The sequence below is a fragment of the Coenobita brevimanus genome, chromosome 15, assembly GCF_032717465.1.
Source record: "Coenobita brevimanus isolate Jiangsu-jjx chromosome 15, ASM3271746v2, whole genome shotgun sequence".
Classification (NCBI taxonomy): Eukaryota; Metazoa; Arthropoda; class Malacostraca; order Decapoda; family Coenobitidae; genus Coenobita; species Coenobita brevimanus.
The window spans coordinates 4916376-4988464 of record NC_136968.1 but is presented as its reverse complement, the minus strand read 5'-3'; the positions used below and the strand labels follow the sequence as shown (position 1 = coordinate 4988464).

The following is a 72089-nucleotide window of genomic DNA, read 5'->3' as shown; positions in this document are numbered from 1 at the left end:
GTGTGTGGGGTGCAGAGAAGACAGAAGGGGGTGCAAGGAACAGCATGGTGGAATGAAGAGGTGAGACAGGCTGTGGCACAAAAGAAAAAACCATACAATGAATGGATGAGAAGTAGGGGCGTGGAAGAAGTTGAGAGATGGAAGAGAGAGTTATATGTAGAAAGGAAAAGAGAAATGAAAAGATTAGTAAGAAAAGAGTGGATGAGGAATTTGGAAGGAATTTGAATGTAAAGTGGAGGGACTGTAAGAAAATGATCTGGAAAGGGATGAAGAGAGTAAAACAGGGTGGCAGTGAAGTTACTAGGGGAGTCAAAGATAAAAATGGTAGATTACTATTGGAGAAGGGAGAAAAAGTGAACAGATGGAGAGAACTATCTATCTATTGCCAGACGCCTCAATCCCTTTCGGGGTGGCCACAAACAAATCGCCTCCACATCGCCCTGTCCCCTGCCATTTCACTGCCCCACTTCCAACTCACACCCACTTCTCTCATATACCTCTCCACCCCATCCCTCCATCTCATCCTCGGCCTCCCCCTCCCTCTTCCCCCCTCCACCTCACTCACATACACTCTCTTCGTCAGTCTTTCACCCTCCATCCTCTCCACATGGCCAAACCACAGCAGTGTATTCCTCCTAACACTTCCTATCACATCCACATCCACACCACAACGCTCCTTTATATCCTTATTCGTCAGCCTGTCTCTCCATGTGACTCCCCCAGGCTCCTCTTAAATAACTCATTTCCACTGCTTTCACTCTTGACTTGTGTCCTTCCAGCAACATCCAAGCTTCACTTCCATACGTTAGAGTTGGTATCACAATACTGTCATGTACGGTAGTAACTTTTTCACTTCCATGCTCACTTCCCTGCTTCGTATTACTGCTTTCAAGGAACAGGCAACCTTTCTTCCCTACTGTACCCTTTCAAGCACTTCACCCTCCAAACCTCCATCCTTACTCATCACACTACCCAAGTACTTAAACGTACTCACATTTTCCAATTCCTCACCATCCAACATCACTGTACATTCACTGACTTCACCTCTCTCAAAGACCATAACTTTACTCTTCCCTGCATTCACCTTTAGATTCCGTTTCTTACACACTCTCCCAAACTCATCCACCAAGCCTTGCAGCTCTCCTTTGTCTTCACTCAACAACACAGTATCATCTGCAAATAACAGTACAGGGAGTTTCCAAACACTACCGTCTCTCACCAGGGCCACTCCAACAACCACTACCCTACCTTGTACCTCTTTTATTACCCCATCCATGTACAGATTGAACAACCATGGAGACATGGCACATCCCTGTTTCAACCCAACCTTCAAAGAAAAATTCACTCAGTTCGCCATCTACACGCACTGCAGCCTTAGCACCATCATACATACTCTTCACAGCATTCAACAACCTCCCATCTACTCCATATATTCTTAATACTTTCCACAATCCCTGTCTGTCCACCCTGTCATATGCTTTCTCCAATCCATGAAAGCCGCATACAACTTCCTTCCCTTCTCTAGAAACTTTTCCACTAAAGATCTAAGAATGAATATCTGATCTACACAACCTCTTCCCTTCCTAAAGCCTCCCTGTTCTTCTCCAACTAATTCCTCTGTTCTATATCTCTGTCAATAAGTATCCTACTATACACTTTTCCTGTATACTAATAATAGGAACTGTTGAACATAGAGAATGGAAGTAATGCGAGTATAAGTGGCTGGGGAATGGCTGGGAGAAGTAGGGAGGTGAGAAGACAAGAAGAAATCAGTAGGATGGAAGTTATGGAAGCAATGAAGAAAGTCAAATTGGGAAAAGCCCCAGGAATTGATGTAGTGTGTGGCGAAATGCTGAAGCATGGGGGAGAGAGAGTACAGTAGTAGAATGGATGTGAAAGTTGTGCAGATTGGCTTGGGAGGAAGATAAAGTCCCGGAGGATTAGAAGTCAGGTATAATTATTCCCTTGTACAAAGGAAAAGGGGAAAAAGAAGTGTGTGGTAATCATAGGGGCATTAGCCTCCTTAGTGTAATAGGAAAAGTATATGGTAGGATACTTATTGACAGAGTTAGGGAAATAACAGAGGAATTAGTTGAAGAACGGGGAGGTTTTTGGAAAGGAAGAGGTTGTGTGGATCAGATATTCATTCTTAGATCTTTAGTGGAAAAATTTCTAGAGAGAGGAAAGAAGTTCTATGCGGCCTTCATGGATTTTGAGAAAGCATAAGACACGGTGGATAGACAAGGATTGTGGAAAGTATTAAGAATATATGGAGTAGATGGGAATGAAAGAACCTGTATTTTTACACAGGAAAAATCATCAGAGAAATTACCAATATGCCGGAAATCGAACCCGGGACTCTCAGGTGAGAGCCAGGCAGCATACCACTACACCACGACCCGGTTAAAAAGTAACTCACGTTGTCACAATTTTGTAACCAACCGCCCCTCTTCAGGCCCACAGTGGGGGCGGAGGGACGTTGGTTACAAGATTGTGACCAAGGTCCAAGGAGAGAAGGTCTCTTCGTGCGCACATTCTGATGACGTCAGGTGGGAGATAAACGGGCGGCCGAAGGTGACTTCCGTTTTCTTTTAGGGTATACTGCTTTTTTCTGAGGTAATATAATGTTATACAGCTTCGTCCCCAGAACTTTCAGCTGATCATATTATGGTTAAAGTGTTTTCATTGCATAATTAACATTTCTACTAGTTAATGGGGATGTAACAGTTAACGAGAGAGAGAGAGAGAGAGAGAGATGGATTGGAGAAAAAAAAATGAAAGCGGTGATTTGGAGTCGGGGGGGAAGAGATGGAGGGAGGGGAAGTGAGAAGGAAAGGAGGAAGGAAGAAATGAAGTAGAAAATGTGGAAGGCAGAGAAGGAGAGCAAGACGGGAGAGAGGGAGAAGCGGTAGGGAGGAACGGGAGAGAAAGAAAAGTGATTGGGCGTGAAGGAAGGGAGATACAGTATTTGCGAATGAAGTAAACGACGTGAGCGAAGACAGGAAGAGAGTAGAAGGTATGGAGAGAGAAAAGAAGAGGAGAAAGAGGTGGAGGAGGGAGCTAGAAAAGTGGAAGAAGAGGAGGGAGGATGAAAAAGGAGAAAGGGAGTTAGGGATGGTGGAAGAGAGGAGAAGTGGAGAATTAGGAGGAGGGGGGAGAGAGAAAAGTGAGGGAGGAGGAGGAGCAGAAATGGAGAGATGGACTGTAGAATGGGGGAAGAAAGGAGAAGGAGAAGGAGGAGCAGGTGGAAGATGGAGGGAGGTAATATCTGTACTAATGAAAGGAGAGAGAGAGAGAGAGAGAGAGAGTATAAAATAATGGTTTTTAAAGGAAGGGAGTGAGGGTATAGCTGAAGGGATAGATAGGTAGATATGAGGAAAGAGTCAGAGAAAATGGAGGAAAAGAAAAACGGGAGGGCAGGATAGAAGGATGGAGAGGAAGGGATGGAGGGGCAGAGAAAGGATAGTAGGTAATTGACTGAGGGATAGAAAGATTGAGGGAACGGGTGAGGGAAATTGGAGGGAGAGGAAAGTAGGAGGAGAAGTGGGAGAGAAGGACAGCTAATGGAGGGAGGGAGGCAAGAAGAAAAGGAGATGGAGGAAAACCTTGAGGGAAAGTTGGTAGAAGAGAAAGAAAAAATGGAGAACGAGGAAGGAAAAGAAGGGATGCGGTTACGGGAGAGTGGAGGGATTCGCTAGAAGGATAGATAGTTGGATGGAGGGAGTGAGGGAGGGAATACTTGGAGGGATGGAGGGAGTGGATGAATGGAAAGAATTAGGGAGCAGTGAAAGGCGGCAGGGAGTGGAGGAATGGAGAGAATGATGGATGAGAGGAGGGAGAGAGGGTATAACGGAGGGAGGGAAAGAATGCATAGAAGGAGTGAAGTTAGGGAGTAAAGGAGTGAAGGAATAGTGGAAGGAGGGAGGGTGTAGTGGAAGTTAAAGAGTGAGGGAGTGATGGGGGAAAGGAATGAGGGAATGGAGGAAATAAAAGAAAGAGGGAGTACTGAAGGAAAAGAAGGAGGGAATAGAGGATGTGAGAGAAAGAAGCAGTAATTGAGGGAAGGGTGGACTACTCCGGAGAGATGAGGAAATGGAGAGAGTGAGGAAGAAAGTGAAGAGAGAGAGAAGGGGAATGAGGGATAAAACAGCAAAATGTAAACTGCAGACACGGGCTTCCTTTGTGTTAACCAGGTCTTGTCGCTTACACAGCTGGACCCATGTCTTTCTAGTGTCTTCATCTTGAGGGAACCTGAAGAATTTGATGTCACTGTCTTTTCTGCTGACTGAATATTATTCTAATACTGCACAGTTAAGTGGCGTCTTTCTGATAACCGTCCTAGTATGAGATAAATATATGGGAACACCGAGCTCTCCACCAATGCGGCCTAGGGAAACTAAGTTACCGAGTGAGTGGAGTGAGTAGCTGTCTCCCACGTGACGTCATGCGCCAACCAGGTGGAATTCTCGCCCGGGCTGGACAGACCTTCTCTCCTTGGACCTTGACTTGCCTCACACTCTCAGTTATTAGAACGTATGAATGACCACCACTGCTGCTTTCGTCTTTTTTTTTTTTTTTTTTTTTTACACGGTTATGTAAACATATGGATGGCTACAACTGCTGGTTTCGCCTTTTATTTTTAGATGGAGTGAGGTGTAAGTGGAGAGAGAAGTGATGATACAGCAGCCATTACAAGTTGAGGTCCAGTGTACGACCACTATGCATCAACATCAGAGATTATGCTATTCTTTCCATAATTCTTTACTTAATATAAGTAGTTTTATTATGATATTCAGTTTTTCAATTGCCTAACTAATTTATTTCTAAGAAACACTAAAACTAAACTATATTACATACGAGTGATTGAAGGGATACTAAAATATATAAACAAAGGGTACCTGACCAGACGAAAATCGGTATCGACGGTTCTAGGCATCGACGGGTATCTTAGGTACCTAACCCCCGTCGATAATGAGGGTGTACTGTATTTAGTTTTACTAGCATTAAAAGAGACAAGGTTGTTTTGTCCCCATTCACTGATTGTAGACAGATCTTGATTTATGGAGATGGCTGTACTGAGTTGAGAGGTAGAGATATTAGACTTTGTAAATGGATGTCTGAGTGTGAATGAACTGTGTAGTGTTGAGTCATCTGCATATGAGTGAATGGGATTGTGAGTGACAGATAAGAGATCATTAATATGAACCAGAAATAGGGTTGGCGCGAGAACTGATCCCTGCGGCATGCCGGCGTTAATTGAGTGGAAATTCGAATATACATCATCTACTTTTACTCTTATTTTCCTGTCAGTAAGATAAGAAGAAATCAAAGGAACAAAAGACGTTAGTCCATAGCAAGGGAGTTTGTACAGCAGGGAACGGTGCCATACTCTGTCGAAAGCTTTAGAGATATCAAGAGCTACTGCATGAGTTTCCCCCAAAAGATCAATTGATTGATGGATGGTATGAGTTAAGAGATTGAGTATGTCAATGGTGGATCTTTCGTGGCAAAAACCGTATTGTTTATCACTAATTAAGTTGCTGGATTCAAGATGTTTAACAATATGCTTATTAATTAAAGGTTCAAATACCTTACCAAGGGAAGATGTGACAGCTATTGGTCTGTAATTGGAGGGGTCAGACGAACTTCCTTTCTTCAGAACTGGGTGGATATTGGCTTCTTTCCATGAATTTGGGAATAAAGAAGTACGTATGCATAGTCTGAATAATTTACCTAGGACAAAGGCAAGTTCAGGGGAACACTTTTTCAAAACAATTGGTGGAATTCCATCTGGGCCTGGAGCTTTGTTGGTAGGTAAATTGTCTAGGATGGATTTTACGTATCTTGTCTGTATTTTAAGTGGGGCAATTTTGGGAGAATCAAGTTCCAGTACTGAGACATTCTGGCTGGTGTCATCTATGGTAGAGTTTCTTGCAAAGGTACTAGCAAAGATATCTGCTTTCCCACGTGGGTCATTTGTAATATTGCCATCTGAAGATTTTAGTGGGGGAATGGAAGATGACTTGTTAAAGATATTATTGAAAGAATTAAGAGTTGACCAGAATATTCTATTGTCATTAGGGTTGTTAAGTAGTTTTGATGCTTGCTTTTGAAGAAAGTTTGATTTAGATAGATTTAATACAGCTTTTGCATGATTTCTAGCAATTTTAAATTGGGAGAGTGATTCAGATGTTTTTGATTTTAAGTAAGAGTTATATGCTAATGACTTTTAGGCCGTTGCTCTGGCACAATTGCCATTAAACCATTTTGGAGAGTTTGATCTTTTAGTGAATTGTTGACTTGGTATGAATAAATCCATACCAGCTAGTATTAAGTCGCAAATGTGGGACTGGGTAGAATTGGGATCACTAGAGAAGAAAGACTGCCATGGAACATCAGCAAGATAATTTCTAAATCCATCCCAGTCTGCCCTGTCAAAGTGCCATCGGGTCACCCTGACAGGTTCGAAATGGGGAGGTGTAGGAGGGTTAACTAATGAGGCTTTGATGAGATTGTGGTCAGAGGATCCAAGTGGTGACAGTACCTCTATCCTGTATTGATCTGGATTATTTGTCAAGAATAAATCCAAGAGATGGGCATTATGGTCAGGATTATCAGGTATTCTGGTTGGTTGCTTTACCAGCTGGGTGAGATTAAACAATTCCGTAAACAGCTCGCATTCTAGACCAGCGTCGTCAGTCCGGGCAGAATGCAATAACCATTCAACATTGTGTATGTTAAAATCACCCAACATGGTAATTTCATTGCCAAGGGCAAGGTCAAGGTTACTTAACTGAGTGGATATGGAATCAAATACACTGGGTTCCGAAGAAGCATTGGGGGAACGATAAACTACACAGATATATTTTGTAATGTTTTGGCAATTTAATTTATATAATGAGTAATCAAAACTGGATGAAGTGAAGTTTAAAATAGTGTCAACTGCATATTGGGATTTGTTATAACAACAGGTGCCGCCCTTGTTTCGAAAGTTTGTAAGGAGATGGTAACCGGGAAAACAAAATGGAGATATATCGGTAGAGGGTGAGATTTGTGGTTCTGTGAGGAAAAGGACCAAAGGGGATATGGACTGAAGGAAAAAATGAACTGAGTTTAAATTTGTGGTAAGGCCGCGGATGTTGGTAAAGAATAATGCCGCACCATCACCTCTTCGCCGACGAGCATTCCCGGAAATAGCAACAGTCGCTGCCGGCACAGTCGCTTGATGGCGACCGGGAGGACCCTGTGCCTCCAGCCCTACCCTGCTGGTGGTGGGAATCCGAGGTACCACCTCATTTAATAGTAAGATTGCAGCGGCCATTACTAAAGATGTGAATAGAAGGTGTGATATGTTATGCGCATGTAGTGTGGTGTAGACAGTTGAAGGTAGAGGTATTATGAGAGCATGCTGGCCTACTCTCTGTGTAAAAGAATGCACTGAAAATGTTCAGAAAAGGGAGATGGTCAGGATCAAGTCCTGAGGGCTGGTGAAACAGGAGCTCCAGCTCTCCCTATCACCAGCTTGCCATCAACCTCGGGAGTACTGCCCTGTTCAACTGGTGCTCTATATATATATATATATATATATATATATATATATATATATATATATACATATACATACATAGTGAATATAAATAAAGTTATAATTTAGATTAATCTAGGGTAATTCACAGAACTGTTTGTGGTAAAGAAAATTTTTGCTGTGGAAGCACTGGACAGCGCCCTCATTGACCACGCAGGTGAAGATGACACAGTCGCATCCTGCACCAGCTGCGCTGCAGACACTGCGGTAGGTACTGGTGCCAATGTTGCATAACTTGGCCCAGCAACCGGTGACATTGGCTCGGCCAACGGGGAAGTGGTACCTGGAGACAGAGAGACCAGGACGGCTGCTGGAGCGAGAGAGGTCCTAGTGGTGGCGATGGCTGGACCCTGGGTCCCACTGCTGGTGGTGGTGTATGTTGCCGTGGTGGTAATGGTTGGGGCAAAGCCTCCCAATGGGAATGGTGGGGGACATCATCCTAGTCCTCCTCGCCACTTGACTTGTCGCTCGGCACCTCCTTCTCCTCACTCTCGGTTTCCTCTTCAAAGAGCATCTTCTGCCACTCCTCAGACTTCTGCCACTCCTTGATGGCAATCAGTTGGCTACAAAAGTTCCCAGTCTGAGCTAGGATTATTTGCTTTAAAAAATATATATATATATTATTCACTGTCACACAACACCTATCGAGAGTAGCACTAAGCAAATGATGCGATACAGCTCCATACGACCACTCGCTGCACAATTTACATACATTTCACATAAACTATAAGTAATTGATCAATGTCTGAGAATGGTGTAATACCTGTCCACTGACGTCTGTGGTTGTGTGCCATATTTTTTTTGTTTGACCCCCTTCTGCTAAGGTTCCCCTAACACATGCTGCGCACCCAAAATATTTCTTCATGAACATTTGCGGCACATTTTATGTACACGTCACATAAACTATAAGTTATCTATCAATGTCTGAGCACAGTACAGTATCTGTTCACTGATGTCCTTGGTTGCATGGCATTGTTTTGTTGTCTGGCCTCCTTCCGCTAAGGTTCCGCTAACACATGCTATGCACCCTAAATATTTCTCCACGAACACTCGTGGCATGTTTAACATACATTTCACACTAAATCAAACACAAATACATCACTTTCACAATGATTCCATCCCTACCTCAGCAATTATTCCATTCCTGACTATGGCGTACCACGTGACGCATGTTCCCTTTGAGAGTATGCCGCATCTCTATATGGCACACACCACACTTCTACACAAACACTCACTGCATACTGTACGTATATTTCACACTAAATCATACGCAAATATTTATCACCATCACAATGATTCCATCCCAAACTCCTATATTATTCCCTTTCCGACTACAGTGTATATGTGCCGCCTGCTCCATTCCCGACTATGGCTATGGTGTACGTAACGCCTGCTAGTTCAGTTATTTCACTATGCCAGCCACTATATTTTTCACACAATATAGGCATTGGCTTCACTATATAGGTAAAATACTCACAGCATTTGGGGCAGGGTGAAGCAGAGTGGCAAACCCTGCTACAGCAAACATGAGTCCTGCCCCTAGGCCTAATGGCTGATAATGAACCCCAATGCCTTATGAACAATATATTCATGTTCCATAGACACAGTCACTTCACAGTATACTCATAAACAATATACACTCATATTTCACTGGCAAATTTGGCCTCAGGTGAAAGGGGGAAAAATAGAGGAGTTAAAGTGATGATGGACGCAGTGGTACCCTTCAGCCCGGCTGGTCATGAGGTACAGGGAATTACTGCGGTGCACGGTTCCACACAAGGTGCAACATTGTTGCCAAATGTTTACTTTTGACGAGAGACTGGCCTGCTAGAACGTACCAAAATTTGACGCAAATTGGCCGAAAATTTATTTTTTGGCAAATTTTTTTCTTTTTTCGTGCCATTCGCATCAACGTGCATTCACCTGGAAACACCCATGGAACGCTAATCGAGTCATCGTGCCTGAGAGGGTTAAATGTAAGAACCAACTTGCCTATCCCTGGGCTCCTACACTCCTCATGGGGCAACATAGGATTGGATGATGCATTGATGGATGGACTATAATAATAACAACGTTCGTTTTTGTTTTTAAAGGCTCCAACATGCTTGCATGTGTCGGCCTTGGTCACCTAATGGCAGCTCTCCATGCTGCACGATCCATTGCAGCCTCCCTGTTCGGTCCCTTAACCCTGAGGTCACACTTAATGACCTCGTCCCATGTCTTTCTCGGTCTACCCCTCATAACCCCACCCCCAATATTAACACTGATTATCATCCTCCATCCTCTCCACATGTCCAAACCATCTCAATCTACCTCTCCTCATCACAACACCAATACACTCCAGTCCCATCCTACCTCTCAACTCTTCCATCGTAAACCCAGCCCCTCCAGGCCTTGGACGCAGGGACGCACTGCACATCCACCTAATCATTGTCATTTCTGTACGTCTGAGCCGGCGAATATCTTCCACCTTCACTGCCCAGGTCTCACTACCATACAGCATTACACTCCTAACACATGCTGCATACAAAGACCCCTTAGCACGTAGGGAGAGTCCTCTCAATGTCAGGAGAGGCAAGAGCTCCCTGAACTTCTTCCAACCACTTCTCACCCTAGCCACAGAGGTAGCTCCAGCCCCACCTCCAGCACACAACATGTCTCCCAAATAACAAAACTCTTCCACACACTCAAGAGATTCACCAGCAAGTATAATCCTTTCACATCCAACAATCTCCACCTGCTCACCCCGACACACCGTACACATAAAATCAGCATTTTCTCGCAGTCTACCTCTGATACCACTACATCTCTTATGCACCCATTTATCACAAACACCGCACAAGATGGAATTACTTCACACGCGCTTGTGGCAAACTGCACATGGCCACTCTCCCTCGTCTTTGACAGTACCGCCACCAACCCTAGATATCATCACTTTTGTTATATCTGCATTTACCCTTAAGCCCTTGTGCCCCATGCCATCTTTCCACTTCCTAAACCTTTCATCCGCCTCCCTTTCATTCTCTGCAATCAACACCAAATCATTAGCATACAACAACTCCCATGGGAGTCCGTTTCTAAAGTCACGTGAAAGGGCTTCAAGTACCATGATAAACAACAGGGGACTCAAGACTGACCCCTGATGCACACCATCATTCACAGAAATCTCATCACTCAAATCTCCATTCACTCTTACCTGGGTGTGAGCACCCACATACATAGCCATAACCACCCTAACCAGCCACTTCTCCAAGCCAAGCTTTCTCATTGCCCACTTCACCACCTCTCTAGGGACTCTGTCAAAGGCCTTTTCCAAATCAACAACAATAATAATAATAATCATAATCTTTCCTCTTCCTTCTGTCTATGGGTGACTCTACACTGAGTGACAAGCTAAACAGATTCCTCTACATCAGGAAACCATTTACTATGCTAGGTGGTAACCATATAACCAAATTATGGTGCCTGGTGGTTTAGTGGGTGATTACGGTGCTCCAATCGGATTGAGCCTGGGCAGGTTTATATCCAAGGAGTTGGGGTTTATTGCTTATGTAATGCCAATCAAGGATGGGTGAGGCTGATCACTCTCACCTTAAATGTCAGGACCAACTTGCCCAGGTCCAGGCTCCTATGCTCATCATGGAGCAACACAGGATTAGTTGATGAATGAATGAATGAATAACGCTAATGTCACCAGGTACCCAGAAAAACATTTAAACTGTGTTCATTATCGAAAGTATTGTACTCATGGAGTTGACTGTCTGAGTTGGCCTCACACTGCCACCCTATGCCATACTTTAACCTCTAGTATTAAAACTGAGTGTGTGAAGGTGGAGGCAACCCCTGCATTCTGATGGTGATTTACGAAACACCTGTAATTATTAGAAGTGATCAGCCTGCATCCCACATTACAGGGTGCAGCGAGTAATGATACAAAATGTTATCAGACATGTTCTGTCACATCACATGCTTCAGAAATTATCATATACAAAATGAAGACTTGTCCACATTTCTCTGTATTCAGTTTTAATAATATAAACTCTACAGTGAACCTATCATGGCACTGATCAGGGTGATAATGGCAGCAATAAAGCCTCATTGAAACACTGCATTCATTCCTCTGATCGCATCTTCAAAAAGCAGTTACCGGTGGTAGGTGCAGGAATCCATCATCCACTCACTTGACATAGTGCTCCCTATTTTTTTCCTTCTTTACTATCATTTTTGTTTCTATTTATCCTCTTCCTATTTCTCCTTACCTTTCTGTCATTATTTATTACTCTTCTCCACTTCACATGGTTCTGCATTGAGTGACAGGCCAAATGGTTTTCTTCAATTTAGGAAGCCATTTATAATGCTGGGTGGCAACCATATAACTAAATAACAGGGTGATGTGAAGCTTATTATGGTGTCCCTGTTAACAGGATGGGAACACTAATGCAGCCTCCACCCAGGAACCAAATCTCCATACTGATCCTCGTGCCTCTCTGTGACAGGGCACTGTCACCCACAAGGGAACACCACTTACAGTAACTGCATGAAACAGACCTGCAGAGGCAGTTACTTGCTTGAGGTTGATAGGTCTACTCAGTTGGACAGACTGGGGTAGCCCACAACAATAAGAACAACAAAGTAGTTACAGTTCTGTAATTTGGGGGTAAATGTAAAGAGATGAAAAAAATTCATGAATGACCACATATCATCAGCAGCAGCATCTATGAAAGATTGTTTGAACATAAAAGGTTTCAACTTATTATTCAAAAATATGCAATTAGCAATTATCATTACAGCATATTAATTGGATATTTATTTCATACTGTACATAGAAATGCAGGAAAGTGACACCTTTATGCACTGATGTAATATTCTGGTTATATAAAAGTCGCAAATCCTTGTCCCCTGAAAGGAAGATGCTGGCCTGCAGGAAGATGGTTACTTCAGCATGCAGTCCACCAGGCTCAACTTTCAAATAAGCCTGGGGGCAAAGCAGCAACATGCTATACAGGTTCAGTAGCTAAAATAAATATCTGACAGCACTGGTCCTTTAACTTCCAATATTTTAAGATCAGCTTGTGTTATCAAGGAGTAAACGTTATGATCTAGCAAAACCTAATCCAGGATTTAAATGCTTGTAAAAGGGTATTTGTCATTAAAAACATGTTTACTAAGTACAAAAGAAAACATCACTACAAATCAAAAGCAAGTAGAACAGCACATCCTAACATCTGATGTCCATGGTCTTGCAATGTTTGCACACAGTATGCATAGACAGTTATTTAGCTACAGCACACACTACATGTTACTGCAACACCCAGTTTATACCAAAAATCTTCATATACATTTAGGTAACTGGGGAGGTATCATGTAAGGTATTATAGTCAAACAAAAGAGAATCTGGACAAGTGAAGTTTTATTTAAAATACTTCTAGTGGCAAGACTGTATCGGATACGTCGAACACAATGCTTAAAAATGTCTTTCAATTCTCATTACCATACTGAATGCCACTGATTACAAAAGATATATTGAGGAAAATGCACCATGGACAAAAACTATGCTGTTCTTTGTTCAGTATTCTCATGAGCTGAAGAGGTTTTCCAGCATTTCTCCCATGACAATTTATATTTCATATAACACCCTGGTGTCTTCTGTTATTCATATTTTCCCAGTAATGACACAATCTACCTATTACTGGATGCCTTAGCCTGTAAGGTATGCCCACAGACAAACTGCCTCCACATTATTTTGTCCTGTGCCATTTGCTTGCCCTCTCTTCAACTCGCATCCCCTCCCTCATATATCTCTTCACTCCGTCTCCTCCATTTCATCCTTGGGCTCCCCCTCCTCCTCTCCCCCTTCCACATTACTCACATACACTTTTCTACTTAGTTTTTCAATTTCTATCTTCACATGGCCAAGCTATCTCCAAGTACTGGTATATCTCTTAACATTTTCAATCACATCCACATAAACACCACAATGCTCCTTTAGTTCCTCATTTGTCTGATACATCATCATCATCCAGACCTCCTTTCCCACCCTAGGGCAGGGTAAGGAATAGCAACGTCCAGACAGCTCATCTGATACACTAGACATCAATAACACTGAATATTAATGCAGCATATTCGGAGATAAGCTGTGGGGAAAAGGTGACAGGAAGCCTTCCTTAGTGACAAGACGACAGGCCTAGGACTCTCATGAATGTTAAAAATAATCAACAAAAAACTAATGCACCTCTTCTCTATGTTTGGTCAGCTGGCTTTTCAATAAGAATGACCTATCACAGTCATCACACTTGAACTCCTTGTCTTTAGAGTGTTTGATGGCATGTCTAACCATGTCACCCTTCAATGCAAACTGTTTACCACACTGGGGACATTCATATTCTTTGTGCTCTGCATGGCGAACAACATGAAGGATTATACCAGCTTTTGTTTTAAATGACTTTCCACACAGATCACATTTGAACTTCCTCACCTCTGCATGAATTTCAACATGCTGTTGTAAGTAGCTTTTTCTGGCAAACCTTTTCTCACATATGTTACACTTGTACCGTTTTTCACCATCGTGACTTTGCGAGTGTTCCCTGACATCTCTAACAGTTTTAAAATATTTACCACAAACTAGACACTCATGAGTTTTTTCTACATGCCTCTCAGTGTGCCTTTTCAAATCAATTTTACTCTTAAACTTCTTTTTACATTCATCACAACCAAATTCCTTTACTCCTGAATGACCTAGCATGTGCTGGGTTATGAGACTCTTAGTGGTAAACCGCTTACCGCACTCATCACATTCATAATTTTTCTCTCCCCTGTGTATCATTAAGTGATACTCAAGGGAATATTTTGAACATAACATCCTGCCACATTCATGACACATGAACTTTTCTCTCTCTTCAGAATGAGTTTTTAAATGTTGATCCAGGCTACTCTTCACTGCATACAGTTTACCACACTGATCACATTGGAATTTCTTCTCTTCAGAATGAAGCCTTTTGTGTACCATTAGCGTGGACTTTCGAGTGAAACGCTTACCACATTCATCACACTCAAACTTCTTTTCTCCTGTATGCATTACTATGTGTCGCTTCAATCCACTCTTACAAGTAAATTCTTTGCCACATACCAAACACTTATAGTCTATATCTTGTGGTGGAGGCGTAGGTGTGACAATACCCTCATCCTGTACAGGGACACAGGGGGGAGCAGCAGAGGGCAGATTGAAAGACTGGCTGATGGCTGGAACAATAATATAGCAAGGAGGTGGTTGTATTATGGTTAACACCTGCTCATGGGCTTGCAGAAGGGTGGACGGTGGCAGAGATAATGATGATGATGGAAATGACACACTTGCCAGAGATGGTGATGGTGATGATAATGATGACGACACATTCTCAAACTCCAGATCTGGTTTAATATCGAGTGGCTCTAATTTGAGTGACTGTTCACTGACGTCCTCCATTATGACATCCAATGTTTATGTTATATCAAACACATTTGGATTTCCTCTTATCTTCACTACAAAGGTTTTATTTTGCAAATCATTCACACTGCTGGGAGATTACTTGACCTTACGAGAGCCCATTAGAAGTGACAAGATTAAAACTGACTCGAGATAAGTGACCAGTCTCCTCACCTTAAATGTTTTTATTAGGCAGCTTAATTCCAGGCTCCTATGCCCTTAAATGACTAACATAATTCAAGATGATGCATGGATAAATCGATGTAGCTGATCACTTCAAATCAAAGTCTACCTTTAGCAGAATAAAACCAACTTTACTCATCTGCACACCCAACAATTATATTTTGCTTTTTCTTAAACAACCCTTTTTTATCGACATACTTGGTAATTATCTTTCACTCTGCTGCTCAAACAATTCTTCTTATCCATAGACGTGGCAATTTTCTTTCACTTCTTCTTCTTTGTGTGGTTTGACATCAGTTGTGGACCTAGAAGAAGAACAGTCTAATAAACAGAAATTCTGTAATATCTGAAACACTACTGACCTAGATCATATCACACTTGAGTCTACAGTACAGAAACATCAGATTTTAAAAGTTAAAGAAACACAAGGGTAGACAGTGCCTGCAAACTATATCTGCTTTAGTCATAATACCTGTACCTTTAATAATCAATGAGTCACTGCCTTTTTACAAGTTAGTATAATTTAACAAGAAGTTTATGACATGTAACCCCATACTGTATACGTGTCAAGAGGCACAAACCTTTCTTCAGGTTATTACTGCTACAGCTATAAATAAGCTATCCTGTGTTCTGACAGTACAGATGTACTGTATCTACCACACAATACTCCCTTACTGTGTGTCCCTACAGCTTATCATACAGATTTTTTCATTCCTTCTTATGAACATAATTTCTAAGTTACAAATTTCAGTGACAACTTTCTAAGTTACTACTTTAATGCCCGGATAATCACTCCACGTCATCAGGACGTGGTGATGACCAATGAGGAAAACAGCACACTGAGGGTGGGTGAAAGCATGGTGGTGTGGCAGGTGGGGAGATATGTGATGAGGCAGCAGGAGTGCGACGCAGTGAGGTGGCAGCAGAGTGATGCAGCATTTTCCATGTCACTAGTTTCAGTACATTGCACGCACTAGTTTCGCACCTACTGTAACTGGTATCAAAATTGTATCGCGAAACTAAACCTCGTGAAACTAGTGCATACACTCTTGTACATGTAATAAGTGGTAAATGGTTCCGAGGTCAGCCGCCTCATTCCCCTTTAGCTATCCATTAATGACACAATACGCCTACTATAAATTATATACAGTTAATCAGAAATGTAATATACTACTGAACTGTAATATTAAAAACTCTACCAACATTGACACAAGGCTGAACTGGTTAATAAGGCTCAAAGATGAGTTCCAAGGCTGTGAGTGGTGGTTGGTTGACACCCGCTGGTAAACATACGCTTTATTTGAGGCAGTAGAAGCACCTTAACAAGTCAGTTCTTTTTCTTCCTGATAGTCTGTTATTTTTTTTTGAGAAAGACAGATTTTGGGATGACTTAATATATGTAGTAAGTGGTAAGGGAGATGATGAGATTGTAGTATTGGGGGGGGGGGGGGATTTCTATTGTCATGTTGGTGAAGCAGCTCAAGGATATGAAGGAGTACATGGGGGATTTGTATATGGTACAAGAAATGAGGAGGGGGAAAAGGATACTCGAGTTTGGAGTGGCAATGAACATGATTGTTTGCAGCACACATTTTAGGAAGAGAGAGAGAAGATTGATTACATAACAGTGTAGGGGAAACAGGAGCCAGACAGACTATTTCCTGGACAGGAGAGCTAATAGGAGGTTGGCGAAGGATGTCAAAGTTATCAGGAAGTGAAGAGTGTGTGAAGCAACACAAATTATTGATATGTGACATGATATGTGATGTGGTAGGTGGAGGTGCCAATCATCCACCCACTTAGGGTAGTGGTACTCTTTTTTCTAGGGAAGCTCTACATTCAGTGGCACACCAAATGATTTCCTGTAAAGAAACCAATTTTACAATGCTGGGTGGTAACCTTACAACTAACCAACACGTGTTCCCTACGTGATAACGTGGGATGGCGGAGGGTTAGTGCCCCTCCCTGGAAAACAACTAACTAAAAATACCTGTACGAACAAGAAACATTGGACCAGGACTGACCAAATGGTGACGACTAAGGACCAAACAAAGGACATGGTACAGATAGCTACATGGAATGTAAGGGGTGGAAATCATGTGGTGAAAGAGAGATTGTCCAGGAGCTTGAGGGTGCGCGAGTGGATGTATGTAGACTAACTGAAACTAAATGGTGAGGTGAGAGTGTGAGAGAATGGGAGTATGGATGGGGTATATGCGCGGGAGTAGGTGAGAATGAGAGTTCAAAAGAAGGAGTGTGTATTGTTGTGAGTAACAGATGGAAGGAGAATATAAGAAAGTATGCATCAGTTGGCTCAAGGATTGTGTGGGTAAGACTGAAAGTTGGACAACAAATGTATTTACCTATTTGTAGTATACAGGAATTGAGCAATGCTCGTGTTGTCTTGTCTCCATATCCACATTTATCAAATCTACCTTTACACACATGAATGTTTTTCTCATGCACCACCTCTTTGTCTAAGTCATTCCAAATATTTAAGTATTTACCTAATATACCTAATTGTGATATACACGGAATGTACTATGCTCGTGGGTTTCCGTCGCTGTTTCTCAATAAGTCGAATTTAGCTTTAAACTCGTTTAAGTTTTTAGACTGGACGATCTCTTTGTCCAGGCTATTCCATAAGTCTATACTTCTGTAAGGAAAGCTATATTTCTTGATATCCTTCAAGCAGCTTGACTTTTTCAATTTCATTCCATGTCCTCTTGTTGCTCTCTTATCCCATACAAACAGATCTTCTTTGTCAATTTTATCTACTCCCACCATGGTCCTGAAAACCGCAATCATGTCTCCCCTCTTTCTCCTTTCCTCTAACGAAGGCAAATCCAGTTTTTCCAGTCTCTCTCTGTGGGCGATTGTGTGCGTGTATGCGCCAATGCAAGATCATACAAGAAGAGTGAGAGAAGAGTTCCGGACAAATGTGGAAGAGTGCATGGAAAAGTTTGAAAGGAATGAGAGTGTTTTTAATTCGAGATATGAATGGAAAAGTATGGAATGTGAAGGTGGATGGAGTAGTAGGTGAGTGGGGTGTGCATGCAGAGATGGATGAGAATGGCAGTGTTTTAGTGGACATTTGCGCCGAGAGGGGGCTGGTGATAATCAATACCCTCTTCAGGCACAAAATGATCCATAGGTATACATGGCAAGTGATGAGAAGGGTGGGTGGTGAACTGAATGAATGGAAGGCAATGACTGTGTGTGTGTGGATGAAAGAATAAGAAAGTGTGTAATGGATGCAAGAGTATAGAGAGGTTGGGGGAGTAGGCTTTCTGACCACCACCAAGTGGTGGTCAGAATCAAAGTCCAAATGAAATGGAGAAAATAGAAGACAGGAAGGACATGAGGAAGTAGTTCAAACAAGGAGGGTGGAAAAGTTACAAGAGGTGGGAAAAAAGGCAGAATATAAGAGGGAAGTGGACGAGAATTGGGTAAATATGAATTGGAGCAGATGGGGGACGTGGAAGGTGTGTGTAAGATATTCACAGAAGAAATCAGTGCAGCATGTGAGGTGGTGTGTGGGGTGAAGAGAAGACTACAAGGGGTGCAGGGAACAGCATGGTGGAATGAAGAGGTGAAAGAGACTGTGGTACAAAAGAAGAAAGCATATAATGAGTGGATGAGAAACAGAAGCGTGGAAGAAGTTGAGAGACGGAAGAGAAAGTTATATGAAGAGAGGAAGACAGAGGTGAAAAGATTAGTAAGAGAGTAAGAAGAGAGTGGATGAGGAATTTGGAAGGAATTTGAGTGTAAAGTAGTGGGAACATAAGAAAATGTTCTGGAAAGAGATAAAGAGTTAGACAGGGTACCAAGGAAGTTAGTCAGGGAGTGAAAGATAAAAATGGTAGATTACTAGTGGAGAAGGGAGAAAAAGTGAGCAGATGGAAAGAACATTTTAAGGAATTGTTGAACATAAAGAATGAAAGTAATGCAAGTATAAGCGGCTAGGGAATGGCTGGGAGAAGGAGGGATGTGAGAAGAGAGGAAGAAATCAGTAGGATGGAAGTTGTGGAGGCAATGAAGAAAGTTAAAAATGGGGAAAGCCCCAGGAATTGATGGAGTATGTTGTGAAATGTTGAAGCATGGGGGAGAAATAGTAGTAGAATGGATGTGGAAGTGTGCAGATTGGCCTGGGAGGAAGGTAGAGTCCTGGATGATTGGAAGTCAAGTATAATTATATCCCTGTACAAAGGAAACGGGGAAAAAGAAGTGTGTGGTAATCATAGGGGCATTTGTCTTCTTAGTGTAATAGGAAAAGTATATGGTAGGATAGTTATTGACAGAGTTAGGAAAATAACAGAGGAATTAATTGGAGAAGAACAGGGAGGTTTTAGGAGTGGATGAGGTTGTGTAGATCAGATATTCATTCGTAGATCTATAGTGGAAAAGTTTCTAGAGAAGGGAAAGAAGTTGTATGTGGCCTTCAAGGATTTGGAGAAAGCATATGACAGGGTGGATAGACAAAGATTATGGAAAATATTAAGAATATAAGGAGAAGATGGGAAGTTGTTTAAGGCTGTGAAGAGTATGTATGATGGTGCTAAGGGTGCAGTGTGTGTGGATAGTGAACTGGTTGAATTTTTCTATTTGAAGGATGGATTGAAACAAGGATGTGTCATGTCTCCATGGTTGTTCAATCTGTATATGGGTAGAGTTATGAGAGAGATGCAAGGTAGGGCAGTGGATGTTGAAGCAGCCCTAGTGGGATAGGGCAGTGTTTGGAAAGTCCCGGTACTGTTGTTTGCAGATGATACTGTATTGTTCAATGAAGAGAAAGGGGAGCTGCAGAGCTTGGTGAATGAGTCTGGGAGAGTGTGTATGAAATCAAAAGGAGAATGTAGGGAAGAGTAAAGTTATAGTCTTCGAGAGAAGGAAAATGTGAGGGCATTCAAGTACTTGGGTAGTGTGATCAGTAAGGATGGAGGTTTGGAGGGTGAAGTGCTTGAAAGGGTACAACAGGGAAGAAAGGTTGCTGGTTCTTTGAAAGCAGTGATAAGAAACAGGGAAGTGAGCATGGAAGTAAAAAAAAAAAAAAAAAAAGTCGCTGCATGACAGTACTGTATTGTGATGCCAAGTCTAACGTATGGAAGTGAAACTTGGACCTTGCTAGAGGGACACAAGTCAAGAGTGACAGCTGTGAAAATGAGTTATTTGAGAGGAGCATGTGGAATCATATGGAGAGAGAGACTGACAAATGAGGAAGTGAGGGAGTATTGTGATGTGGATGTGGATGTGATAGGAAGCATACTGAGGCGGTTTGGCCATGTGGAGAGGATGGAGAGTGAGAGACTGATGAGGAGAGTGTATGTGAGTGAGGTGGAGGGGAGGAGAGGGAAGGGGAAGTCAAGGATGACATGGAAGGATGGAGTGGAGAGGTATATGAGAGAGGGGGATGTGAGCTGGGAGCAGGGCAATGAAATGGCAGGGGACAGGGTGACAAGGAGGCGATTTGTTTGTGGCCACCCCTTACGGGATAAAGGCGTCTAGCAATAGATAGATAGATAGACAGATTGACAGACATGGTGCTTTAGGGGCACCTGGTGAAGAACAGGAGTTAACCACCTAGGAAGAAAATATGGAAGTTGAAGAAACATGCTGTAAGGGATACCTTCTACAACGAGATGAGCAAAGTGGTGGTTGAACAAGGAGCCATTGATAGAAGTGTTAATGAATAGTACAAAGCTCTCAAGAACAATTTCTTGAGCTCCTGATTCAGTTTGTGGATGGTCAAGGGACCATCCATGATATAAGGTAACATCGTGGTGGGATGAGGGTGTAGATACCACAGTTAAGGAGAAAAGAATTTTCTGGGAATAGAAAATGGGTGGAAACAGAGAGCAATACTTGGCTGTGAAGTGTAAGGCTAGAAAGAAGGTATACAGGGCAAATCTGAGTCTCAGAGATCGTTACTGGGTAACCTAAATAGCACTGAAAGAAAGAATGTAGTATTTAAGGTGGCAAACCAGAGGGAAAGGAAAAAAAAGGATATCATAAACATGCAGTGTGTGAATAACGATGAAGGAAAGGTAGTGGTGGACAGTGAGGATATTAAAGATGTCTCAAGAAAGCATTATAACTGGTTGCTGAAAGAAGAGTTGGACTAGAAAAGGGAAAGTCTGGAGTAAGAGGATCTGGTGATTGGGCCTTGACCTTTGATTGATGCTGCTACCATAAGCAGGGGAATAGGCAGGATGTGAAGGCAGTGGGTGTGTCTGAGTTGACTTTTAAAATGCTCAAGGCCTCAGGAGATATAGGAGAGGGTTTTAGTTACTGATAAGTACGATTATATATGAGTGTATTGTCCCAGATGACTGGCTGAAAAGTGTGATTGTATAGTACAGTAAACATGTACAAGGGGAAAGGTGATGCCCTGGAGGGAGGAAATTATAGAGGCATGAAGCTGCTCCCTATGTTTCAACAAGTGGGTCGTTGGAGGGTTAGTGCCCCTCCCCGTAAAACAAATAACTCAAAAGCCAAATGGCCACCACTTACGGGATTATGGTGTCTGGCAATAGACAGATAGATAGATAAAGCTTTTGGACCAGATAATGAAGGTAATGCAGAGAGTCCTAGAAGATATGATATGGGAAAGAGTGAATAATGATGAGATGCAGTTTGGGTTTACGCCAGGGAATGGGACCACTGTCGCCATATTCATTGTCTGACTGCTTCAGGAAAAATATACAGGAAAAGAAAGGGAGCTGTAATTACAGTAGTTGATCTGCAGGCCTTTGACAGAGTCCCTAGAGAGGTGGTGAAGTGGACATTGAGAAAGCTTGGGACAGAGGAGTGGCTGGTTAGTGATTATGGCTATGTATGTAGGCATTCTCACCAAGGTGAGCATGCACAAAGATCTGAGTGATGAGCTTTCCGTGAATGTTGACGTGCATCAGAATTCAGTCTTGAGCCCATTACTGTTTGTCACAGTCCTTGAGGCTCCCTCATGTGACTTCAGAAATCGACTCCCATGGGAGATGTTGTATGCTGTTGACTTGGTGTTGAATGCAGAGAATGAAAAGGAGTAAAGGAAAGATTTAGGAAATGAAGAAATGAAAAGAGGCAAGGGTCTGAGGGTATATGTTGATAAAAGTGATGATTTCTACGACTGGTGGCAGTAATGTCAAAACAGAGAGAGAGTGGGGCCATGTGCAGCTTGCCACAAGAGTGGGAAGTAACTCTATAATGTGCAGTTTGTGATAAATGGGTGCATTAGAGATGTAGTGGTATTTGAGGCAGACTGCAAAATAATGCTGGTTTTGGCTGTGTGGTGTGTTGGGAAGAGCATGAAGAGACTGTTGGGCATGAATGGCTTAACCTTGCTGGAGTCTCTTGAATGTGTGGAAGAACCTTGCTGGAGTCTCTTGAATGTGTGGAAGAATTTTGTTATTAGGGGGACATGCTGTGTGCTTGAGGTGGGGCCAGGGTAAGGAGTGGTTGGAGAAGTTTAGGGAGGCTGGATTGGGTTAGGATTAGTTAGGACTGGCTGGAATGGATCTGCTTGGGTAAGGTTATGATAGGATGGGCTGGACTGTGTTAGGATGGGACATGATGGGTTAGACTAGGTTAGATCATGACAGGTAGGGTTGAACTGGACTAAGTTGGGTTACGTTTCAGTGCCGATCCAATTTCCAGTGTTAACACTGGCCTTTATCTGCTATATTGCTTCATATTTTACCAATTCTTGTTGAATCTCTCTTGGTGTCAGGGCAACTGGTATGAACTTCCACCACTGTACAGACAATCATACACCTCACCACTATCCCTCTGCACACATGTATTCAACCTGGACAATAAATCACCAATATTACTTGTTCTATGCTTATAATACACCTGAAAATCACATGCCTGCAACCTGAGCACCCTTTTTTTTATTTCGTTCGAGATGATGGTTTTGACCTAGCTGAATATATGAATTCCAGTGGTTTATGGTCGGTCTCTAACTCAAATTTTCTCCCAAACACACACAAACTGAATCACTCACATGCCCATAACAGCCCCAGTGCTTCCTTTCTGTCTGACAAAACCTACGCTAAATTTCTGACATATTTCTGGAGCATATGATATTATCCTCCACATCTCCGCTTGCTCCTAGATGAGAAATGCCCCGAGACCAGTGGGTAATGCATCAGTTACTATTCTTGTCCTACACGCCCACTTAAATTTGACCAGAACTTCTGTGGGTGTGATGCACTCCTTTAATTTTGAAAAACTCTTTGCTTGTTCCTCACCTCACTTAAAGTGTGCATTTTTCCTAGTCAGTTTCTGGCTTGGCTCTAGTACTAATGACAAACTTGGTACAGTATGAATTTTGCCACAAACTGTATTAAACCCACAAAAGACCTTACTTCAATGGTGTCCTTTGGAGCCTCTGCATCTCTGATTTTTTCAATTTTCTCCTCACTTGGCTTAACACCTGTCTGGGTAATTTCATGACCAAAGAACTCGGGCTTCTTAAGCCTAAACTCACACTTTCTGCATTCGGGGTAAGACCAGCTTCTTCCAACCTGCTTAGGACTGCATGTAACCTTTCATCATGCTCTGTCACATCCATTCCATCAGCAGTATTAGCAACTCCCCATACTACACCACAAATAATTTGCTGATACTTCTCTGGAGCTGAGCTAACCCCAAACATCAGCTGTTTGTACCTGTATCATCCTGTGTGTGTGACAAAAGTTGTGATACATCTACATTCTTTGTTCAACACTATTTGGTGAAACCCCCATTTCAGAACTACCGTAACGTGCTGAATACTGTGCTCCCATTCAGGTCCTGTAGCAGTTCCTTACTGCTGGAACAGGCTGGCATTCTCTGATAGTGGCTTCATTTGCTTTACACATGTCAACACAAATTCTTACATCACCATTGAGCTTAGGGGCTACAACACAAGGAGACACCCAAAATGTAGGGACCTCTGGTACATCCTCTATAATGTCGTTCTCCAGCAGCTCATCCAACTTCTCATTCACTTTACCCCTCAATCCAAAGGAAATTCTCCAAACTGGTTCACCTACAGGTGCTACAGACTTACAAATGTTCAACTTTAGTTTATAATTTTTCAGCATGCCTACCCACTTATACAGTATTCTATATATACAGTACTTATTTACTATTCCCTCAGAGGTTCCACTTACAATACTCGCACGATATGGCCCTAAGTATAAAAGAAGTAGAATTTCTGCAGTACTTTTATACTGAAGAGTTTTCCCTGGTCCGTCAATAACTACAAATTCAGCCATACAGCATTCCTTGTACTGTACACATCACATTGAGCATCAATGGTAAATGTTCCCATTGTTGGCAGAGGTTTGGTATTGCCACAGCCATACAATTTCTTAGCACCCTTTCTAGACTTACATTTCAATTTGCAAGATTTCAAGCACTCCAAGGTGTCTTTGCCAAATATGTCACATGTGGCTTCTGAATCAATATGGATGCCCTTAACTATACTTCCCCCAACCTCAAGTGTAATCACTCCATCCCTCTGCTGCAGCCTTTGGTCATCATGGAAAATACAAACTCAGAGTCCCCTTCCTCTAGCTGTCTGGCCTCATCTTCAACCAGGTATGTGTTGGTTGTCCCTTTTTTCCAGCTCTAGTGTTTCCCTGGATCATACCCTCCCTAAATGACACTCACTCCTGAAATGGCCAATATTGCCACATAAATCCAATATTGCCACATAAATTGCAACTTTGTCCTTTTGCTGAACAAGACTCATGTCCAGAAAAGTGGCCAAGTCCTCCACAGCAGTAGCATTTCATGCTTTGGCTACCCTGGTTGCTAATCTTTGTGCTTACAGTGTCTCTACATGGATTACCTCTCTGATTTACTAAGTTCTGATAAGAGCACTTGCGATGGATGCATATAAAGCAGGTATTGCTTAAAAATGCAAAAACTAAATGGTGAACATATTAATTTCACTCTGCATTTGCTGGGTGTAATTCCAATAAAATATCAAAACTAAATACAATGGTCCATTGGTTATTACACATAATTGGTGGGCTAGTGAACATGGCATGTGATAATGGAGCTGTGCGACAACAGATACAAAGAACCTATGTGATTTATCCTAACTGATACTAGGCACCCCACTTGTAAACCAAAATTTTCCCTTTTACAACAATTTAGACCCACTAAATATGTACCAGTACATACTGTTATGATAAAGTACCAGGAACACACATAGGCTTGGTCAGGTTAACAGAAAATGATGAAAACGGCACAATAAGGAAGAAACACATACCATACAGAGACCTGAGATGGTCTTGAGGTAAGGGGGGTGCTGAAGCTAAAGTCCCCCCCACCCCCCTTTATGTGAAGAAGAAGGAACTAAAGGTCAGGAGCCCACAAGCCATTCCCTCAAAGATAAAAACAATACAACATAAAGCCAAATTCAAGATCTTTTCATTTTGAGATGCCTGGACACACTGCATTTGAAAGACTGGAGATCATAGGAAGTAGGAAATACAGACAGAGGGAGACAGTTCCAGAGTTGACTTGTTATATACCTGAAGGAGTGCAAGTAATGGTTAACTCTTTCATTAGAAAGTTGGACAGAAAAGAGATGAGAGTCTGTTGCTAGACGGGTGCTATGTGCCCGTTGTAGTGGTGGAAGCAAGCAAGCAGACAGTTCAGAGGAGCAATGACCATTGAAGTAACGACAGAAAAGAGATAAAGATGCATCAGTGTGGCAAAGAGACAGAGGTTGAAGGGAACCAGTAAGAGGAGGAGAGTAATGAGATGAAATACCTCTGAATCCACTTTGTTGAGAAGAGCTGTATGTGAGGAGCCTCCCCACACATGATAGTTGTGCTCTATAAAGGGACAAATAAAACCCATGTATAAAGTCAACAACTGTTCAGGGGTAAAGAAGGTATGGAGTTTGCTTAGCACAACTGGAAGAAGATTTGACAAGAGATGTAATAAGATCTTTCCAAGATAAATCCCGAGAGGATGAAACCCCAAGTATGTTTAAAGATGATGCAGGATTGAGATGGATATTATTAAACATTAGCAGGTACTCCAATGGAAGACTCTGTCAGGCTGATAGGTGTAAGAGCTGAGTATTTGACGCATTAAGAACAACAAGATTACCAAATTTTTACCCCAGTCAGAGATATGATCCAAGTCAGACATAAGGTGTGCCATTGCCTCATCCCTTGTTTGTTGAAGTAACCGCTGAGATGGACGCTGTGAGAAGCGAATGGAAAGGTGAAGAGTGGAGTCATCAGCGTATGAGTGGATAGGGTTAGATGTACAGAACAGATGGTCACTGATAAATAAAAGGGAGAGAGTTGGTGATATGACAGAGCCCTGAGGAACACCAATGTTGACAGATCTAGGAGAAGAATGGTGGCCGTCTACAACAGCAGCTATAAAACGACCAGAAAAGAAGCTAGAGATGAAGGCAGAGATAGAAGGATGGAAACAGTAAGAGGGCAGTTTGGAAATTAAATATTTATGCCAGACTCGACTGAAAGCCTTTGAGATGTCAAGTGCAATGGCAAAGCTTTAGCCAAAGTCCCAAAAGGAGGATGACTAGGGGTCTGAAAGGTAAATGAGAACATTGCAGTGAAGTGTCCCTGACGGAACCCATACTGACGATCGGAAAGAACGTTGTGATAGGATAGATGCTTTAAAATTTGTTTTGTTAAGACCAGACTCAAAAATTTTTGAGACACAGGCTGTACAAGCAATTGGGCAATACTTAGAGCAGTGGTTCTCAACCTGGGGGCACATCCCCCTAGGCGGGCATGAGTAATTTTCAAGGGGGGCATGAAAACTCACAGGAAAAATAGAGTGCCCTGAACAGTGTGTGTGTGTGTGTGTGTGTATTTACCTATTTGTAGTATACAGGAATTGAGCAGTGCTCGTGTTGTCCTGTCTCCAAATCCACATTTATCAAGTCTACCTTTACACACATGAATGTTTTTCTCATGCACCACCTCTTCGTCTAAGTCGTTCCAAATATTTATGTATTTACCTAATATACCTAATTGTGATATACACGAATGTGCTATGCTCGTGGGTTTCCATCGCTGTTTCTCAGTAAGTCAAATTTAGCTTTAAATTCGTTCAAGTTTCTAGACTGGATGATCTCTTTGTCCAGGCTATTCCATAAGTCTATACTTCTGTAAGGAAAGCTATATTTTTTGATATCCTTCAAGCAGCTTGACTTTTTCAATTTCATTCCGTGTCCTCTTGTTGCTCTCTTATCCCATACAAACAGATCTTCTTTGTCAATTTTATCTACTCCCACCATGGTCCTTAACATTGCAATCATGTCTCCCTTCTTTCTCCTTTCCTCTAAAGAAGGCAAATCCAGCTTTTCCAGCCTCTCTCTGTATGACAGGTCTGTCAGACTGGGGACCATCTTGGTTGCTGTTCTTTGTATTCTCTCAATCTTGTTTATATCTTTCTTTTTGTGTGGGGACCACACTACAGCTGCATATTCTAACCTGGGGCGGATCATGGCCACTATCAATTTTTTCATCATCTCCTCATCCATATAATGAAATGCTACTCTTATGTTGGTCAAGAGTTTATAAGTCTCTCCAACTATCTTGTTAATGTGCTTTTCCGGTGACAAACTATCTTGGACTAGCACTCCCAAATCTTTCTCTTCTCTCATTTTTCTGATTAATTCATTACCCAACAAATAATTCAGTGATGGCCTCCTGTTGCTTTTACCCATTTCCAATATTTTACATTTCTTTACATTAAACTTCATTTCCCACATCCGGCTCCAATCGTAATCCTCATGCAGCATTTTACAATCCTCCTCAACCTCTACCTTCCTCAAGATCTTTACATCATCAGCAAACAGACTTGCATAACTGTTCACTCCATCTACCATATCATTTACATAAATCAGGAACATTACTGGCGCCAACACCGAGCCTTGAGGGACTCCACTTGTTACGTCCCTCCATCCAGATATCCTATCCTTTATTACTGTCCTCATTTGTCTGTCTCTCAAAAAGTCTCTCATCCATTCCAGAAGTTCCCCTTCAGTCCTCCTATATATTTTAGTTTCCACATTAGTCTCTTATGAGGTACCTTGTCAAAGGCCTTCTCGAATCCACCCAACCATCTCTCCTGTATCACGTCAATCACTCTAGAGTAAAAGCTCAACAAGTTAGAAACACATGACCTTCCACTTCTGAATCCAAACTGACATTCAGCCAAATTATTCATCTCTTTTAGATATTTTATCCATCTGTCTTTCAGGATTCTCTCGCAAAATTTTGCAACCATGCTGGTTAGTGCCCCTCTCCGTAAAACAAATAACTCAGAGTCAAATGGCCACCCCTTATGGGATTATGGTGTCTGGCAATAGATAGACAGATAGATAGATGCTGGTTAGAGACACTGGTCTATAATTCAGGGGTTCTTCCCTGTTTCCTCTCTTATAAATTGGTGCCACATTTGCCCTCCTCCATTCTTGTGGCAATATCCCCTCTTCCAGAGAACACACGATTAAACTGTGAATTTTATCCACCAGTTGTTCTCTGCATTCCTTCAGTACCCAATTAGAAATTCCATCAGGTCCTGGGGCTTTCCTTACATCTTGAGTTTCCAGTAATTTATACACTTCCTGTACCTCCTCTTTTATATCTTTTATCACTGGTACATTTCTAATCACTCCCTCCCCTTCCACAAACTCGTTTTCATTAGTGAAAACCGATTGGAAACATTTGTTCATTATTTCAGCTTGCACTGCTGCATCTTTATAGACCTCTCCTTTTACTTTCAGTTTGTTGATTCCTTCCTTTTGTTTCAGTTTGCCATTAACAGATCTATAAAACAGTTTGGGTTCATCCTTGCATTTGTCTATTATACCTTTTTCAAAATTCCTTTCTTCTTCTCTACGTATTCTTCTGTATTCATTTCTAATTCTTTTATATTCTTCCTTTGTTCTGTTGTTACCTCTCTTTCTCCAATTGTTCCACGCTGTGTCTCTCTTTTTTTTTGCTATCATACACCTTCTATTAAACCACTCCTTTTTCCTGTTTTCTTTCCCTCTTACTCTTGGTACAAATTTTTCCACTCGCAAATTATACAGGTCTAGAAAGATATCCCACTTCCTCTGTATCTCTCTTGTTTCTCTGAATTTTCTCCAATCCGCATTTTCAAAAAAGTTTCTCAATCCTGTAAAATTTGCTTTCCCAAAGTTGTATCTTCCTTGTCTATGAAGCTCATCTCTTGGCTCGACGTTCCCTATTAACATCTGGAACTCAATGACCACATGATCACTTTTTCCTAAAGGACAGAGATATTTCAATGATTCTATTACATTGGGTTCTTTGGTAAACAGTAAATCTAACCTTGCTGGTGTGTCCTCATCTCGAAACCGTGTTTCTTCTTTGACCCATTGCGTCATCACATTATTCATTATTATATTTAATAACATAGTGCCCCACGAATCCTCGCCGCCTCCCGAGTACCAATCCTCCCAGTTCACCTCTTTACAGTAAAAGTCACCCACCAAAATTATATTATTGATTTTCTCAATTATTTTTTGTAAATAGCTAGCCATATCCAACAACATCTCCTGGTATTCATCATCCTTCCATGCTCTCGTCTTAGGGGGAACATACACCACCGCCGTATCTCTCTTAACATTCTCTCCAGTTTCTAATTTCACATATATCACTTCAGCCCTGCCTTCTCCCATTTCCACGGTATCTACATTTATGTTGTTCTTCACTGCTATCATCACTCCTCCTCCCATTTTTTCTTTTCTGTCTTTCCTCCACAGTTTGTATTTACCATCTCCCAAATGAACATCAATATCTTCTCTTAATTTGGTCTCTACAAAGCACATGACATCAGGTTCTTGTTCTCTCAAGAAATCGTTAATTTCGAGCCTTGCCGATATTAAACCATCAACATTAGTATATATCACCTTCAAATTATTTTTGATGTTTTTTATACCCTCTTCTCTCCTACTCTCTGTCAGTACCACTTCCTCAACTTCTGATCTTTCACAGCCATCCCTCCTAGTTTCCTTCACTTCTATTTCCTTAAATACCACTTTCTTACTTTCATATCCATTACTCTCCAAAAAAAAGTATTATATTCGTCCTCTGTCCTCTTAACATTTTTTTCCTTTACTTCTTCCTTCAATGATTTTAAAGCTTCTCTTTCTTCTTCATTCAAATCTTTTATTATAATATTTTCCAACCCTACCTCTTTGCTTAATTTCCAGGTCACTTTAAGTATATCATCTACTACACTTTCTGCTGACAACTTGACTCTCATTGGTCTTGTTTCCCTTTTCTTATAAGGCCCTATTCTCCTTACTTCTTCAATTTCTTTTACCCACTTGTCTCCTTCGGGATCAATCTTGCCTAATATTCCTCTTACCAGGTTCGTGTCTTTCTCGAGTCTCACGGATCTAACCTTCTCTTCCTCCTCCCTGTTTCCAAATATTACCACGCATCTGTTCCTTTCTACAGTTTCTCTCACTATTTTCTCTTTTTTCTTCAGTATTTTCACTACATTTTCTTCCAGTTTTAGCTTGTTCATTTCTCTTTCTTCCTGGATGATTTCTCTTAAGCTGACCACTTCTTTCTGTTCTTCTTCAACGTGTGCTCACTTTGCCTTATGCTCTCCCAGTACACTGCTCACCTTCTCTGTTTTATTAGTACTCTCTTCTAGTTTTCTCCTCAATTCAATATTTTCACGCTTCAAATTTCTTATCTCTTCATTCGCCGTCTCATTAGACTTGATCAGACTCTGTATAGTAATCTCCGTATTGTCAGACACATCTTTTAACACTAGATTCTCCACTTTCTTTTCAAGTTCACTAATCCTTATAATCAATGTTTTAACCAGATCCATGACATTAGTATTTCTATCAAATCCTGGAAATTCGAGTCCCTCAGTGTTTACATTTTCGGCCATGATTGAGGTTGGTTACAACTTACAGTACCAAAACAGCTGTTACTGAAAATATTACAAACATTCATGTATACTCTTGCCAATAATCTTTAAGTTTTTGGCAGTCTATATTAACTTACAGTATTTTAAACTGAAAACAAGACCATAGGAGACAGGACAAACATAATTCCTGAAAACTACTTAAGGTTTGCAGCGGTGGCTGAGCCTTGGCCTGGGAGCAGTCAAGACACGTCCGTTCGCTATGGCTGTTCGCTCGTGTGTGTGTGTGTGTGTGTGTGTGTGTGTGTGTGTGTATTTACCTATTTGTAGTATACAGGAATTGAACAATGCTCGTGTTGTCCTGTCTCCAAATCCACATTTATCAAGTCTGCATTTACACACATGAATGTTTTTCTCATGCACCACCTCTTCATCTAAGTCGTTCCAAATATTTATGTATTTACCTAATATACCTAATTGTGATATACACAGAATGTGCTATGCTCGTGGGTTTCCGTCGCTGTTTCTCAATAAGTCAAATTTAGCTTTAAACTCGTTCAAGTTTCTAGACTGGATGATCTCTTTGTCCAGGCTGTTCCATAAGTGTATATTTCTATAAGGAAAGCCATATATCTTGATATCCTTCAAGCAGCTTGACTTTTTCAATTTCATTCCGTGTCCTCTTGTTACTCTCTTATTCCATACAAACAGATCTTCTTTGTCAATTTTATCTACTCCCACCATGGTCCTGAACACTGCAATCATGTCTCCCCTCTTTCTCCTTTCCTCTAAGGAAGGCAAATCCAGCTTTTCCAGCCTCTCTCTGTATGACAGGTCTGCCAGACTAGGGACCATCTTGGTTGCTGTTCTTTGTATTCTCTCAATCTTGTTAATAGCTTTCTTATTGTGTGGGGACCACACTACTGCTGCATATTCTAACCTGGGGCGGATCATGGCCACTATCAATTTTTTCATCATCTCCTCATCCATACAATGAAATGCTACTCTTATGTTAGTCAAGAGTTTATATGTCTCTCCAACTATCTCGTTAATATGCTTTTCTGGTGACAAACTATCTTGGACCAGCATTCCCAAATCTTTCTCTTCTCTCATTTTTATGATTGATTCATTACTCAACAAATAATTCAGTGATGGCCTCCTAGTACTTTTACCCATTTCCAATATTTTACATTTCTTTACATTAAATTTCATTTCCCACGTCCGGCTCCAATCGTGTATCCTATCCAAATCCTCCTGCAGCATTTTACAATCCTCCTCAACCTCTACCTTCCTCAAGATCTGTACATCATCAGCAAACAGACTTGCATAACTGTTCACTCCATCTACCATATCATTTACGTAAATCAGGAACATTACTGGCGCCAACACCAAGCCTTGGGGGACTCCATTTGTTACTACCCTCCATCCAGATATTCTATCCTTTATTACTATCCTCATTTGTCTGTGTGTGTGTTCTTACCTAATTCTTACCTAATTGTATCTTTACAGGAATGAGTCAAGCTCGTACTGTCCCGTGTCTTAAACCATATTTATCGTACATATCCTTAAATTTGTGAATTGCTTTGGCACACACTATTTCATTTGGTAGTGCATTCCATTGATCAATTGCTCTGTTTGGGAAACTGAATTTCCTTATGTCTTTATCACCTCTCTTCTTATGCAGTTTTTTGCAGGGTCCTCTTGCTGATGCTTCTCCATATGTTAAGTAATCATTTATGTCTATTTTCTCCTTTCCTGATATACACTTATATAGCATTATCATGTCACCTCTTTTCCTCCTCTCCTGTAGTGTTGGTAGATTCAGTTTATTTAGTCTTTCTTCGTAGCTTAGGTCCCTTAAGTTTGGTATCCATCTTGTTGCGGCCCTTTGAACTTTTTCAATCTTGTCTATGTGTTTTTTGAGATGAGGACTCCAGACTACTGATGCATATTCCAGGGTTGGTCTAATGAATGATGTTATTATCCTTCTTAGCATGTCTTCATTTATGTATGTGAATGCTATTCTCATACAGTATTTGCAAGCAGTGTATACATGTTCCGTACCTTCTCGCTGATGTGGTCAGCCGGAGATAGTCTGTTATTGATAATCACACCTAGATCCTTCTCTCTTTCTGATGTGTATAGGGTTTTATTTCCTAACTTATAATCCCAATCAGGTCTTTTTCCACTTTTAACAAACTTGATTACATGACACTTGTCCACATTGAATTCCATTTGCCATGTATTACTCCATTCATGAAGTTTATTTAATTCTTCTTGTAGCTCTTTACAAGAGTCTGTGTTAGTAATTCTCCTTTGTATTTTTGCATCATCTGCAAACATATTCAGATAGCCCTCATTTCCAGTGTTACTGTTTATATCATTTATATACACTAAAAACATGATTGGTGCCAGCACTGAACCCTGTGGTACTCCATTGGTTACTTCTTTCCATGATGAGTAGTTTCCTCTTAGTACTGTTCTCATTTCTCTTTTTATGAGAAAACCTTGCATCCAACAAAACAGTTTGCCTCGAATTCCTCCTTGATGGTACAGTTTCCATAAAAGTCTTTGGTGTGGTACTGTGTCAAAAACTTTCTTAAAATCTAAATAGATACTGTCCACCCATCCTTCTCTTTCCTGTATTGTGTTTGTTACTCTGTCATAGTAGCTCAACAGATTAGTAACACATGATTTTCCTTTTCTGAAACCAAACTGTCTTTCTGTTATCATACTGTGTTCTTCTAGATGATTTACCCAAGCTTTTCTTATAAGTTTTTCTAATACCTTGCTTACAACACTGGTCAGTGATACTGGTCGGTAGTTGAGTGGATTTTGTCTATTTCCTTTCTTGAATAAGGGGACAATATTTGCTTTCTTCCAAATATCAGGTAGTTTACCTTGACTCAAGGATTTCTTGAAAATTAAAAATAATGGTTTACTTAACTCCTTTGCACATTATCATAGTACCCAACATGAAATTTCATCAGGACCACTTGCTTTTCCTCTGTCTAATTTACTTAACTCCTCCTGTATTACTTTTTCTGCTATTTGTAGTCACGTGATTTTTCAGCTACTTTATTATTTTTTTTCATATATCTACACAATTTTTTGGATAAAATGGTTGGCATAATATTCTGCATATTTTTTACCTGTACAAATATCTTGCTTTTAAAAATTTTGACCGGAATCTCGCCTGCTTGGTGTTATTAAATGGTGATTTGAGATGTGATCGGGAGATTACCTAGAAAAACATAGATATGAGAAGTGCACCTGATTTCATTTTAGTTAACCAAGCAATGTATACTGTACAGTAAGAAATTTGTAAATATGGTGACTGATGAGGAGAAACTGAGATTTGATTTATCAGATCACCCCCCTGGGGGTAGGGGGGTTTCAAGAATACTCCCCCAGTATCCCTGCTTGTCGTATGAGGCGACTAAAAGGGTTGGTGGTGGGTTAGTGCCCCACCCCGTAAAAAGAACTAACTAAAAAAGCGAACAAAGCGCCTCGGACCCGGACGGACCATACGTTGACGACTAAGGAACGGACAAAGGACATTCTTAGGGTGGGAACATGGAATGTGAGAGGAGTGAATGATGAAGTGAAAGAGAGAGAGATTGTTCAGGTGCTTGAGGATGCAAAAGTGGATATATGTGGATTGACTGAAACTAAATGGGAAGGTGAGAGGGTGAGAGAATGGGAATATGGTGTAGGTATATGTGCGGGAGTCAGTGAGAATGAGAGGGCAAGAGAGGGAGTATGTCTGATGATAAGCAAGAAATGGAAGGAAAATATAAGAGAGTATGGAACAGTGGGTGCAAGGATTGTATGGGTGAGGATGAAAGTAGGTATACAAGCATGGGCGATTGTATGTGTGTATGCTCCAACAGAGGATCGAGTGGCAAGAGTGAAAGATGAGTTTTGGGCGAGAGTAGAAGCATGTATGGACAAGTTTGAGAGGAGCGAGAGAGTGCTGTTGATTGGAGACATGAATGGCAAAGTTGGGAATGTACGAGTGGATGGAGTGGTTGGTCAGTGGGGTGTGCCAGCTGAAGTAGATGGGAATGGTAGTGCTTTGGTGGACATCTGTGCTTGTAAGGGGTTGGCAATAGCCAACACCTACTTTCGTCATAAGATGATCCACTGGTATACATGGAGAGTGATGAGGAGGATGGATGGTGAACTTGTTGAACGAAAGGCAATGATAGACTACGTGTGTGTGGATGAGCGAATGAGAAGACAAGTGTTGGATGCAAGAGTGTGGAAAGGATGGGGGAATGGAGTCTCGGACCATCACATAGTGATGGCCAAGGTAAAGATGCAAAGAAAGTGGTTGAGGAGGCAAAGGGGAAGACAGGAGGAAGCAGCTCCTGTGAGAAGAGTGGAGAAATTGCAAGATAGTGAGAAAATGACAGAGTATAAGAGCATAGTGGAAGAAAGATTGGGAAGGTATGAGCTAGAGCAGATGGAAGGGGTGGAAGACGTATGTAAGATATTCACGGAAGAAATAGGCGCAGCGTGTGAGGCGGTTTGTGGAGTGAGGAGGAGATGCAAGGGTGTGCAAGGGACAGCATGGTGGAATGATGAGGTGAAACGAGCTGTGGAACAAAAGAAGAAGGCATATGGTGAATGGTTGGCGAGTAGAGGTAGGGGAGAAGATGAGAGAGAGAAGAGAGAGGTATATGTGAGCAGGAGAAGGGAAGTTAAGAGACTGGTGAAGGAGAGTAAGAAGAAAGTGGATGAAGAGTTTGGGAGGAATCTGAGTGTGAAATGGAGGGAGAGTAAGAAATTGTTTTGGAAGGAGGTAAAGAAAGTAAGGCAGTGTGAAAGGGGAAATAATAGGGGAGTGAAGGATAGGAATAATAGATTGTTGGTGGAGAAGAGAGAGAAATTGAGGAGATGGAAGGAGCACTTTGAGGATTTGTTGAATGTAGAGAGTGAGAGCAGTGTGAGTATAAGTGGTTGGGGAATGGCTGGGAGAAGAAGAGATGAGAGGAGGGAGGGAGAGATCAGTAGGGCGGAAGTAGTGGAAGCGATGAAGAAGATTAAGCTGGGAAAGGCCCCAGGAATTGATGGAGTGTGTGGTGAAATGCTTAGGTATGGGGGTGAGATTGTTGTGGAGTGGATATGGAAGTTATGTAGATTGGCTTGGGAAGAGGGAAGGGTTCCAGAGGACTGGAAATCAGGTATAATTGTTCCTCTGTACAAAGGAAAAGGGGAGAGAGAAGTATGTGGTAACCATAGGGGTATTTGCCTTCTTAGTGTGACTGGTAAAAATATATGGTAGAATACTCATTGATAGGGTTAGGCATATGACAAAGGAGCTAGTTGGAGAAGAACAAGGGGGATTTAGGAAGGGAAAAGGGTGTGTAGATCAGATATTTGTTCTAAGATGTTTAGTGGAGAAGTATCTAGAGAAGGGAAGGAAAGTGTATGCTGCCTTCATGGACTTGGAGAAAGCTTATTACAGAATAGATAGGCAAGGTATGTGGAAGGTATTAAGAATATATGGAGTGGAGGGGAAATTGTTGAGTGCTGTGAAGAGTATGTACGAGGGAGCTAGGGCTACGGTGCGAGTGGATGGTGAGCTGAGTGAGTTCTTTGATCTCAATGTGGGACTGAAACAGGGGTGTGTGATGTCTCCATGGCTGTTTAATATATATATATGGATGGGGTTGTAAAGGAGGTGCAAGGTAGGGCAGTGGATGTGGGGCTGGCCCTAATGAATGAGGGTGAGATTTGGAAGATTCCGGTGTTGCTGTTTGCTGCTGATACAGTACTGTTGAGTGAAGATGAATGGGAGTTGCAAGGTTTGGTGAATGAATTTGGGACAGTGTGTAGGAGGAGGAAGCTGAAAGTTAATGTAAACAAAAGTAAAGTTATGGTGTTTGAGAGGAATGAAGTCACAGAGTGTGCAGTGAGGTTGGATGATGAGGATATGGAGAATGTGAGTGCATTCAAGTACAGTACTTGGGTAGTGTGATGAGTAAGGATGGAACTTTGGGGGATGAAGTACGTGAAAGGGTACAGCAGGGAAGGAAGGTTGTTGGTACACTGAAAGCAGTGATGAGAAATAGGGAGGTGAGTATGGAAGTTAAGAAGTCACTGCATGATAGTATTGTGATCCCTACCCTGATGTATGGAAGCGAGGCATGGACCTTGCAAGAGGGGAACAAGTCAAGAGTGAGAGCAGTGGAAATGAGTTACTTGAGAGGAGCATGTGGAGTGACATGGAGGGACAGGTTGACGAATGAAGAAGTGAAGGAACGTTGTGGGGTAGATGTGGATGTGGTTGAGAAGATTAGGAGAAATACACTGAGGTGGTTTGGACATGTGGAGAGAATGGAGAATGAAAGACTGACTAAGAGGGTGTATGTAGGTGAGGTGGAGGGAGGGAGAGGGAGGGGTAGACCGAGGATGAGGTGGAGGGATGGAGTTGAGAGGTATATGAGGGAGGGGGGGGTGAGTTGGGGGGAGGGCAGTCAAATGGTGGGTGACAGAGTGACTTGGAAGCGTTTTGTCTGCGGCCACCCTTTGCGGGATTAGGGCGTCAGGCTATAGATAGATAGATAGATAGATATGGTAAGATGTAAAAATTATATACAGCAATGAGGAAAAGAGATTTCCTACTTAAAGATAACTGAAGATACAAGAAACAGCTTCAAATCCTATACTGAAAATGAAATTGTAAGTAATAATTCATACAAGAAGCTAGAGAAATTAGAAAATCTAATGAAAGAGGCATCGGACCTTCATTTAAAACGAAAAATAAAGAGAACGGTAAAACAAAGCTGGAATGAATAAACAGAACCAATATGGACAACACAAGAAACAAAAAGGGAAATAAGTAAAAGATGACTTTATAACAAAAAGAAGTGAAATGCACAGACCAATAATGAGAAAGAGACATTCAGTGCAATATATCAGGAACAAAAGAGAGAGGTCCAATTTTTAGTAAAAAATACCATTTGGAAACAAAATGAAAATAACAGAAGCCACAGGAGTAGACCAAAATAAAACAGTAAAGCTTTGGGACTGCATAAAGAAATTAAAAGGAGAAAGCACTACAAAAAAAAATAAAAATCTTACTATATAACAGCGACTGTAGTAAAACGAATGTATCCAGTCAGCCGGCAATGCCAGAAGATATCTGGAAAAAGAAATAAGACTAAAATACACGAAGTATGGAATGTCAACACTAGGTGAAAGTACAGTAATCCCGCATTTTTTGCGGACTTTTTGTCTACGGTTTTGCCCTCTCGCGGATTTTCTTAGCATTAATAAGTTCAACTAAAATATCCTTGAATATACAGAAAACAAAAAATTTGAAATTCCCGCAGCTTCCAACTGTAGCGCGGTAAACTCACGCCACCCTCTGTCCCTTTCCCACGGCCCCTCTGCCAGTGTTACCATATCTAGCATAATTTTATTCTTTTAGCATAATTTTGATAAAATTTTCGAGTCTGGAATATTTTTTAGCATATTAGAAGTTTTAGCATCATTCTAGCATAATTTAGAATGGAATGGAATATTTTTGGAATAATTTTATAAAAGCTACAAATCAGAGAGAGAGAGAAAGATGAATAAGGTAAGAAGATGTAAGGTTTGAATAGTTGGTTACTTTCAGTTTGGGCTTGGTTGGGTTGGATTAGGTTAGGTTAGGTTAGGTTAGGTTGGATTAGGTTAGGTTAGGTTTTAGGTTAGGTTCGGTTTGGTTCGGTTAGGATAAGTTTGAGCTTTGTATTTTACCCATGAAACCTAGGTTTTTCCGATGGATTTTGGTATGATTCATTCGATTTTCAGCTTCAATTCAGTCGGAAATGACCATTTTCTGTGTTTCCCCCCCTCCCTATAACCCCTGATTCCTCGAAGATCCCCCATTATTGCAGGGGGATGGGGGGGGGTCATATCTCAAAATCTGGTTATTTCCGATGGAAATGATGCTCAAAATCGAATGAATCACATCAAAATCCATCAGAAAAACGTAAGTTTCGTGGGAAAAAGCAGTATGGGCAGAAAACCGATATTTATCCTCTTACTGTATGTAGGTTCATTTTAATATTTTCATAGTAAACAGTACATAATTAATATGTTGCACGAATATGTATAGAATTTTATCATTTAGCTTCAAGTTAGCATAATTCATTTTTTACTTGGAACAAATTTGCTCAATCTAGCATAATTTTTTCACTGCCCTAGCATAATTTCGTTGTTTGGGTATGGCAACACTGCTCTCTGCCCCGCATTCCTCAGTCCACGCCTGACTGCCTCACGTGTCTGGTGTTCTTGTAACCGCCCTATGATACGAGCCTCTTGCCTCCCACTTGCTTTCCACATGGCCCCAGGACTTAAGCCAGCCTCACCAAAGGCTAATACAGTAATACAATTAGTAAGAACTCCAAAGTGACAAAACGATCAAGAAAAGTTATGACCTTAGCAGAGAAAATTGTGTTACTGGACAAGCTAAGAAGCGACCGTGCGAGTGTTTGCTATCACTAGTTAATGCATCTTTTCATTTTGTACTGTTTTGTGAATAAATGTGTAGATAATTGTGTATTACAGTACGGTGTGTAGGTTTTTCCTTCATAATGGAGTATGTGCTTTCAATCTTGTAAGAAGGTATTTCGGGATGAGTATGGAGGTTTCGGGACAATTCGCAGTCACAACAAACACAAGATAATTCGCCTTCATTAATGAAGATAGCTATGGGTGACGCTAGAATATAATTCAAAGGCGACTACAGTGAGGAAGAAACAAGTTAATTATTGACAAAAGGTGCAACTAATAAATAATATCCAGAACCTACGCTACTGAACATAGACTTTGCTGGATCCCCCTGAAATATAGTTATTAAAGTATTGATTAATTAATAATAAGTATATTTATAAAAGTATTGATTAGTATATTTATAAAATGGCGGGGAGTCGTCCAGGGTGCGAATTGTTCTGAAGGGGAATCGTCCATGAATTGTCTGACGGCGAATTGTCTCGCAATCAGTATGGACATGGACTGTGTGATGGGCAGCATGGTGGACACAAGTGCAAGATTCAATTGTTAATAGAGTATTCGCGAATTTAAATTTTCGCGGGGGTTACAAGAACGTAACTACCGCGAAATATGCGGGATTACTGTACACCATTAAACTTGAAGCTACCAAAGAAAAATCAAGCACAGTTTAAAAGTGAAAAGGAAGAATACAATTTGGTGGACAGAATGGAAGGTCAGTCCAGACCATAAGAGAACACTTACTGTAGATATGACCATGAATGTGACAACATCGAAACTGAACCTATGGAGGACATGGACATGTATATAACAACTGAAAAAGTTAAAAAACAACTTCATAACACAAAATGTAAAGAAGCATCTGGCCCAGATGGCCTAAAATCAGACTTATTTAAAATGACAGACAACAGTAATCTACTGTATATATTAATCAGCGCAAGAAATGTTTAAATAATATACTTAACTAGAATGGCACTCAGTAGAGTGCATACCTCCACCATCAACATCCATGCAATATTCACTGAAAAGTTTATGAAAATGTCAAAAAACGACCTATCTCACAATGTTAGAGAAAATGAAAAAAAAATTCCTAGATCCACATCTTTATCCGGATCTGCATCAAAATTTAATGAAGCCTATTCTGGGCCAAGCCCCATTCTTCTACCAAGTTTTGTGGAAGGCTGTCCAGTAGTTTTTGTGTAATCTTGCTCACAACCAACCAACCAAAGAAAGGGACGAGGGTGAAAACATAACCTCCTTGACGGAGGTAATGAAGAGATAAGACCTCAAATATACACTATACTGATCCAAAAGAAGCCTAAACCCACTGTTGCTGATTTGCATCCAATTGCTTTAACAAACTCCTCATATAAAATTTTCATGGGTATACTCAGGCAAAAACAAGAACAACATATGAGGAAAACAAACAGTACCAGTGAATTACAAGCAGGTTTTATGGAAAGCAGAAGAATCACTGAAAATCTGTATATGATTAAATACTGTTAATGAAAGCTATCTAGCCACCTATCTATCTACTGAAAGACACCTTAATCCCATGAGGCATGGTCACAAACAAATCGCCTCCATGTCGCCCTGTCCCCCGCCATTTCACTGTCCTGCTCCCAGCTCAGACCCCCTCTCTATTATACTACTCCACTCCATCCTTCCAGCTCATCCTTGGCCTCCCCCTCCCTCTCTCCCCCTCCACCTCACTCACATACACTCTCCTCATCGGTCTCTCACTCTCCATCCTCCCCACATGACCAAAGCACCTCAGTGTGTTTCTCCTAAAGCTTCCTATCACATCCACATCCACACCACAATGCTCCTTTACTTCCTCAATTGTCAGTCTGTCTCTCCATGTGACTCCACAGGCTCATCTCAAATAACTAATTTCCACTGCTCTCACTTTTGACTTCTCTCCCTCCAACAAGGTCCAAGATTCACTTCTGTACGTTTGAGTTGGTATCACATATTCGTTTCGTTTCGTTTCGTTTTTAAAGGCTCCAACATGCTTGCATGTGTCGGCCTTGGTCACCTAATGGTGGCTCTCCACGCTGCACGATCCATTGCAGCCTCCCTGTTCAGTCCCTTAACCCTAAGGTCACACTTAATGACCTCGTCCCATGTCTTTCTCGGTCTACCCCTCATAACCCCACCCCCAGTATTAACACTTCTCACCTTCCTCACCCAATTATCATCCCCCATCCTCTCCACAAGTCCAAACCACCTCAATCTACCTCTCCTCATCACAACACCAATACACTCCAGTCCCATCCTACCTCTCAACTCTTCCATCATAAACCCAGCCCCTCCAGGCCTTGGACGCAGGGACGCACTGCACATCCACCTAATCATTGTCATTTCTGTATGTCTGAGCCGGCGAATATCTTCCTCCTTCACTGCCCAGGTCTCACTGCCATACAGCATTACACTCCTAACACATGCTGCATACAAAGACCCTTTAGCACATAGGGAGAGCCCTCTCAATGTCAGGAGAGGCAACAGCTCCCTGAACTTCTTCCAACCACTTCTCACCCTAGCCACAGAGCCAGCTCCAGCCCCACCTCCAGCACACAACATGTCTCCCAAATAACAAAACTCTTCTACACACTCAAGAGATTCACCAGCAAGTTCAATCCTTTCACGTCTGACAATCTCCACCTGCCCACCCCGGCACGCTGTACACATAAAATCAGCATTATCTTGCAGTCTACCTCTGATACCACTACATCTCTTTTGCACCCATTTATCACACACACCGCACAAGATGGAATTACTTCCCATGCCCTTGTGGCAAACTGCACAAGGCCACTCTCCCTCATCTTTGACAGTACCGCCACCAACCCTAGATATCATCACTTTTGTTTTATCTGCATTTACCCTTAAACCCTTGTGCCCCATACCATCTCTCCACTTCCTAAACCCTTCCTCCGCCTCCCTTTCGTTCTCTGCAATCAACACCAAATCATCAGCATACAACAACTCCCACGGGAGTCCGTTTCTAAAGTCACGTGAAAGGGCTTCAAGTACCATGATAAACAACATGGGACTCAAGACTGACCCCTGATGCACACCAACATTCACGGAAAACTCATCACTCAAATCTCCATTCACTCTTACCTGGGTGTGAGCACCCACATACATAGCCATAACCACCCTAACCAGCCACTCCTCCAAGCCAAGCTTTCTCATTGCCCACTTCACCACCTCTCTAGGGACTCTGTCAAAGGCCTTTTCCAAATCAACAAAAACAAAATAAAGATCCCTTCTCCTACCAATATATTTTTCCTGACGCTGTCAAACAATGAATATAGCATCAGTGGTCCCCCTACCTGGCATAAACCCAAACTGCATCTCATCAATATTCACCATATTTCCTTCGCTTGTCATGTAAGATACAATTTAGTTCTACCCATTTACCATTTTTCCTTACAGATGTACAGTCATGGACAAAGAAACCAGGACAGGTGAATCAATCAATCAATCATTTCCTGTGGCACCCTCGGGGATGCATAGGGCCTCGATGAACTCACACCACCACATCCTATCTTGTGCTAACTCCTCAAGATCTCCCCAACACTCATCTCCAGCTTCCCGTCTCATTGTCCTCACCCACGTCTCTTTTGGCCTTCCTCTACCTCTCCTACCAGGTGCCACCCACCCTGGTGTACCTCGTACTATTCCCTGTCTCCTATACACATGTCCTAGCCACTTCCATCGTGAGAATCTAACATATTCATTGATCGGCTGCACTCCCGTTATTTCTCTAATTCTACTGTTTGGTATCCTTTCCCACCACTTAACTCCTAATATTCTTCTAAGTGCTTTATTTTCAAACACCAAGAATTTATTTTCCATAGTCACTGTGCTGTACCAAGACTCGTGTCCATAAATTAAGATACTCCTAACCATTACCTTATAAAGTTTGATTTTTGTATGCACAGAGAAATTGTTATTATTCCAAATATTTTTAAGCATTCCCATTGCCTGATTAGCCTTCTTTAACCTTTCCTCGAATTCAAAGTTCAAAGAACCATCCTTGGACAGGTGAGGCGGGGAAAATGTCATACTTTCTCTTTTCCCCCGTCCTGTGCATCACTCTTCACTCATGCCTCCTATCCCCCCATCCCCCACACCCCATCATGTTTATCCCATCCCTCCCTCTTCCCTAGGCTACTCAGCTATCACTACACACACACACACACACGCACACACAGGTCGCCGACAGAGACGGAGCTCTTCCTGGATTGTGGGGAAATAATCGCAAAATCAGCAACGAAAAGAAGACCAGCCTATTTGTGATCATGTTAATGAGTGCGTGAGTGGTGGTCCCGTCGGACAGTAGTAAAAAAAAATGAGGTTTCGCTCACAAAAAGAACAAGATATAGTGAAAATAGAAAGTCTCCATATGGTTGAATCATGGCAGAAAGGGACGGTGCAATGTTTACAAGTGGAGAGAGAGAGTTCAAGGGCTTCTGTGAGGAGGACGTGGGAAATGGAAGTATTAAGTTGAACCAAACAAGAATAGCAGGTGTAGAGAAAACAGCAGAAAGGAATGTCCAGGAGATAAAAAAGGCATGGGCAGTAATTAAAGAGTTACAGGAACGGACCATAGAGCAGGAAAACGAGATCAAAAGTTTAAGGAATACACTGGAAAAAATTCGTACAAGCAGTGATGAACAAGAAAGAGAAGTTACCTAATTAAAAGTTAGCAATGAATCAGCCTCTAATGAAATACATCAGCTTAAGAGGGAGAATAAGAGGTTAGAAGAAGAAAGGGACAGGATGAAAAACAAACTAGATGAGTATGAATCCAAGTCAAGAATACAGGATGAACACAGTAAAGAAATCATGGAGCAACATAAGGGGTGGAAGAAAATTAAGGAAGAAGGAAATGTAAATTTGAAAGAGATTATAGAACAACAAAGCAAGGAAAAGGTAGAGAAGGAAGTGGTTAGGGTACAGAGAAGTAGAGAATCTTTAGTTAGGGACGTAGCAGATAAGAAAAAATGTGTAATAATTTCAAGAGTTAAAGAAAAACATATGACAATAAGATCAGAATGAGAAAGAAGAACTGAGTATGGTTAAAGAAATAATATCAATAGTCATGAAGGAAAACCACAAAGCTCAAGAAGAGATTGAAGAGGTGTTTAGGTTAGGAAAGTACGAGGAAGGAGGGGCAAGGCCATTAAAGGTAAAGTTCAAGTCCCAAGCAACAGTAAATGAAATTATCAGTAGAACATGGAAATTATCAGACAAGGAAGGGTTCAAAAATGTCTGGATAAGGAGAGATGCAAATGAGGAAGAAAGAACTAAGATAATGGAGTTAGTAAAGGAAGCAAAGGTAAAAAACGAACAGAGAATGGAGGAAGAGAAGACGGTGTTTTATTGAAGAGTCATGGATCAGAAATTAAGGAAGTGGTACCGGCGGAGAGAAGGAGAAAAGAGAGTATAAAAAAACATCAAAAAGAACTGGAAGGTGGCATATACTAATGCTGATGGTTTAATATCGGCAAGGCTAGAAATCAACGATTTTTTGAGGGTACATGAACCTGATGTTATGTGCTTTGTAGAGACCAAATTAAGAGAAGATATTTATGTTCATATAGGAGATGGTAAATACAAACTGTGGAGAAGAGACAGAAGAGAAAAAACGGGAGGAGGAGTGATGATAGCAGTGAAGAACAACATAAACATAGATACCGTGGAAATGGGAGAAGGCAGGGTCAAAGTGATAAATATGAAATTAGAAACTGGAAAGCAAGAGAGATATGGTGGTAGTGTATGTTCCTCCTAAGACAAGAACATGGAGTGATGATGAATACCAGGAAATGTTGTAGACATATCTAGCTATTTACAGAAAAATATTGAGAAAAGCAACAATATAATTTTTATGGGTGACTTCAATTGTAAAGAGGTGAATTGGGAGGAATGGGACACAGGAGGCAGCAAAGATTCATGGGGCACTACATTATTAAATATTACAATGAACAATGTGATGACGCAATGGGTCAAAGAAGAGACACGGTTCCGAGGTGAGGACACACCAGCAAGATTAGGCTTACTGTTTATCAAAGAACCTGATGTAATAGAATCCTTGGAGTATCTGTGTCCTGTTGGAAAAAGTGAATATGTGGTCATTGAGTTCCAGATGATAATAGGGAAAGTGGAGCCAAGAGACAAGCTGTATAGGCAGGGAGGATACAACTTTGGGAAAGCAAACTTTACAGGATTGAGAAAATTTTTCGAAAATGCAGATTGGAGAAAATTCAGAGAAACAAGAGAGATACAGAGGAAGCGGGATATTTTTCTAGGCTTCTATAATTCAGGAGTGGAAAAATTTGTGCCAAGAGTAAGGGGGAAAGAAAACAGAAAAATGGAGTGGTTTAATAGAAGGTGTATGACAGCAAAAAAAGAGAGAGACACAGCATGGAACAATTGGAGAAAGAGAGTTAACAACAGAACAAAGGAAGAATATAAAAGAACTAGAAATGATTACACAAGAATACGTAGAGAGGAAGAAAGGAGTTTTGAAAAAGGTATAATAGACAAATGTAAGGATGAACCCAAACTGTTTTATAGATTTGTCAATGACAAACTGAAACAAAAAGAAGGAATCATCAAACTGAAAGTAGAGGGAGAGGTCTATAAAGATGCGACAATGCAAGCAGAAATAATGAACAAACGTTTCCAGTCAGTTTTCACTAATGAAAGTGAGTTTGTCAAAGGAGAGGGAGTGACTAGAAATGTAGTGATAAAAGATATAAAAGTGGAAGTACAGGAAGTGTATACATTACTGAAAACTCAAGATGTGAGGAAAGCCCCAGGACCAGATGGAATCTCTAATTGGGTACTGAAGGAATGCAGAAAACAACTGGCGGATAAGATTCACAGTTTGTGTCTTCTCTGGAAGAGGGGAAAGTGCCTCAAGAATGGAAGAGGGCAAATGTGGTACCAATTATAGGGAGGAAACAGGGAAGAACCCCTGAATTATGGACCAGTGTCCCTAACCAGCATGGTTGCAAAATTGTGCAAAAGAATTCTGAAAGATAGATGGATAAATATCTGGAAGAGATGAATATTTTGGCTGCTAGTCAGTTAGGATTTAGAAGTGGAAGGTCATGTGTTTCCAACCTGTTTAGCTTTTACTCAAGAGTGATTGACGTGCTACAGGAGAGAGATGGTCGTGTAGATTGTGTGTATTTAGATTTGGAGACGTCCTTCGACAAGGTACCCCGTAACAGACTACTGTGGAAACTAGAGTATATAGGAGGACTGAAGGGAAACCTCCTGGAATGGATGAGAGACTTTTTGAGAGACAGACAAATGAGGATGGTAATAAACGATAGAATGTCTGGATGGAGGGAAGAAACAAGTGGAATCCCACAGGGCTCGGTGTTGGAGCCAGTAATGTTCTTGATTTATGTAAATGATAAGGTAGATGTAGTGAACACTTATGCAAGTCTGTTTGCTGATGATGCAACAATCATGAGGAAGGCAGAGGTTGAGGAGGATTGTAAAATGTTGCAGGAGGATCTGGATAGGATACACGATTGCAGCCGGATGTGGGAAATGAAATTTAATGCAAAGAAATGTAAAATATTGGAAATGGGTAAAGTACCGTACCAAGAGGCCATCATTGAACTATTTGATGGGTAATGAACCAATCACAAATGCAAGAAGAGAAAGATTTGGGTGTGCTGGTCCAGGACAGTTTGTCACCTGAAAAACACATTAACAAGGCAGTTAGAGAGACGTATAAAACTCCTGACTAATATAAGAGTAGCTTTTCATTATATGGATGAGGAGATAATGAATAAATTGATAGTGGCCATGATTCACCCCAGGTTAGAATATGCAGCAGTAGTGTAGTCCCCGTACAAATAGAAAGATATAAACAAGATTGACAGAATACAAAGAACAGCAACCAAAATGGTTCCCAGTCTGGCAGATCTGTCGTACAGAGAGAGGTTGGAAAAGCTGGATTTGCCTTCCTTAGAAGAAAGGAGAAAGAGAGGAGACATGATTGCAGTGTTCAGGACCATGGTGGGAGTAGATAAAATTGACAAAGAAGATCTGTTTTTATGGGATAAGAGTAACAAGAGGACACGGAATAAAACTCAAGAAACCAAGCTGCTTGAAGGATATCAAGAAATATAGTTTTCCTTATAGATGTATAGACCTATGGAATAGTCTAGACAAAGAGATCGTCCAGTCTAAAAACTTAAACGAGTTTAAAGCTAAATTTGACTTATTGAGAAACACAGACAGGACCCCATGAGCGTAGCTCATTTCCTGTGTATCACAATTAGGTAAATACAATTAGGTAAATACACACACACACCTGAGAAGCTCATCTTCATTCTTCATATACACAGGTGCTCTCTCTCTCTCTCTCTCTCTCTCAAGATTCTAGAGGAGTGAATAATAATGCCAGTGCAAAGTATGCCTTTACTGTGATATAAGTATTTATAAAATAAGCAAAACACTGGAACATATTTAACCCCACCGTGGCCACCAGTGCTGAATGACGTTTAGCCGATAAATGGCTGCAGGCATCGTTTGAGCGCGACCAATAAAAAAAAGGCAAAAAATTTTGGGGAAGTGATTGAACGTTCTCAGTGTCTTCAGACTGACTTACACTACACTCCCATACATCCCATCAAGCAGTTCAGAGCCTGCTGCTGTGATAAGTGGATTTTTTTTGCTCATGGCCAGGCCCAGACAAGCAGAACTACACTCATTATCTCGACTCAGACAGAAAATATCATCTTTGTCCTCCTCTGCAAACCACACACAACTACCCTGTTTATGATTATGAATAAATACAGGCACAAATAAAAAAGACATGATAATATGAGAAAAATACACTTTTGTCTTGGTATCTTTACCTATTTGCTCAGGTTTGTTGTACTGGTTTGGATCATTCGATGCAGTGCAACTTGTAAAAAACTGTGAAAACTTTTGGGAAGTGAATGAACATCTGGGACATGAGACTGGCCTTCACTTCACACTCTCACACCTCAGTTCACCACCTGCTGCCATGCTGAGTGGATGTACGATTTTTTTCGCTCGCGGCCATGCCTAAACACACATAGTTATACCCATTATCTCAACCCAGATAGAAAATACCATCTTTCTCTTCCCTTGCGAAATACACACAACCACCCTGTTTACGATTATAAGTAAACACAGGCATAAACAAAAAAGACATGAAAAAAAAAAAAAAATTGGTATCAATACCTATCTGCTCAGGTTTGTTGCACTGTTCTGAATCATTTTACATATTCTTTGCCTTTTACAGGCATAGCAGGATAGAGTTGTGTGTTCACGTGATGCTTTCGTGGGTGAAAAAAACTTCCTTCCCTTCCTGCTAATCTGCTCGTGTGAGGTGTGAATGGCAGGTCATCTTGCATTTCAACCCTCACTGTCCAGCCTGTACACTCAAGGGATGACGTTTATCTCATTTAGGTCTGGAAACAGAAACTCTCGCCTCCCTTTTCCAAAAAATTCCACCACCTAGACTACAAAAATAAGTCAATACCACCATAAACACAATGAACACCAAAAAAGGGAAAAATAAATTCATAAAATATTTTTAAAATTCAAACCTCACATATTATGCACTGAAAAACATCAAAATACATATATCTAGAAATTTCACACCTTTTCAGCACCAATGACAATTTTTTTTTTTTTTTTATTTAAAAAAAAGTGCGATGTTGAATCACTGCAATACCTACGAGTGACTAGTATCAGCTGCCTAAATTTACGCAACTTCTGCGTTCAACTGCACGCCACAGGATGGGTCTCGGAAGCTGAATTTTGCACTGCGAGGTGCATCAGAACTTCCTCTTCAATATGGCAGGGAAAAAAAAATCAATTTTTGAATCTTCAGAAAATGGTCCCAGCGTCGGCGAGGGGCACACATAAAATTCTGGACCTACGGACATGGAGGGGTTAAAGAGGACAGCTGCAGTAGGCCGGTTGGCCCATGCAAGGCAGCTCCTTTTAAGTTTAGGTCTGCATACTGGAATACGCCATGTGACCTATCCTCCACGGTTAGTATTTTGTCCAACCTCCATTATTTCAATGACAGCTTGCAGGCGTTTTAGCACAGAGGCAACATGATCGTAGATTATGTGTGGTTTCCTGAGCATAAATTCCCATTGCCTTTGTGTATGCTAGAACAGGTTTGCTGATGTTCCTTCCACTTCCTGTTCCCAGGAATTGACAATATTTCCTTACGGTACATCTGGCCAGGCAACTGACATTTCCACAGCACACATAGGTTAAAATTTAAAAAGCAGACAAAGCAGGTTTGATCTTGAACCTCTCAAGACGTCAGCATGTTTGCCTGCGGGCTATTTAATGTCCACCTTCATACTTGCCTACACCCTTCTGCCACAATTTTTGCCAAACATTCCACTATATTTTGCCTCATCTTTACTTTCCAAGTCAAAGTATGCCAACAGTCATGATGATAATTACACACACACACACACACACACACACACACACACATGCACACACACATGCACACACACACACATGCACACACACACACATGCACACACACACACACACATATACTGTATACAGTAGGCTTGCACAGTGCGCAAGAGATTGGGCAGTCCACGACCTCGCGCACTGGGAATTCGGGTACTGGGAATATATAATCTTATGGGAATAATTACATATGGGTGGTACCCCCTCATACCTGGACATTTTTTGGCCCTTAGAGACATAATAAAGGTCATATTTTTCAGACACTGTACTACAGATATAGCTACAATAACAAAAATATGGGTAGTCACCTTAACAACAGTAGACAACAGGCCTGATGGATTTAAACAACAAGAGTTCTGACGCGCGGCAACGCACTTACAGTGTCCCCACCACCACCCCGGCTGCACCACGCTTGTTTAACGGTTGCCAATGTTGTATTATTCCAGGCTTTGACGAAGAAATTTACGGCCTGTTGAACGTTACATTTCTTTCAGAATGCAGCAACAGTCATTATGGTGGGGGTTGCAGGTATGTCAGGCAAAGCAGGTGAGTCAGGTGGGACTGTGAAGGTGGAGAGGGAGGCGGCTGGTGAGTCAGGTGGGGCAGTGGAGGACGGCGGTGGGCGAGTCAGGGGAGGTGGTGAGGGGAGGATCCTCCCTCTCCTCCTCGCTACTGCTCACATTTTCGGCAATTTCCTTCATCTCTTCTTGCTTGTTTGTTTCATTCCTCATCTTGTTATGGACGTATTGGCAATATAACAACTTGGTATTCACGAAATAAACATCATTATTATAGAAACTGGGTATCTATTCTAACCTACTGTTATTGCCGAAAACGTTATTATTGAAGCGGTTATTGGTGATATCTTATTGTAGACTCCTCTTGAGCACCTTCCCCATGAGCCTCTAGGTCACTATTGGCACGTTGTGTGGGGGGAGAGGTCACGTACTGATGGAAAATGGCGTTTTCAAGCCACTTCTTGCCTCTACCTCGTGTTTTGTGGGGAAAACTCGCTCATTCAAGGTTTTTCGTTATGATTTTTGGTCACTCGCGCACAATGCGATTCATGCACTGTGATGTCGCGCACTGTGCGAGCCTACTGTATATCTATATATACCGTATTTCGCGGCATATAAGACGCACTTTTTTGTCTCAAAGTTACCTTAAAATATCCCCATGCGTCCTGCACGTTAGACTAAGGTAGGTTAGTTAGGCTTCACTGAGAAGAAACTCTTATAAAGATGATCATCTCAATGCTTAGCAATCACAGGTGTTTTCTACAGTATGCAGACTTGATTTTATTTTTAAAAATAATATACACTAGTGTGTATATGCAGCAGATTTAAGAAACACGCGAGATCAGAAACACATAAAACTTTCGCGGGTTTGTTTACAGCTCAACTGGCTAACATCGTGAAGATATTTACCGGTTTAGCAATTTAACAGTTTAGCATCCGCACTATTCCAGCAAGCTAACGTACATGATCACTGGTGAACCGTCTGCTAACCTTCTGAAAGGCAATCATGACCACTTTGCTTGCCATCCATTCACTAACTAGCAAAGCAATCATACTGGAGAGATGCTGGCTAGTGAAACTGCCAAGTCATCAAAACAGACTTTCGTCACATATGGAAATTCAGTAACCCTAATTAGGTCAGTTACTTTTGTGACATTTTGTGAGTGTATATATGCAGCAGATATTAAAACATGCAAGTTCAAAAACACAAAGCATTCACGAGATTGTTTTCAGCTCAACTGGCCAATACCGTCAAGGGGTTTAGCGGTTTAGCAACTTAGCAGTTTAGTGTCTAGCGTACACCCTACTCTAGCAAGCTAACGAAGTTACAGCTTCACTTTTTCAGCCAAGTGAAGTACTTTAGCAATGTCTATGCAACTCAGGGCACACCCAATTACAGTATTTTGTTATGAAAATAGGATAAAATTCACTGAGTAGCATAACTGATGCAATATCTGAAATAGCAGTGCCTGACGGGCATTCGTATCAGCGTCCGCCATTTCTGTTGTATTCTTAGCAGACGAAGCGATCAGAATGATCGACAACGTTCACTCTCTGCATCTCTGCTGCCTAAGCAAAGCTCTCATGATCGGCAATGGGGATCATTTAGGCCGTAACGTCCAAATTTGTTAGGTTAGGTTAGGTTAGGTTGTAAAATCTTTTGCCATTTTGGACGTTACGGCCGAAACGACCAGAATCTTAAGGTGTAGGTGAGAGTTTGGTGTAGGTGTAGTTAAGGAAGTAGAAATGGGAAGAGTCAGGCTAGAGAACTAATAATCCGCTTATTATAATCCCTTCAGCCCAGCAATGTATTTTATAAGGTAGTTTATTCATGCTCGCCATATGATTTTATTCAGTTCAGGAAACATGTACTGAGGAGGTTAATGTGGGCTGTATCAAATGCCCCAAGTCTGAATATCGCCTGTGCTCAGTTAAAACGATTGCCAAGTTAAAATCGTATGGTGTGGTATAAGCAATTCAATGGATGGTACTGAAGACCATTTACTGTATGAAAGTGAGAGTGAAACAGTGATGATGACCGTGGTGATGACTTCCAGTGATGCTTCAGGACTCGGGGGAAGTAGTGATGAATTCTCAGGATTTGAAGACGAGTGAAATTTTCACCATGTCAGTAATATGAAGTGAATATAGGTTTTAGGTGATCATGACAGATGCAACCATGGAAAATTTAGGATCAATGGTGCTGTACACCTTTAGTCTTGCACTGACGATGTTTGGATGAATAAATTGTTTGAGGTGTTTCATATCCTTAAGTGATGATATTTATATTGAACAACCAAATACATTTTGATGATTTTTGGCATATAATAAAGCCACTGGTACGGACTGATGTAAATGTTTCAGAGGTGAGCGAATGTTGCATGTGGTGTGTACATGTGTGCGTGTGTGTGTGTGTGTACCATAGCGACTAGGAGGCAGCAGTGTTAAGACCAAAAATGGATGTTTTCACAGTACTCGAATGTTTTGAGATGGATATCTGTTTTTAGCAAATTCTGGTAAGAGAAATATGCATTTTTAATTGTTGATGCTGCAAGGAAAACAGCTGACAGTAAGGGAGTGATACTGGGAGAAGAGGGTTGAGCCAGTTGTCTAGCGCTTGGGATGCAGCAGTGTTGCTAAGAGATAGTTTCACCATTCTCAACATGTTTTGAGATGAATGTCTGTTTTTAGTAAATTGTGATCAGTGAAGAACGTATTTTTAACTGTTGATGCTGCAAGGGAAACATCGCTGACAGTGAGGAAGTGATACTGAGAGGAAGGGGTAGAGACTGCTGTCTAGCGACTGGGAGGCAGCAGTGTTACTAAGGTGTAACAATGGATGTTTTCACCATAGTATGTTTTGAAATGAATGTTTATAGTAAATTATGATCAGTGAAGCATGCATTTTTAATTGTTGATGCTGCAAGGCAAACATAGCTGACAGTGAAGGAGTGATACTGAGAGAAGAGAGTAAAAACAGCTGTCTATCCTGTTCCCTAGCAGCCTTGCTATATTGAACTTTGGTTGTAAAACATTGTAATTTGTGTATTTACAAGTGCTACCTTTTTATATTATTTGTGGAGGTAATTACAGGTTAGTTAGAGTGCATGATTAATGATGGTAGTAGTCTGATATTGTGCTTGAGTCAAGGCAATGTGAGGAAATTCTGTAACAGGTGTGGAATATGACGGGGTTCTTTTAGGATAAATGAACTGATGTGAACATTCATTGTATTTTATGTTTTCGTCAGTGAATGAAAGAATAGAGTTTATTGACTTCATTTGTGGTTTTAAATTCATAAAATATTAAAAACAGTGTTTATATCAGTTTACTGATACATATTTACCAACAAAGTTGAGATGGCCTCGTGGTTTGAAGTCACGTTTTGTTAAGACGGGGTTTTGTTTTCTCTTTTCCTGTATCATTCTTTGTACATAAAAGAAGAAACTAAAGGATGATGAGCAGTACTGAATAGATTCTGAAAGGTGAGTGTTGTATCTAAGTGATAGTGGCACATATCAGTCATGTTTTGTCATGAAGGGGCATTGTTTTCTTTTCCTGTACCATTCTTTGTATATAAAAAAAGAAACCAAAGGCTGATGATCAGTAATGAATAGATTCTGAAAGGTGAGTGTGTATCTGTGTGGTAATGGCTCTTATCAAGAAACCTTACTGCAGTCTTGGTTGGGGCAAACTTTTTTTTCACAGAACTGCCCTGCCAGAATTAGGGTGCGTCTTTCACAATGCTGCGTCTTACATGCCGCGAAATACGGTATATATATATATATATATATATATATATATATATATATATATATATGAGAGAGAGAGAGACAGAGACAGAGAGAGAGAGAGATAGAGAGGGAGGTGAGGAGTGACACTTGTCCAAAGGGAATGACCAGCCTTTCCGGGTCATATGGCTAAGACAGACAGGAGGTGACAGAAGGGGATGGGGGGGTACGGTTCATATGGACGAAGAGTTGGTGGAAAAATCTAAAAGGAAAAAGAAGTTCTCAGCTCAGTTCCCGAGTGTCCAGCTTTCATTGTCCATGACTGTACTGTACATCCAACACCTAAAAACATGACAGTGATCAGTACTCAGGCAACACAATAGTAATCACATGCAGACTGTCCATAAACTGAGACCGACACAAATGACAACCTTCCATTTCTATTACATTTTTTCTCTAGTATTATATGTAAATAAATCAATGTGGAGTCACATGGAGAGACAGACTGACAAATGAGGATATAAAGAAGCATTGTGGTGTAGATGTGGATGTGATAGGAAGCATTAGGAGAAACACACTGAGCTGGTTTGGCCATGTAGAGAAGATGGAGGGTGAGAGACTGATGGGGAGAGTGTATGTGAGTGAGGTGGAGGGGGGGAGAGGGAGGGGGAGGCCAAGGATGAGATGGAGGGATGGAGTGGAGAGGTATATGAGAGAGGGGGGTGTGAGTTGGGAGCAGGGCAGTGAAATGGTAGGGGACAGGGCGACGTGGAGGCGATTTGTTAGTGGCCACCCTGTATGGGATGAGGCATCTGGCAACAGATAAACAGAAATCAATAAATATCCTATTTTCAGTAAAGTAACACAAAAAACATGTAACAGGGTAATTCATGGTGATCTTACTTTTGCACTTTACATTGGGTTATCTGGTGATCAGTGGCATCCTTTTCCAGTTTGTGGGGGGCTCCTATATATACAGATGATAAAACAGACTTATATCTAAATGGGACAAAGCAAACCACCACTGGCATAGCAAATGGCATCAAACAAGGCTGCAATGCATTAACATTCTTATTCCTATTAATAACATATGAAATAATAGACTAGAAGCAGCAAATGTAGGATTCAAGAATGAATATTTCAAAGTACACTCAACCCCCGGCTATCACTCTCAATTGGTCCCGCTATGGCTGCGCTATAGCTGAAACCGTGAGAGCTGAATTGAAGAATTTATGGTAATAATTCTAATTGGTGCCATGACCTTAATATTTACCCCTAAGATACCATTTTTGTACCACATATTAACATATAATAGTTTAAAAATCTGTCTATATATCTATCTATTGCCAGACGCCTCAATCCCGTTTGGGGTGGCCACAAACAAGTTGCCTCCAAGTCGCCCTGTCCCCCCCCCATTTCACTGCCCTGCTCCCAACGCACACACCCCTCTCTCATATACCTCTCCATCCCATCCCTCCATCTCATCCTTGGCCTCCCCCTCCCTCTTCCCCCCTCCACCTCATCCTTGGCCTCCCCCTCCCTCTTCCCCCCTCCACCTCATCCTTGGCCTCCCCCTCCCTCTTCCCCCCTCCACCTCATCCTTGGCCTCCCCCTCCCTCTTCCCCCCTCCACCTCACTCACATACACTCTTCGTCAGTCTTTCACCCTCCATTTTCTCCACATGGCCAAACCACCTCAGTGTGTTCCTCATAACGCTTCCTATCACATCCACATCCACACCACAACGTTCCTTTATATCCTCATTCGTCAGCCTGTCTCTCCATGTCACTCCAAAGGCTCCTCTCAAATAACTCATTTCCACTGCTCTCACTCTTGACTCGTGTCCTTCCAACAACGTCCAAGCTTCACTTCCATACGTTAGAGTTGGTATCACAATACTGTCATGTAGTACCTTTTTCACTTCCATGCTCACTTCCCTGTTTCTTATCAATGCTTTCAAAGAACCAGCAACCTTTCTTCCATGCTGTACCCTTTCAAGCACTTCACCCTCCAAACCTCCATCCTTACTCATCACACTACTCGAGTACTTAAACGTACTCACATTTTCCAATTCCTCACCATCCAGCCTTGCTGTACATTCACTGACTTCATCCCTCTCAAAGACCATCACTTTACTCTTCCCTACATTCACCTTTAGATTCCATTTCTTACACACTCTCCCAAACTCATCCACCAAGCCTTGCAGCTCCCCTTCGTCTTCACTCAACAACACAGTATCATCTGCAAACAACAGTACAGGGAGTTTCCAAACACTATGCTCTCTCACCAGGGCCACTCCACCATCCACTACCCTACCTTGCACCTCTTTTATTACCCCATCCATGTACAGACTGAACAACCATGGAGACATGACACATCCCTGTTTCAACCCAACTTTGAAAGAGAAAAATTCACTTAGTTCACCATCCACACACACTGCAGCCTTTGCACCATCGTACATACTCTTCACAGCATTCAACAACTTCCCATCTACTCCATATATTCTTAACACTTTCCACAATCCTTATCTATCCACCCTGTCATATGCTTTCTCCAAATCCATGAAAGCCGCATACAACTTCTTTCCCTTCTCTAGAAACTTTTCCACTAAAGATCTAAGAATGAATATCTGATCTACACAACCTCTTCCCTTCCTAAAGCCTCCCTGTTCTTCTCCAACTAATTTCTCTGTTCTTTCTCTAACTCTGTCAATAAGTATCCTACCTTACACTTTTCCTATTATACTAAGAAGACAAATGCCCCTATGATTACCACACACTTCTTTTTCCCCGTTTCCTTTGTACAAGGGAATAATTATACCTGACTTCCAATCCTCTGGGACTCTACCTTCCTCCCAGGTCAATCTGCACATCTTCCACATCCATTCTACTACTATCTCTCCCCCATGCTTCAGCATTTCAGGACACACTCCATCAATTCCTTTGGTTTTCCCCAATTGAACTTTCTTCATTGCTTCCACAACTTCTATCCTACTGATTTCTTCCTGTCTTCTCACCTCCCTCATTCTCCCAGCCATTCCCCAGCCACTTATATTCGCATTACTTCCATCCTCTATGTTCAACAATTCCTTAAGTGTTCTCTCCATCTGCTCACTTTTTCTACCTTCTCCACTAGTAATCTACCATTTTTATCTTTCACTCCCCTGCTAACTTCACTTCCACCCTGTCTTACTCTTTTCACCTCTTACCAGAACATTTTCTTACAGTCCCTCCACTTTACACTCAAATTCCTTCCAAATTCCTCATCCACTCTCTTCTTACTCTCTCTTACTAATCTTTTCACCTCTCTCTTTCTTTCTACATATAACTCTCTCTTCCACCTCTCAACTTTTTCCACGCCCCTATTTCTCATCCATTCATTGTATGCTTTCTTCTTTTGTGCCACAGCCTGTCTCACCTCTTCAGTCCACCACGCTCTTCCTTGCACCCCCCTCCGTCTTCTCTTCCTTCCACACACCACATCACATGCTGCACATATTTCTTCTGTAAATATCCTACACACACCTTCCACGTCTCCCATCTGCTCCAATTCATATTTGCCCATGTTTTATGATGTGATCACGATTCTTATAAATACCTCTCACAGTTGATTCACTGATGTTATATTTCTTCCCCACACTTCACTTGGTCTGACCATTGTCTATAAGTTTCACATTTCCAGATTATCTGCATAACTTAGCTTCTTCCTCTTCTTTATTTCCCTGCCAGGTGCCGCAGCATTATGTTGGGTGATGGTAGGGGGACAGGGAGGGGGTACGTTGGCCATGGTCATATCACAAAAAAGGTTATTGTTCTCGCTATCTCTGTTCACGGTCTGAGAGTGTGCACTTGAATGGTTTGGCAGGCATGAGACTCGGTTGGGTGGCCAATCAGCGCTCAGCTGGCGCTGACGTCACATGACCAATCACGGAATGAATCTTTTTTTGGCTAGGCAGAGCTCCAGAGCCCGGCCTTTTTGAAATTTTCAAACATTTCCGGTGTGTGATAGCAGGCATTTAGTGCGTGATAAAAGTATTTGGATATTTCTTTTATGCAGGCGTGATAACGAGATACGCTATAGCAGAACCTGTGATAGCCAAGGGTTGAGTGTACCAGTAATATATTACGCTGATGATGAACTATGGTTGTACAAATCTAAACTGGTGGCTAGGGTGGGGCATGAACCTCTGCACATTGTTGCCATGTTTTCCATACCTGTGATGCCTCACTCTCTCTCGCTCTCCCCTGGGGGGAGATTTGTATCACCCTGGGGAATTTTGTTTCTTTTATGAGAGACTGTTATAAATCTGTGCTTTCCTTTCTTTATTTTGTTTTTATTATACTGGTACCTAATTGTTTTCCTTCCCTCCCTTCCTCCACCTCTCCCTCAGCTTGACAATGCACTCAACACTGCCCCTGGCCTGCCTTCTCTCTCTCTCTCTCTCTCTCTCTCTCTCTCTCTCTCTCTCTCTCTCTCTCTCTCTCTCTCTCTCCTTGGGGGAGATATGCATCACCCTAGGGAATTTTGATTCTTTTCTGAGTGACTGTTATAAACTTGTGTTTTTATTTCTTTATTTTGTTTTTATTATGATACAACTATTTATATTTTAAAATATTTATCATTGTTTTACATACGGCGCCAGATGACCTCGCTGTTGCGGTGCCATGATTTGTTTTCATTCAGTCACTCTCTCCCTCCTTCCTTCCCTCCTGGGACTGGGTCTGTGTGAGTGTTGCCGCTCACAAGGGGTTAATGTATATATACTGTATATATATATATATATATACATATTTTTTACTAAGAAACTGGCATATTTTTACTTATATTCCTCCACATTATCTTTTAATCATGATTGTGACATTATTACCCACCCCAGAAATACGATAAAAGCCAAGTGACTACATTTTTTTAGCAACACTGTAAAATGTTTATGCCACATTTCTGTATTGCCGTATACATATTTCATTCATAATAAGTTTACTGTTCTCTCATATTTATAATACACACGTTAACATTGTATTCATGTGTTTATCTTATTTGTGATGCCTTTTACATATATAACAGCTGTTTCACATCGAGGGTTTGGGAAACATACCAACACTGTACAGAGGTTTGTGCCCCACCCTAGCCACCAGTTTAGAGTAGAACCACCATGTTGTCTCATTCAGTGGAGGATGCAGAGAAGAGCATTATAATTATTCAAGAGGCAGCAGAGAGTTATGGATTGAGGATAAACAAAAAGCAAAACTAATTATATACAATAACAAGGAACCACCACCAAGCACTGAAAACATCCAACTAAACCATTACCTATTTAGGAGTCAAAATCACAAACAAGAAAAAATGCTTTCCAGAGAATAAAAGGCAAAGTTTAAACACAGCAAATCAGTTGATATGACGTACAGTGTTGTTGTAAGGTGTTGCAACAGGCATATGACAGGAAAAAGTTTTTGGAAAGGACTAGCACTGCCAACATTACTGTATGCAGCAGAGGTTGTAGAGTTTACAAAAGATGAAATAACAAAACTACAGTATAGTGAAAACTCAGTATATAGGGCATTATTACAAGTTCCCACATATACAGCAAACTGTGCCTTAAGAGGAGAGATTGGAGCCACTTCAAGTGGAGCTAGAGAAAGGAAAATGAAAATACTGTTTACAAAGCATTTAATAAAGTGGACAGAGATGAACATGTTAGGAAAATCTTTATAAAAGAGTCTGAAAATGAAAAAACAAAAAGATATATGAATGAACTAAACATGAGTGATAATAACAGAATAACCAAAGAGAAAATTAACCCCTACACGCCGGGGGTTTTCCGATGTTGCACGCTCCTCCCTATGGGGGATATCCATGACGGGAAAAAAATACCATTACTTTAAACCCTAATATCTCCCAACCTATAACAGCTACAGAAAAAATGAAAGATACATAAAAATCACCAACTCCTCCTCTTTCAAATGAAAGTATCCCCACATCTCTAGGTGGTCCCGTCGATGAGTAAGGATAAGTTAAAGTTCAAAGGGTAGTGGAAAGATGCCTGTGGCTATACACGTCAACCGGTGTTGCTCCACGCCCAAAATCGTGACTGCTATACACATCAGCCGGCGGTTAGGGGTTAAGGATAGAGTATGGAAAGGCAACACAGCAAAGTAGAGAGCAGAAACACAAACAAAATCAACACTTAATATATATGAAAAGGACTAGAAATGCATAAGAGGAGGAAAGTTAGATTAACAACACGATACATACGAAAATACTTGTAAGAGCTAGAACAAACGCACTCACTCTAAACTGGAGAAATAGGTTTCTAAGAAAAACAGAGGAATGTCCACACTGTACCTCAGAAGAAGAAGCACCCGAACACTTCCTATTGGACTGTACTGAATACAGTGACATAGGACGAAATTATCAGGTCATAAAAAACATTCAGAGTAGAAGAAGAGAAGACAGAATAGCAAACATGCTAGCATTTGACATTTATAATTGTGAAGATACTGAAATCAGTAATACTGAAATCAGTAAGGGTTTCATCAAAAGAATCTGGACAAAATGAAACAATAAACACAAAGAATTACACTGGTAATTATTTCCTCCCCGGAAAACAACTAACTAAAAAAACAAACAAGAAGCTTCGGACAAGGACTGACCAAACGATGACGACCCAGGACCAGACAAAGGACTTGGTAATGGGTGCATGGAATGTAAGAGGAGCGAATGATGAGGTGAAAGAGAGATTGTCCAGGTGCTTGAGGGTGCAAAAGTGGATGTATGTGGAATAACTGAAACAAAATGGGGAGGAGAAAGTGTGAGAGAATGGGAGTATGGATGGGGTATATGTGCAGGAGTAGGTGAGAATGAGAGGGCAAAGGAAGGAGTATGTATAATTGAGAGTAAAAGATGGAAGAAGAGCATAAGACAGTATGGATCAGTTGGGTCAAGGATTGTGTGGGTACAGTTGAAAGTTGAAATACAAATGTGGGCGATTGTGTGTGTGTATGCGCCAACGCAAGATCGTGCTAGAAAAGTGAGAGAAGAGTTCTGGACAAATAGAAGTGTGCATGGAAAAGTTTGGAAGGAATGAGAGAGTGTTGTTGATCGGTGATAAGAATGGTAAAGTTGGGAATGTGAAGGTGGATGGAATTGTTGGTGAGTGGGGTGTGCCTGCTGAGACAGATGAAAATGGGAGTGCATTAGTGGACATTTGTGCTGGGAGGGGGTTGGTGATTGCCAATACCCTCTTCAGGCATAAAATGATCCACAGGTATATATGGCGACTGATGAGTAGGGTGGGTGGTGAACTGAATGAAAGGAAGGCAATGATTGATTATGTGTGTGTGGATGAAAGGATGCGAAGATGTGTAATGGATGCAAGAGCTTATAGAGGTTGGGGGAGTGGACTTTCTGACCACTACTTGGTGGTGGCCAGAATTAGGATTCAAGTAAGATGCAGGAATAGAAGAAGGGAAAGACGAGGGGAAGGAGTAGTTGCATGGAGAGTGGAAAGGTTACAAGAGGATGAGAAAAAGGCAGAGTATAAGAGAGAAGTGGAGGAACGATTGGGCAAATATGAATTGGAGCAGATGGGAGACGTGGAAGGTGTGTGTAGGATATTTACAGAAGAAATATGTGCAGCATGTGATGTGGTGTGTGGAAGGAAGAGAAGACGGAGGGGGGTGGAAGGAAGAGCGTGGTGGACGGAAGAGATGAGACAGGCTGTGGCACAAAAGAAGAAAGCATACAATGAATGGATGAGAAATAGGGGCGTGGAAGAAGTTGAGAGGTGGAAGAGATAGTTATATGTAGAAAGAAAGAGAGAGGTGAAAAGATTAGTAAGAGAGAGTAAGAAGAGAGTGGATGAGGAATTTGGAAGGAATTTGAGTGTAAAGTGGAGGGACTGTAAGAAAAAGTTCTGGAAAGAGGTGAAAAGAGTAAGACAGGGGGGAAGTGAAGTTAGCAGGGGAGTGAAAGATAAAAATGGTAGATTACTAGTGGAGAAGGGAGAAAAAGTGAGCAGATGGAAAGAACACTTAAAAGGAATTGTTGAACATAGAGGATGGAAGTAATGCAAGTATAAGTGGCTGGGGAATGGCTGGGAGAAGGAGGGAGGTGAGAAGACAGGAAGAAATCAGTAGGATAGAAGTTGTGGAAGCAATGAAGAAAGTTCAATAGGGGAAAGCCCCAGGAATTGATGGAGTGTGTGGTGAAATGCTGAAGCATGGGGGAGAGATTGTAGTAGAATGGATGTGGAAGATGTGCAGATTGGCCTGGGAGGAAGGTAGAGTCCAGGAGGATTGGAAGTCAGGTATAATTATTCCCTTGTACAAAGGAAAAGGGGAAAAAGAAGTGTGTGGTAATCATAGGGGCATTTGTCTTCTTAGTATAATAGGAAAAGTGTATGGTAGGATACTTATTGACAGAGTTAGAGAAAGAACAGAGAAATTAGTTGGAGAAGAACAGGGAGGCTTTAGGAAGGGAAGAGTTTGTGTAGATCAGATATTCATTCGTAGATATTTAGTGGAAAAGTTTCTAGAGAAGGGAAAGAAGTTGTATGCGGCTCTCATGGATTTGGAGAAAGCATATGACAGGGTGGATAGACAAGGATTGTGGAAAGTGTTAAGAATATATGGAGTAGATGGGAAGTTGTTGAATGCTGTGAAGAGTATGTACAATGGTGCGAAGGCTGCAGTGTGTGTGGATGGTGAACTAAGTGAATTTTTCTCTTTGAAAGTTGGGTTGAAACAGGGATGTGTCATGTCTCCATGGTTGTTCAATCTGTACATGGATGGGGTAATGAAAGAGGTACAAGGTAGGATAGTGGATGTTGGAGTGGCCCTAGTGAGAGAGGATAGTGTTTGGAAACTTCCTGTACTGTTGTTTGCAGATGATACTGTGTTGTCGAGTGAAGATGAAGGGGAGCTGCAAGGCTTGGTGGATGAGTTTGGGAGAGTGTGAAAGAAACGGAATCTAAAGGTGAATGTAGGGAAGAGTAAAGTGATGGTCTCTGAGAGAGGTGAAGTCAGTGAATGTACAGCGAGGTTGGATGGTGAGGAATTGGAAAATGTGAGTACGTTTAAATACTTGGGTAGTGTGATGAGTAAGGATGGAGGTTTGGAGGATGAAGTGCTTGAAAGGGTACAGCAGGGAAGAAAGGTTGCTGGTTCTTTGAAAGCAGTGATAAGAAACAGGGAAGTGAGCATGGAAGTGAAAAAGTTACTACATGACAGTATTGTGATACCAACTCTAACGTATGGAAGTGAAGCTTGGACGTTGTTGGAAGGACACAAGTCAAGAGTGAGAGCAGTGGAAATGAGTTATTTAAGAGGAGCCTGTGGAGTCACATGGAGAGACAGGCTGACGAATGAGGATATAAAGGAGCATTGTAGTGTGGATGCGGATGTGATAGGAAGTGTTATGAGGAGCACACTGAGGTGGTTTGGACATGTGGAGAGGATGGAGGGTGAAAGACTGATGAAGAAAGTGTATGTGAGTGAGGTGGAGGGGGGAAGAGGGAGGGGGAGGCCGAGGATGAGATGGAGGGATGGGATGGAGAGGTATACGAGAGAGAGGGGTGTGAGTTGGGAGCAGGGCAGTGAAATGGTGGGGGACAGGGTGACTTGGAGGCGATTTGTTTGTGGCCACCCCAAACGGGATTGAGGCATCTGGCAATAGAAAGATAGATAGATAGATAGAATGAGGGACTTTCAGGTGTCGTCAGCTACCTAGCTGGTGAGCCCTAACTCAGTCCTAGACCTGAAAAGCAACGTAATTATTGTGACTATTATATATGTCTGGATAAACTTACAAGAGTTAGCAACACTACAGACCATTAAAGTCACTAAAATATTCAATCATAAAAAATATCGTAGCTATGAATGTGTACTTTTGACTGGCTATTTTGCATATGCGTACACTGGGCCTCCATCCGGCAATCCCTTACACACAGTCATTTGGTTGTGTTACTGATGAGTTCAGTGCAATTGGCTTTCATATCTACATTTGTATTGTCTTTCTGAGTAAGAATGGTGCTTTCTTGATGCTTGTCATAGCCTTAGTTTTCTGAAATTTAATATATGCCAAATAACGCCACTTGACATCTGTTTCGATACGTCATAGGCGACCGTTCCCATGGTGCAATAAAACATAGCTCACTTTTCGATCGCTCTTGATGAAGGCAGATGTGCATACGGTTCATTTACTGGTACTAGATCGTTGTGGAGATTAACCAAGGTTTTGAAGTCCATCATTTATGTGATTCATATGATGTACATTGATTTATACACTGAGAAAAATAAAAGTTACAAGTTAGCCTAGAGCGTGTGCTGATACATAAGCGTGATTAAACTATATCCTTCACTATGAGTACATAAATCATTTTATTCTTTATTCCAATGACTTTGTTCAGCTCAGGGGAGACTGAACTGGATGATGATACAGCTTCATCCCCTTCAGTACGAGTATTCTAAATGGAGAAATCGTTTGGCAGCAAGAAGAAAACTATATCATCAGACTGAAAAAGTTAGGCTTTTGACATCACTTTCTCATTCAGAGGCTCAGAGGCTTACCCAATCATCATCTGATACTTGTTTTAAGATTTATTTTACCATCCCTTCCAAAAACTGAAGGAAACATACATGATTCTAAATGGCACTGGAAGCTTGGTACGACTTGTATCAATATTTCACATTAATATCCTCTAGTACGTTAAATGATACAGACTGTCGATGTTAAAATATACAGATATTTTGTTTCTACCCCCCTGGGGGTAGGGGGGTTTCAAGAATACTCCCCCAGTATCCCTGCTTGTCGTAAAAGGCGACTAAAAGGGTTGGCGGAGGGTTAGTGCCCCTCCCCGGAAAACAACTAACTAAAAAAACAAACAAGAAGCCTCGGACAAGGACTGACCAAACGATGACGACCCAGGACCGGACAAAGGACTTGGTAATGAGTACATGGAATGTAAGAGGAGCGAATGATGAGGTGAAAGAGAGAGAGATTGTCCAGGTGCTTGAGGGTGCGAAAGTGGATGTATGTGGAATAACTGAAACAAAATGGAGGTATGTGAGCGAGGTGGAGGGGGGAAGAGGGAGGGGGAGGCTGAGGATGAGATGGAGGGATGGGGTGGAGAGGTATATGAGAGAGGGGGGTGTGAGTTGGGAGCAGGGCAGTGAAATGGCGGGGGACAGGGCGACTTGGAGGCGATTTGTTTGTGGCCACCCCAAACGGGATTGAGGCATCTGGCAATAGATAGATAGATTGTTTCCTCAGTTTTCGTATTGTAAATCAACATTAAGATGGCAACTTTTTGCTGAGATGTCTATTAAATGCAAGGTATTACAATTAAAACTCAGCCAGGTACAATACTGTCACAATACTGTCATGTTGTAACTTTTTCACTTCCATGCTCACTTCCCTGCTTCTTATCACTGCTTTCAAGGAACCAGCAACCTTTCTTCCCTGCTGTACCCTTTCAAGCACTTCACCCTCCAAACCTCCATCCTTAACCATCACACTACCCAAGTACTTAAACGTACTCACATTTTCCAATTCCTCACCATCCAACCTCGCTGTACATTCACTGACTTCACCTCTCTCAAAGACCATCACTTTACTCTTCCCTAAATTCACCTTTAGATTCCGTTTCTTACACACTCTCCCAAACTCATCCACCAAGCCTTGCAGCTCTCCTTCGTCTTCACTCAACAACACAGTATCATCTGCAAACAACAGTACAGGGAGTTTCCAAACACTACCCTCTCTCACCAGGGCCACTCCAACATCCACTACCCTACCTTGTACCTCTTTCATTACCCCATCCATGTACAGATTGAACAACCATGGAGACATGACACATCCCTGTTTCAACACAACCTTCAAAGAGAAAAATTCACTCAATTCACCATCCACACACACTGCAGCCTTAGCAACATCATACATACTCTTCACAGCATTCAACAACTTCCCATCTACTCCATATATTCTTAATACTTTCCACAATCCTTGTTTATCCACCCTGTCATATGCTTTCTCCAAATCCATGAAAGCCGCATACAACTTCTTTCCCTTCTCTAGAAACTTTTCCACTAAAGATAATACAAGGCCTGTCAGTACAAAAGTTGATATTAATAATGTATTATAGGCAGGCCTTAATATACCGGTATATAAGAGATCGGCTACAATGTCCAGCATATCAAATAAAAATTATGCAAAGTGTACTTGTAACAGCTTGACACTTCGGTATCGAGTCTACGATTATAAATTCTAAAATTATGAAAAGAAAGATCATTCTTACTGGTTATGATTTTTCTAAGTAATATTTGAGTCATTTCAATGGCATATGCCAATACTGTATCTCACGGTTAGACATTGGAGTACAAATAATCCACAGCTATTACAAGCATGGCAACCTACAAAAGACTAGTGTAGGACCAGGTTTGGAATGACTCACCACTCTTAAAGTCCCTCATTGTGGTGAAGTACAAATCTTACATCATCCGTGAGGTACACAGCGAGGAATATCTGTCTCTCTATCTATAGCCCGACGCCCTAATCCCGCGTAGGGTGTCCGCAGACAAAACACCTCCAAGTCGCTCTGTCACCCGCCATTTGACCACTCTCCCCCCAACTCACTCTCCCCTCCCTCATATACCTCTCAACTCCATCCCTCCCACCTCATTCTCAGTCTACCCCTCCCTCCCCCTCACCTACATACACCCTCTTAGTCTTTCATTCTCCATTCTCTCCACATGTCCAAATCACCTCAGTGTATTTCTCCTAATCTTCTCAACCATATCCACATCCACCCACAACATTCCTTCACTTCTTCATTTGTCAACCTGTCCCTCCATGTCACTCCACAAGCTCCTCTCAAGAAACTCATTTCCACTGCTCTCACTCTCGACTTGTTCCCCTCTTGCAAGGTCCACGCCTCGCTTCCATACGTCAGGGTAGGGATCACAATACTATCTTGCAGTGACTTCTTCTTAACTTCCATACTCACCTCCCTATTTCTCATCACTGCTTTCAGTGAACCAACAACCTTCCTTCCCTGCTGTACCCTTTCACGCACTTCATCCCCCAAAGTTCCATCCTTACTCGTCACACTACCCAAGTACTTGAATGCACTCACATTCTCTATATCCTCACCATCCAACCTCACTGTACATTCTGTGACTTCATTCCTTTCAAACTTACATTAACTTTCAGATTCCTCTTCCTACACACTGTCCCAAATTCATTCACCAAACCTTGCAACTCCCATTCATCTTCACTCAACAATACTGTATCATCAGCAAACAGCAACACCGGAATCTTCCAAATCTCACCCTCATTCATTAGAGCCACCCCCACATCCACTGCCCTACCTTGCACCTCCTTTACAACCCCATCCATGTATATATTAAACAGCCATGGAGACATCACACAACCCTGTTTCTGTCCCACATTGAGATCAAAGAACTCACTCAGCTCACCATCCACTCGCACCGTAGTCCTAGCTCCCTCGTACATACTCTTAACAGCACTCGGCAATTTCCCCTCCACTCCATATATTCTTAATACCTTCCACATACCTTGTCTATCTATTCTGTAATAAGCTTTCTCCAAGTCCATGAAGGCAGCATACACTTTCCTTCCCTTCTCTAGATACTCCTCCACTAAACATCTTAGAACAAATATCTGATCTACACACCCTTTTCCCTTCCTAAATCCCCCTTGTTCTTCTCCAACTAGCTCCTCTGTTATATGCCTAATCCTATCAGTGAGTACCGGGTATTCTACCATATATTTTTCTAGTCACACTAAGAAGGCAAATACCCCAATGGTTACTGCATACTTCTCTCTCCCCTTTTCCTTTGTATAAAGGAACAATTATACCTGATTTCCAGTCCTCTGGAACCCTTCCCTCTTCCCAAGCCAATCTACATAACTTCCATATCAACTCCACAACAATCTCACCCCCATACCTCAGCATTTCACCACACACTCCATCAATTCCTGGGGCTTTTCCCATCTTGATCTTCTTCATTGCTTCCACTATTTCTGCCCTACTGATCTCTTCCTCCCTCCTCTCATCTCTTCTTCTCCCAGCCATTCCCCAACCACTTATACTCGAACTGCTGTCACTCTCTACATTCAACAAATCCTCAAAGTGCTCCTTCCATCTCCTCAATATCTCTTTCTTTTCCACCAGCAATCTATTATTCCTAGCTTTCACTCCCCTACTACTGTATTACCCCTTTCACACTGCCTTACTTTCTTTACCCCCTTTCCAAAAAATTTCTTACCGGTACTCTCCCTCCATTTCACAGATTCCTCCCAAACTCTTCATCCACTTTCTTCTTACTCTCCTTCACCAACCTCTTCACCTCCCTTCTCCTGCTCACATATAACTCTCTCTCATCTTCTCCCCTACCTCTACTCACTAGCCATTCACTATATGCCTTCTTTTGTTCCACAGCTCATTTCACCTCATCATTCCACCATACTGTCTCTTGCACACCCCTGCATCTCCTCCTCACTCCACAAACCACCTCACACGCTGCGCCTATCTCTTCCGTGAATATCTTACATACGTCTTCCACCCCTTCCATCTGCTCTAACTCATACCTTCCCAATCTTTCTTCCACTATGCTCTTATACTCTCCCATTTTCTCACTGTCTAGCAATTTCTCCACTCTTCTCATAGGAGCTGTTTCCTCCTGTCTTCCCCTTTGTCTTTTCAACCATTTTCTTTGTAGCTTTACCTTGGCCATCACTAAGTGATGGTCCAAGACTCCATTCCCCCACCCTCTCCACACTCTTGCATCCAACACTTGTCTTCTCATCCGCTCATCCACACACACATGGTCTATCTTTGCCTTTCGTTCAAGTTCACCATCCATCCTCCTCATTACTCTCCATAGATACCGGTGGATCATCTTATGATGAAAGTAGGTGATAGCTATTGCCAACCCCTTACCAGCACAGATGTCCATCAAAGCACTACCATTCCCATCTACTTCAGCAAAAACACTCTCTCACTCCTCTCAAACTTGTCCATACATGCTTCAACTCTCGCCCAAAACTCATCTTTCACTCTTGCCACTCAGTCCTCTGTCTAAGCATATGCACACACAATCGCCCACGCTTGTATACCTACTTCCACCCACACCCATACAATCCTTGCACCCACTGTTCCATACTCTCTTAAGCCGCATTTTGGCGGACCAAGCTACAGCTTCGGATTCGAAGCTCGTCTAGGGGCGCTTGGTTTCTGTCCGCCAAAACAGAAAGCCGAAAAATTACACTTGCCGATTGTAGTGTAAACAGACCACAATCTCTTCTTAACATGAACTGGTCATTTTCCATAGAGCACAGGACAAGTATTTTACCACCATAAATGTGCATTTAGACCGAAAAACCTATGATGAAAAACCCGCTCACTTAAAAACTTATAAAAGGGTGGGAAAAAAAGTACACAGCTGTGTTGAACTTAACAATTACCTGTTGCTTTACAATTTTTTTTCCTTACTTTAAGCATGGATCTTCAACACAGGACAAGTATTTTACCACCATAAATGGGAATCTTTACTTTCAACCAGCCGGCCTTCTAGGCTTTTCCACGCTACTTTTTGGCCTAAGCTACCAAAATTAGGGGTGGGGGTGGGGGTTCTCTATAACATTTCTGTTGCAAATTTTTTTTACTGAACTTCTCCAGGTTAGGTTAAGATTGGTTGGTTGTTTTCAAGAGTAAAATAAAAATAATTTGCGACGGAAATGCCAGAAAAGAAAAGTGCCTTAGAATGGTCGGAAATAGTGGAAAATGATAGTTAAAAGTTGTAAAATAGGGATGGTTGAAACTATAAATTTACCTATAAATGTGCATTTGCAACCAGTGTTAAGATGAAAACCCGCCTCACTTAAAAATTTCAAAAGAAAGAAAAAAATACACAACTGTTTTGAACTAAACAATTACCTGATGCTTTACCCAGGTTTTTCTCTTTTACCATGTTAATAATTGGAGTGAATTCCCCTTCCTGTCCTTTTTTTATATCTACCAAACTTTTGGTGTTTTCATTAGACGTCCACCCAGCCATAACAATGTTTCGCCTATTCTTACCTGTACTTTCATTCTAGAGATTACAGCAGACCTGCATTAGGCAAGACCATCACAGAGTTTCTACAAATCAAAATTGTTTTTCATTCCCCTGCAAGAGTGGAAATATCTCGAGAATTAACCTGCTTGATGTGATATTAATTCACAATTCACAGTCTGCCCTTTTAATTATATCAACTGAACCTCTATATGATTATGTCGTTGGTATTTGTCACCAGCAACCAGATGTAAGTATGGATAATTTCATGATATATTTACTTGTCATTGCTGGCCATTGTGAATTGCTACACCAGAGTCTTCTCCTTCTTGTTTGTCCACCAAGACTGCTCCCAATCACGCTTCGGTGAGATACGAAGACGCGCTTGGTTTCTATGGCCTTGGATTGGGCCGAGCTTCGTATCCTTTGGTCCGCCAAAACGGAGTAGCTTGGTTTCACCGTAGACCAGCTTCGAATCCGATCCGCCGCTTGGTCCGCCAAAATACAGCATTATATTCTCCTTCCACTTCTTGCTTATCATCAGACATACTCCCTCTCATGCCCTCTCATTCTCATTAACTCCTGCACATATTCCTAAACCGTATCCCCATTCTCTCACCCTTTCACCTTACCATTTAGTTTTAGTCAATCCACATACAGTATATCCATTCTTGCATCCTCAAGCACCTGCAAAATCTCTCTTTCACTCCTCTCACATTCCATGTCCCCACCCTCAGAATGTCCTTTGTCCGTTCCTTAGTCGTCAACGTATGGTCCGTACTTTAGTAAAAAAAAATAATAATAATAATAATAATGAAAATGTAAGAAAAAAATAAACACAAGAAATGGGAGCCGTTATACAGGCTTATCCCACGCCTACCACAGGACTGGACTGAGAAGACATCAGGAGAAAACTAAGAAACCCTCCAAACAGGGAGAAGAATATGAAAATGTACCCCACCTTGTATTAGATGGCTACCTGTACAGATAGCCTTGTGTTCTGATTCAAAAGTCAGGGTTTATGTCAACGCAGGTCACACACTCCAGTCACCTGCCACCCCGTCCCCCAGTTCAGTTCAGTTCAGTTGATAGGTGAGGAGTATTGCCTTTTCATCGGCACTCCTCTTGTCAATTAATTTTTCTAGTTTATTATTTTTCTTGTATTTAGTTCGTGTTTTGCTCGTGTGTCTTTTGTTTTATTTTGTTTTGTATTTTTTTTTCGCTTTGATGTCGCCTCCAAGCCTTTCCTTCTTCTTCCCCATGAAGCCATGATGGGTGAACACGTGCACCCCACTAACTACGCTAGGCTCGTGCCCGTGCTATCAGTCATCAGTGTCTGGTATCTCATCAAAATTTATGAACAGCTTGCGGTCAAACAGTTTCCATTACTATTTTATACACAAACCTATAGTACTTCAGATATAATTAAAAAATAAATAAATAAATGTTATAACTTGTCGACAGTTTGTTTCATCTTAGTAAACTTATGGGACCTGAGACTCAAATGGAACAAATACACAGCAAACTATCGGGAGGGGGGGGAAATGATCCTAAAAACGAGTGAGTAGACAGGTAAATCTTAACGAAATAATCATGCTACTGCTGAAACAACAA

The 72089-nt window shown here is 41.5% G+C and overlaps 1 protein-coding gene across 1 annotated transcript; it reads right to left on the bottom strand.

The window, feature by feature from the left end:
* Positions 1–12984: 12984 nt before the first annotated feature.
* On the bottom strand, positions 12985–71505 carry LOC145390612 (uncharacterized). The gene is made up of 3 exons (XM_080265413.1): positions 71437–71505; positions 38226–38286; positions 12985–15535 (listed from the first exon to the last, which is right to left on the bottom strand). The coding sequence occupies exon 3, from the start codon at positions 15045–15047 to the stop codon at positions 13809–13811; it is 1239 nt and encodes a 412-aa protein (XP_080121539.1). The 5' UTR covers positions 15048–15535; positions 38226–38286; positions 71437–71505; the 3' UTR covers positions 12985–13808.
* Between the last annotated feature and the right edge of the window lie 584 nt (positions 71506–72089).

What these genes read in the sequence shown, in the direction of transcription:
- LOC145390612 (XM_080265413.1), bottom strand. Translation starts at nt 15,047, where the DNA reads ATGGAGGACGTCAGTGAACAGTCACTCAAATTAGAGCCACTCGATATT.